This window comes from Eumetopias jubatus, unplaced genomic scaffold, assembly GCF_037043125.1.
Source record: "Eumetopias jubatus isolate StellerSeaLion01/CBP00866 unplaced genomic scaffold, mEumJub1_p1.0 scaffold_4, whole genome shotgun sequence".
Lineage (NCBI taxonomy): Eukaryota > Metazoa > Chordata > Mammalia > Carnivora > Otariidae > Eumetopias > Eumetopias jubatus.
In genome coordinates this window covers 83,224,949-83,285,896 of record NW_028274810.1, presented here as the reverse complement: position 1 = coordinate 83,285,896, position 60,948 = coordinate 83,224,949, and the positions used below count along the sequence as shown (strand labels likewise).

The following is a 60,948-nucleotide window of genomic DNA, read 5'->3' as shown; positions in this document are numbered from 1 at the left end:
TGTGCTGGAAATGCCGGCTCTGAAGAGATGGCAGCCAGTTGGAAGGCTTCAGGCAGTTTGGATAAGCATCTAGACTCTGGGTGCATTTCTGAGCTTGCTCTGTGATCTCTTTGAAGTTTATCCAACTTGAATAAACCTTCCAGAATGCTGGGACCAGTAAAAAGGCTTTCTTTAGAAGTCCCTCTGGATGTGCCCTGTTGCTTTCTCACAGGGCAGCCAGCCCATCAGGACAAGAGATGTGAAAATGACAGAAGGAAGAGGCTTGAGATGGAATGTTTCCATAATACTCAACTTGCTGTCTTTCCCTCCCTCCCTTTTCTTCCTGACCTCTTTATATATAGAGAAAGAGATAGAAGATAGATCACCAAATTCCCAGTGGACTTTGAAGACCCCTGAGCTTAGATCTGATCATGGCTTGCCCGTGACCCCTTTGCACCGATGCACCCTGTTTCTGAAGGCCTGGGCTAAGATGTGCAGGAGAAGCACCACACGCATTAGATGAACAAAGTTTTTTTGTTTTTTTGTTTGTTTGTTTTAAAGATTTTTATTTATTTGAGAGAGAGAGAGAATGGTAGAGAGAGCATGAGAGGGAAGAAGGTCAGAGGGAGAAGCAGACTCCCCGCCGAGCAGGGAGCACGATGCAGGACTCGATCCCAGAACTCCAGGATCGTGACCTGAGCCGAAGGCAGTCGCTTAACCAACTGAGCCACCCAGGCGCCCTAGATGAACAAAGTTTAACAAAAGACGCCATTTGCAGTCCAGGAGAGCTGGTGACAGGGCTGTGTGCTGGTACAGGCAGAGAGTTCCATTTCGTTTCCTGGAGAAGCCGTCCCTGGTTGCGTAGGCCGGGAGCTGAAGCCTATCTCTCCTGTTTGCACAGACGTTCTAATGACAGAATTACTGGAGCAGCGAGAAGAGCCTGCTCGCTTGGAGACACTGGCAGGCAGGTGACTACACCCCCGCTCGGGGTGGCATTTCCCCAGGTGCACCCTGGATCGGCTCTGGGCCACTCTCAAGAAGTACCAAACACCGGTTTCTCTGGGGAAGCAACCAGGGAGGGGCCTCTATGAGCCGTAAGTGGGGCCTTCAAACCTGCCTTTGGCTCATTTATGGGGACAGGCTGTGTGACACCTTCTTTCACTTTGAGAAGTGTGCCCCAAAGGGCAGGACACAAGGTCCACAGGGGACCAAAGCATGACTCGGAAGCATCTAGAGAGGAGAGCTGAACTGGGGGCACCCTCGACAGCAGCGTCCCACAGCTCTGCCAGTTGACTGCAGACACGAGAGAAAGGCCCTTTTTTTGACCCTGGGCCCAAATGACAGGGGGATAACAGAGAGGCAGTGGCAGCAGCAGAGAACCCCGTGGAAGTGGGGTTGCAGGTAGTTTTGTTCATTTATTGATAAAAAAATATTAATAGCAATTAAGAAAAACAAAACATTCACAACCCATCACAGAGTCCTGTAAGTTTCAGCCAAATGTTCCCAATGGAGTCCTTCATCTGACAGAGCTGGTGATTTCAGCCGAAAGGCCCCTTCATGTTCTTCATGGGTGGGTACTGCTGCTCCATGGGCATGGTCCCAAAGCAGTCAGAGGGGTTACAGTGGCCAGCCTTGCCTGGCTGGCCCATGGGACCCGGGGGGCCAGGGATGCCAGGAATGCCTTGCTGGCCCATCGGTCCAGTGGCGCCCATCTTGCCATACCCTGGAGGGCCTTGAGGACCTGGGGAGTAGGTGGGGGAGAAGAGTCAGAAGAAGGAAGGTCAAGAGACCCAGATGACAAGAAAAGAAAAAATCGTGGTCGTGGTAAATAATACCTTATATGTGATAAATATTTGTCAGGTTACAACAGGTTTTCGAGAAGACCTGATCTGATCCTTATGTTAATGTAACAATAACAACAACAATACCGGCCAGTTTTATTGGGAGCTTCTGTGTGCCAGGCACAAGGCGAGTGCTTTTGATGCACAGTTCAATGAATCTTCACAATGAGAAAGAAACTATCATCTCATGTTGTAGATGATGATGCAGGCTCAGAGAGGTTGCCCACATGGGGTAGGCCGTTCAGTGAGGCTGGGTTTCAGAGCCAGGCCGGCAGGCTATGGTCACTTCTCTTTCAGGCTCTACAGCCTGACTTAGTGACCTTGTCAAGTTTGGACAGCCAGGATGCTGAGCAGGACTTGAACTCACCTTCCCCGGCCCCACCATATCCAACTACCTTTCCCTGTGTCCCGCTAGCCTGGTTTAGGACTTGAGGACGGGCCCTGGGTCCTCCACTCCCCCCTCTGCACACCCTGGCATGACTGTAAATGGTGGCTGATAGGCCTGCAGTTATTTGAGGTTCTACACAAATCTGTTGTGTTGTAGAAGGAACATTCTACAAGATTCATGCTCTCACATTCTGGTTCTTCCTACCTGGGGGGCCGGGAAGACCATTGTCTCCTGCAATGCCGACACCAATGTCCCCCTTTTCACCCTTGGTCCCGGGCAATCCTGGGACAAAAGAAATAAAATAAGTCCTATTCCTGAGCAGAAAAATGACACGCCCAGGCAGATTATTTGAAACACACACATGCACATGTGTCATGATAGACCTCACGCAATGCTGAATGTCAGAGTCATGATAGACCTCACGCAATGCTCCTGTTTGCCCCCAGAGTTCCAGATGCGCCTGGGGAGCTGGAGGGCAGAGCTACCTCTCATTCCTGGCACGCCCTGCCGTCCTTCCCTGCCGATCTGACCAGGGAGTCCGGGTGACCCCGGAGCGCCTGGCCGGCCTGGAGCACCGTCCTTCCCTGGGGGCCCTGGGCGTCCTGGAGCTGCAGCCATCTCCATGGGGAACTGCATCCTGGAGGTGTAGTAAGCCATCCTCTCTGTAAGAAAGGCCAGGGACCGGTCACAGGGTGCCCCGGGACCTCACACTGGGCAGAGGGGCTGCCAGCATCAAGTCCCAAATGGCCTTGCTTCCCAGTGCAGGGAACACAGGGGCTGATCTCCTGAGTGGCCTCTCGTGCCCTCGCCTCCACCTTCCTCTGCATGGTGGTCTCTCGGGAGCACGGACCTGACGATGGCCTCCCTCCCCTCCGACACCCTCATTAGTGCACCACTGGCTTCACAATAAAGTCCAGACTCCTTGCTTGGCATTCAAACTCCACTCCCCAAGCAAGATGACTAGCCCCATCAGGACAGGGTCCCTGTTCTCCCCAGGCCCTAGCATGGCAAGGCTGGATGAACAGATGAACAGGAAAAAAGCTTAAAAGTGAAACCACCCCAGCTCTCTTACGGTTGCTGCTCGCCCCTCTATTTAGAGCTCACTTCATGCAGACTCGTTTGATTTCAATTTTCTTGTCTGTCTCCTTTGCGCCAGTGGGGGCTCAGGGAGCGTGGGGGCGGTGGGGGTGGGGAGTCATTTTATCTCTGAACCGAGCAGGTGATAAGGAAGGTCTGACGTCTAACTGAACATATGCCTGTAAGTGGAGGGGGGTGGTGGGTGCCTGGGGAGGGGCACTGAGTTTGAAGGAAAAGGAGGCCAGGGCAGGGTAGAAAAAGAGCTGGGAAGGGCCAGCAGCGCCCACCGCCGCCCAGCCAGCTGCCAATTACCATCAAACATTTTAATGATCTCTTGTCTGATGAACCTCTTGATTTCATCATAATTCACCATGTCTCCCTGAGGAAAACAAAGAAAACCTGCCTCAATTATACTTCCAAGCCTGGTGCTCTCCCCCTGGGAATAGACTTTATGCAAATAAAGGGTAAGGAGGGGAACATCGCTTCTAGGAGCCTCCCACAGGTACTTAACCCAAGGTCCTCACCCCCCTGCAATGGTGCAAAACACAGCGCATTTTTCTGGGGAGAGGGTTCCCAAACCTCCCCCACTCGCGCCCACACAGGTGAAGCACCTCTATGGGAGTCATGCTCTTTCCCTCAGAGGGTCGGCAGGAGCTTCTAAAATGGTCTCTGCTCCACCCACCCTGTCTGCCTGCTCTGTGGGACCGTGCCCCTGGCTGCCAGGCTCCCTCCTTACCATGGAGCCAGGCATCCCGGGCAAGCCAGGGCTCCCTACAGGCCCCGGGGAGCCAGGGTGGCCCCTCTCTCCTGCCGGACCCGGTGGCCCAACAGGCCCCATGGAGCCACTCTTGCCAGGCCCGCCAGGCATGCCGGCTCTCCCCTTCTCTCCTGCCTGTCCCTTCTGTCCTGAAGGTCCTGGATCACCCTGCAAGGACAGGAAGTCACATCCAGATTGGTCACTTCATGATGTCACAGCCATTGGCCTCTCTCTCTCTCTCTCTCTCTCTCCATCCCCCGACCCGGCCCCCGGCATCTTCCTCTGACAGTGGCCACAGATCCTGATGAGGACTCCAGAGCGGTCCTCTGAAAAGACACTTTTCATGCCGTTACTTCCTGCTTAGAAATTCTGATGGCTCCCGCCCACCCTCAGGATAAAACCGGATTCCTTGGCCAGACATTCAAGATCATTCGTGATGTGGTCCCAACCACCTCTTCTCCAGGCCCATCTCCCCGCCCCTGCACCCGCAGCCGTACCTCACTGTTTAGAACTCGGCTCCGACCACGCCGTGTTGCCCTCCCTGCCTGGGATGTTCTTCCCCTCCTTCTACCTGGTACGCTCCTCCCATTCTGCTGAAATGCTCCTGTTCTGTGCACAGCCTCCCTGACTCCCAGGCTGAGTTGGGTGCTATGTCTAATCTTCTGAAAAGGATACCATGCCCTAGCGTAAGTGTGACTGGACTCGGTGAGCGGTTACTGTTCAGAGACCTCTATTTACCCAAGGCTGGGACAGAGGGTCTGGAATGTAAGTGAGATCAAGCAGACGCCTGCAGCATGAATGAATGAATCCACCCACTGGTCAATGAGTGAATGAACTTGAGATTTCTATCCTCCCAATCCTAGCTAAGAAATAGGTCCATGTGAGAAGTTTTTAGAGATGAGGTTGCTCCAAGTTCTGAGTTCCGCTCATGTTTTCTTCCTGCCCACTGGCCTTTCTGTGTCTCCTCTCCATGGCTAAAGTCATAGCATAGAGCTGGCCTTCATCACTCATGAGTTTTTCCCCTCAAAACCAGCCAGTGCCCACTCACCTTTGGACCAGGTGGTCCATAGAGTCCCTGTTTTCCAGGGGGTCCCTAGAGGAAAGCAAAAGTCCGGGGTCAACATCTCCAAGCCATTCTGTGGAGGTAGGTGTCGTGAAAGGACCACCTTCTACGGCCCTCAGGCCTCGGGCTATGTCCAGCTGGGCTCTGTGTGAGGAAGGACAACAGCCTCCTTTCTGTTGGTTGACAGCTAGAAGGGAGCATGATGTCTCCCAAGGCATGGCCTTGTGTGATCATGTTGGTTGGGTCCCTTGTCACAGACAGAAAGAGGTGAGAAGTCAGAGCAAGAGGGCCAGTCCATGGCATATTGGAGGGCCTGGCAAGAGCTGGTGCTGCAGGAAATGTTTGGAGTCTACCACCACCACCACCACCATCATCATCACCACCACCACCATCATCATCATCACCATCACCACCGTCATCATCATCACCACCACCACCACCATCACCACCACCACCATCATCATCATCACCACCATCACCACCACCACCACCATCATCATCACCACCATCACCACCACCACCACCATCATCACCACATCATCAACACCATCACCATCATCATCACCACCACCATCACCATCACCACCATCACCACCACCACCATCATCACCACCACCACCACCATCACCACCATCACCATCACCACCATCACCACCATCATCATCATCACCATCACCATCACCACCACCACCATCACCATCATCATCACCACCACCACCATCATCATCACCACCATCATCACCATCACCACCACCACCACCACCATCATCAACACCACCACCACCATCATCATCACCACCACCACCACCATCACCATCACCACCACCACCACCACCACCACCACCACCACCACCATCATCATCACCACCATCACCATCATCATCATTGGCTCTCTTTGACCAGGTACAGAGTAAGAAAAATAGTGAAGAACAAGTGTCATTCACCCTTCTCCCCAGTCCCCAGTCCCTCTCCCCAATGCAGCAAGGGTCACCAACTTCCTGCATATCCATCTGGAGGGAGTCTGGCATTCAGGGAGTGTTTAGTGAGTGAACAAAGAGGGGTGAGGGCAAGGCGAGGCACAAGCAGCAGCACCCCCTGCTCCCCCGGGAAGGAGAAGCCCAGCGCGACAGTACCTCTTTGCCAGCTGCACCATCTGCACCGGGTTCACCCTGTGGAGTAGAGAGTAGGAGACGTGTGATAGGCACTAATCCAGCATGGCATCCCCTGCCTCCCCTCGCCCACCACAGGTGCCCAGTCCTGGGCCACCAAGGGACCACGATTCTCTAGCCCTCACCCTCAGACCCTCGGGGCACAGACCATGGAAACTTAGATCCCCACCCCCCATCCCCAATTCTAGCCTGTCCCAGAGCCCCACACCAACAGCCCTGGCTGCCCCCTGACTGAGCTGGGCAAGGGAAGAGCGGGCTGCACGCTCCCGGCTCCTGGCTCGAGGCCCCGGCATCTTGCAGGAGCCCTAGCTCTTGAGTTTATGTTACATGTTTGCCAAGCCTGCTCCCTCCCCAGGACAGGACGGGCTGCATCATGGGCCCAGCCTGCTTCTGGTGAGATGGTGGGGAAGACTCTGTGACTGCCAGGCTGGTAATCTGATACAACTGGAGGCTGTATCCAGGGATACTGGAGGCTCCAGGGAAGGCCAGAAGGTTGGAGGGACCCCCCCTGCCCCGGGGCCGTGGCAAGAAATCAGAGTGTGTAGGTGAGACTCAGCCCTCTTGGCGGCTGGGCCAACCATCATCGCTGCATGGGCTGGAGTCATCCATCCCATTGAGGCCACCAGCCCCAGGGTCATGGCTACTGTTCCCAAAAGAGAACACCCTGACCTGGGGGCTAGGAGACCTGGGTTCCTGCCTCAGTTTCCCCAGGAGACTTCATCCCTAAGACTGGCAATCGAACCACCCGATGTGGGTCACTTGTCTGGAACCTTTGAAAGCGGGAGGATTGCAGAGTGGCTAAGGACGCAAGTTTTGCAATCAGGCAGGCTCTTCCGCTCACTAGCTGTTGCAATTCTGGGCAACCTACTTAACCTGGCTGAGCCTTGGTTTCCTCATCTGTAAAATGGGGACAATCAGACCTACTAAATAGGGTTGCAGTACCGATTAAATGACAAAATGTCAAGCACTTAGGTCACCATTCAGCACACTGTCCGTGGCCAATGCATCACGGCTCTTAGAGTATTAAGCACCAGCTGAGACCAGGAGTGGTTTCTGAGTTGCTGAGGGGGCTGCGGTAATGGCGCTGCATTTCTGGTTCCTGACGTTCCCAGACTCTCTGTGGTTACCAGCAAGCTCCCCAGGGGAGGGGGCAGGGGGCAGGGGCAGAACAGGTGCCAGGTCTCCCCTGCCTGACACCAGGTCAAGGGATCGGCGCAAGTGGTGCATGGTCAGGGGCGGCGGCCCGGTGCGCGCCTGGCAAGTGCTGGCTGGCAGGACTTGTCCTTTCTTCCAGATATGACGTGATCCTCAGGCATGAGCCCCGCGCTGCTAGCTTCCCTGCTCACAGCCTCTCCTTCCCTGGAGACCCCAGACGCACAGTGCTGCGCTCAACTGACAAAGCCGACTGGCCCTCTTCCTGGGGGCTGTGCAGTGAGATGTGGGGTCTTACCGGGGGGCCAGGGTGTCCGGGGGGGCCAGGCTGGCCTGGAAGGCCTAGAAGGCCCCTTTCTCCAGTGGCTCCCCGATCTCCTTTTAGGCCCTGGAGACAAAGGAGGTGGATGGTGAGAGGGGACAGGAGACGCAGTGGTGAACCCCACACAGCAGAGGCAGGTGTCACTGTGTGTCAGGGGTGGGGTGGCACTGTCTGAATCCGAAGGCCTTCACTACATGCCACTTGGGGAGACCCAGGAGGCAGGAGAGGCTGAAGCCGGGGAAGGAGGGGGATGGACCCAAACTCTTCCCAGCCAGGCCCCCGGGAGGGAGGGACGGGGGGCGCAGGCCACTCACCATTGCAGAGATCCCAGCTGGGCCTGGCTGGCCTGGAGGCCCTGGTGGGCCCTAAAGAAAGACGAAGTCAGAGGGACGGAAAGAGTCTCGGGTAATAAGGCCCCCTGGAGGTAAACGGGGGACCAACAGCGGGAACAGACCCTGAACTTCAGCAGCTCCATTCTCTTCCCTAAACCCTCCTCCCCTTCTGCTCTTGCACTTGAGCTTCTACCAAGAGATTTGTGCCAGAGCTGATACCTGGGGGGTCCCTGAGCTCACAGGACCACGGCCAGAGCTGAGGGCAGAGGGCAAAGGCCTGAAGGTTAACTATGTTGGGCCTGGGGTCTTCTGAGGCCCCCTACTTCCTCCTGTTCTGAGGGAGAAGCAAAGAGCAGAAGCTGCGAGCTGCGTAGCAGGGGCTCAACCCCAACCCCGGAGACCAAACGGATAAGGCCAGCCCTCGGACCCTGGGCCTCCCTGGTCTCCTGCTCTACTGCCTCTGGAGGGTAATGGGACTCAACTCGTGGGGGTTGCTCCCACCCTGCTGGGCTGAGGTGGTGCCCAAATGCCCTCCCCATCTCTGAGTCACAGCTCAAATGCTAGCTCCCTGGTTAGAGCTACACCTTCTCTGAAGCCCAGGGCACGCAGGTCTCTCTCACAGCACCTCCCTCCATGCTCCCAGATGGAAAGTTCCGGAGGCATGGACTCTGTTCTACCCCTCTCTAGACCTCTGGGGCAGGAATGCCCAGCACTGGGACTGGCACAGAGCAGGGGCTGAGGCTGGGCAGACAGAAGTGAGGGGGGAACCTCGCGGCCCCTTTCCCCAGCCCCCAGTGAGTCCGTGACGGGCTCACAATTCAGAGCGCGCTCTTCCTTTCATCTGTAATGTGAGCAGGGACTAGGCTAAAACTCAGGTCCTCAAGCCAGGGCCTCTGAATCCCTCGAGATCCATACACACGGTGATGAGGACCCGAGAGCTCCTCTTTCTGCTCATGAACTATTTTTAACATTTCCAGAAGCCTCTTGGAAACTGTACATCTGCCACAACAGGCCTGCAATCAAATGCCAGAGTGTTTCCTTTGCTCAGGAACCCCATCAGCTCGGGGCCTCACACTGATCAAAGGCGCACATCGGCAGCCATCTATGCTACCGAGGAGCAAATCCAGACGGGAAACTCATTACGGCTTAATAACTGCCCTCTCCAAGTTGTCTTATCTCCCTAAGCGCGCCACCCACGCAACCGGCCTCCCGGGCCAGGGCCAGTCCTCCCCCGCCACCCCCCCTTCAACTGCTCCCCGCTCCCCGCCCCTCCCCCACGCAGGCCGGCAGCAAGTCCTCCAAACACAGCCCTCCTGCCTGCCACCACCACCCCACCGCAACCACCCCATCCCTCAGGGACACCCCGGCTTCCACCTGCGCCCCTCCCCTCCTGCCCACATCCCCGAGGTCCCAGGTCTGCAGCAGATCGTCTCCAAGCACAGCTTTCCGGCTCTCACTCACGCCCTTGTCAAACTCCACTCCAGCCTCGCTGACCTTGGGGCTCCCCCTACACCCCAGGCCCCTCCCTGCCTCAGGCTCTCAGGCGCTGGTGGCCCTCCACCCCCACCCTCCTTTCCTGCCTGGACATTCTTCCCCCAGACTGCTAGACAGATGGCTCCTTTTGTCATTCAGGCCTTGGCTCAAATGCCACTTGGGCAGTAAAGGTGCATCTAAAGGCGCCTCCCAGGCCCTGTCTGTGACATCACATCCCTGCCCGACGCTTCTGCATTAATCTGTTGGTTTGTCATGCCTGTGTGCAAGCTCTGGGATCAGGGGACCTTGTCTGTCTCACTCTTAGCCCCCTGCTTGGAGCGGTGCCTGGCATGGAGCAGGTGCTCGATTATTGTTTGTTGAATAACTGAATGATCTTTGTTTGATGAGTAAACTCAAATGTGCCCAGAAAATAAGAAAATGGCAAAGACCCTGGGGGCCACTGGATGAGGTGGGCCCAGAGCCCCTCACTGCGCTATGGGGCTGCTCCTGGGGTCAGCTCTTTCAGGCCATCGCCCTCGCCCACCCCAGCCCAGCAGAGCCCTCACTCTCATAAAGGCGGGGGCAAGAACGGTTTAACTCACGATATGGCCGGGGGGGCCGGGTCTTCCCTGAAGTCCCATGGCACCAGGCTCACCCTGTAGGAGCCAGAAAAAAGAAAAAAAAAAAAAAAAGCAACACAGAAGCAGACTTACTCGCACAGGGTCGTTAGGTGGGAGAAGGCTGAGCAGAGCAGGCGGGACGGCAATAGTCAGAGACGCTGGGCTGAGTCCTGGCCTCCAGGCCCATGCTGTCCAGGGCCCGAGGACCAGCCCTGCCCATGAATATGGTGGAGAGAGAAACCAGAGCCCCCAGCCCAAGAAGCCAGGCCCGGCTTTTTAGGTGAGTGACCCAACAGGCCGCAGGAAGGAGGAGGTGTGCAGTTTGGAGGCAAAACGTGCCCAGGAGAGAGGGCAGCCAGGTGGCCAGGGAGAGGGACGGAGCAGCTGTGTCTCAGACTCAGCAGAGCCCAGAGGCTGTCTGAAGGGAGCCTCTGCCTTTACCTCTGCTCCAGGCCGGCCACTGCTGCCCGGGGGACCTGGTTTTCCACAGTCGCCCTGGAAGAGAGCGGGCCAACTGGAGCTCGACAGGCCTCGACTTGGCTCCTCCAGCCCCAAGTTGACCCCATATCCGAAGAGCCCTGCCCCCTGCCCAGCTCTGGCCAGCAGCCCTCTGATGCCCTCAGGCGGGTAGATGGCGAAGCCTGACCCACTCTCCTGGCATCGGTGGTCTCAGGAGGCTCGGATGCTGCGATGGCATCTCAGCCAAGGCTCTGGTGGCGCGGGCACTCCAGCTAGGCTGCCCTGTCTGCCTGGGGTCAGGCCTTGAGGAGGGCTGAGAAGACCTGCTTGGCAGAAGTCACCAGGTCCTTCCTTACCTTTGGTCCTGGGAGGCCAGGGTGTCCCGTTTTCCCCTTGAAGCCCTGGAAGAAAAAGCGGGAAGCTGTCAGGGCCCTCGCCCCAAGCAGAGGCCACTTCCCTTGCCTCCGTCCTCAGGCCAAAGAAATCAGACCCATCCAGAATCCTACCATGGTCCTCGGAGGATCTGGAGTTGAGCTGCCCCACCCACCAAGGCAAACCCCACACCTGCTCAGCTTTGGGACCTCCCCACTCTCCGCTCCTTCCTGCAGCTCAACTTACCGGGGGTCCCATGAGTCCAGGGGGGCCAGCAGGACCAGGGTCCCCCTAGGGAAGAGACCAGGGGCATATGAGACAGGATGCCCACTCATTCACCACTGTCTTCCCTCTCTCCCACCCCTCCCCGGCTATCCCAGGATGGAGGGAATGTCACGGGAGGCAGAGGGAAGAATCTAAGCTGGGCTCGGCCTCTGACTGGCTGTGGACCCTGAGTGAATCCCTCTCTGAACCTCAATTTTCCTCTTTTGGGTACAGAAGAGGGTTGGCCTTGATGCTCTGCCCTTTGCCATGCCCCATCCTTTTCAGATTCCCCAGCAAAACCAGACCCATGGAGCCAGGGCTGCTCAAGTCCTTCCATGCCTACAGCCTGTTCTCCCTAACACCCGGCCTAGTATCTTTAGTTGCCTGAGTTTCTGGATATAAATCCACTCCCTTGGCTGCCTGCCTTTTGGTGAGACCTAGCTCATGCAACCTGGTTAAGGCTACCAGGAGAAGTGAGGAACCAAGGGGCCCTGGAGCCATCAGAGAAGTGGTGAGAAGCAGGTGGAGGGAAGGCAGAGGCATGGGGGGATTCGGTTTCCTTCACTGGGGTTCCGTTGACTTTTGCTCCTGGAGGAAGAAGGAAGGAGGTGCCTATTATCTCACCCTCAAGCCAGGCTTGCCGTCCTTCCCATCCAGACCATCCAGACCAGCAGGACCCTAGAAACAGGAAAAAGGCATATATGCATGCTTGTGCTGGAGCCCTAGGAGGTGAGAGACCTGACCCAGCCCCTCCACCCTGTCCACCCCTCACCCAACTTCCACCCCAACTAAACACACACATGCGCACACATGCGCACGGCACATACCTGTCACGCTAAGAGGACACACACTCACCTGAATCCCAGGAGATCCTGGTGGCCCGGTGGGACCAGGCATGCCTGGTGGGCCTCGAATCCCTTCGCTGCCCTGGAAAGGAGCCCAACCCCCGCAACAAAGTCAGCAGGGCCTTGCCCCACCCTGGGACAAGGCGCTGGGCACTGGGTTCTGATGATTACTGGGAGTCAGGGCAACTGGTCTCCAGCCCCAGTTCTGCTCTGGCCTAACTGGATATATTCCACACCACTCCCCCAAGAGGATCTGTCTTCGTCTGCAAAGCACCCCCCTTTTCACACTGTTCTATGAGGAGGGGACAGAGCCTATTCGGCCTAGCATCTTCTTCAGGGTTGACCCAGGGGCCGGCAGAGTGGGTGCTCAGTGATGTGTGCCAACTAAAGGCATACGTTCAGTTCACATCGGTCCCAAAAAAGTGCCAAGCACTATACAGCTGCTGATCCTTCCAGATGAAAAAAAGGGTGGCCCCTGTCCTCAAGAAGCTCATAGTCCTGTTCCAAAGAGGGAGTGGCTCTCTCTGGCCAGGGCTCAGGGGAAGCGTCACAGAAGCATCACCAGACGCTAGACTCTGAAGGATAGCCGGGATGTGGGCAAGTGGGGAAGGAGAAGAGGGCATGCCAGAAGGAACTTCAGAGAAGGATGAAGATTTGGAAGTGGTCCCATGCCTGGCCTAGCCAGGGTGTCTGGGGAGCCCTTGTGAAGGGTGGGGTGGGAGGCAAGGCTGGAGGAAGGTAGAGGCTGATGGGGGGAGGGCCCTGAACACTGTGCTAGACTCTATCTCACAGACCAGTGCTTTTCAAACTGTACTTCTCAGAGCCCTGGGGGTTCCTGGAGGAGCATCAGAGATGGGTGCATGAAGTGGGAGCCCAGAGGGTGGGACCCAAGACCCCTGTCCCTGCCTTAGCCAGAGCAGCGCCACTCATATCTGTTATATACATTTTAAGCTTCTGTGTGATGAAAGGGCTCAGGGACTTCAAAATAAAGTCTGGGACCCACTGCTACAGGCACTGGGGAGCCACTGACTGTTCAAAGCAGGGGGATGATGAGCATCAACATGTGAACTAGAATGTTTACCAGAGAAGGGAGGGGGGCAGCTTGGTGTGGCGGGCTGCCGCGTCCCTAGTGCGAAGAGAGTGGCTGCTCTGGAGCCGTGGCTGTGGACCAGCCAAGGTGGAAATGATCCCGCTAGAGACGCCCCTCCATGGGGGGGGGGGGGGCGGGGGGGGCGTGGAGAGAAAGCCCCGGTGGCATTGCAATGCCACCAGCTACCAGGAGGGGTCAGCACAGCCCCAGAAAATGTCAGTCCCACAGGGGGTGGAGATGGGAGAACCCCTGGCCAGAGGTTTGAGATTCTCTGCAGTGACCAGCCTAAGGAGAGCAGGCAGCACTGGGGTACAGAGCCAGCCCAGAGGGTTCTGGCAGGGGCTGCCACCCGGGTCTTCCACAAAGAAGGGAAGGGTGGTGGCGCCCACCACCGCCTCAACAGTGGCTGACAGGTGCTGGCTCTGGGGAGGCAGCGAGGTGCCCTGGCGCTATCCTGGGTTGGGAGGGAGTCTCCGCTCTGTTGTTATTTTGCTGTGTGCCCCTGGGATGCCCTGAGCCTCTCTGGGCCTCATTGCCTCACAGTGAGAAGTTAGACCAAGGTGGCCTTTCTATAAGTCCTTTCTAGCTCTGACTGCTGTGCTATGTGTGTTTTCAGAAGAAAGAGGCCCCACCCGAGGTTACAGGCCTCCTGCCTCCCCCTTTGGGTGATAAGCCTCCCACCCCAAGCTTAGAAGTCAATTTGGGGCCTCATTATACTATCCAGCCATCACCTCTGGGGAGTCCAGAGGTTGGGATGAGACAGGGATGTCAGCCCCCGGACCAACTATCAAGTCAAGCCCAGGGGCAGCCAGTGTGGAGGCTCCCCAGGCCGCTGCTCCTTCCAAACCTTGTCACCAGCTCACAGGCCATGCCTGCCCTCTCTGGGCCCTTGGGGACAATCTGTGCATGTTCCGTTCCTGCTGTTGTCAGACCCAGGTGAGTGGCCAGAGCGGCGCTGGCTTCAGGTATCTGGGCTTCGGGCTTCAGGCTTCGGGCTTCGGGTTCGGGCTCGCAGTCTGGATGCGCTTCCCTCCTCCCCTCAGCTCCTCCCCCTCCCTTCAGCTCCTCCCCCCTCCCCTCCCCTCGGCTCCTCCCCCTCCACTTGGCCCCTCCTCCTGGAGATGAAGCCAGCCTCCTGCGCTCCAGTCACCACCTCTCGCGCACCCCTCTGCCTCCGGCCCACCCCCTGTTCCCAGCGGGCAGGGACTTGGGCAGCACAGTTGCCATCCTGGGGCCACGGGTCTGTCGCCCTACGGCAGTTGCTGAACCTATGCTGCAGGTCTCTTTCCCCACCCTTGTAACCGAAACCGAGTCAGTCCTTGAATTTCCAAAGGCCCCATAGTCGGGTGGGATGGGGTGTGGCAGCTGCATGGCTCAGATCTGTGGCTGTGGCCAAATTGGGGTCCCGCTCACCTTCTCCGCTTGGGGGCCAGGTGGGCCGGGTGCTCCAGCTTTGCCCGGGAATCCAGGGGGACCCTATATCAACAAAGGAGCAGGCGGGAATGAAAATGGGGCTGGAGGGGGAGCTCCCCTTCCTTCTTCCTCCTGGGTTTGCATCACTACAGTTAATACGATGCATTTTGATGCATTTTGACTTCCTAGAAACACCACCTAGGAGCTGGCTGGCCTGCTGTGCTGGGGCCCACCCAGGAGGCTCTGCCCTCCAGGTCCTGGCTCCTGGAATCAGGCCTGGCCACCCAGACCGTTCCTCCCATGCCTCTTCCCTCCCCTCCGTCGGCCCATCCTAGCCCAGCCTGGCCTGGTCAGGCCTGCCCCTCCCAAATAGGATCATACAGACAGGGCTGGTTTTGTGTCTTCACTCACCGGTGGGCCGGGAAAGCCTGGCTGGCCTTGAAATCCCTAGGGGAAGAAGCAAGGGACAGTCTGCTGTGCCGCCCACTCTCTCCCTCCTGGCGGCCCAGATGGAAAGAGTGACAGGGTGAGGCTGCCTCGAGCCATGGGGCCTTGCCCTCCACTCTGCCCAAGATGACCAGCAGGTGAAGCTCTAGTCACGAGGTGGGAGGTTACAACTCAAGGACGGGTGAGGGCTGGAGGCTAGAGCTGGTCACCCCTCCACATGTGAGGGTGGCCACCAGGGAGAGGACCTAGCCCTTTCCCTGTGCCCATCCCCCCTCTCAGTCCTCCCCCATGATCAGGACAGCCAGCCAGGTCCTGTGGTCACTCACCTGGTCGCCCTTCTCTCCCGAGTTTCCTTGGGGTCCTCGCTCTCCCCGGGGACCCTGTCACCATAGAGAACAAGGCAGCTGGAACCCAGTCTTTCTTCCCCTAGACCCCAGGGCTGGACCAGGACCAGGAGTCCCCACGTCCACAGTTCCTTGTCTCCTCCATCACTCACCGCTGGGCCTGGGGCACCTGGGAGGCCTTCAGATCCTGGTGGGCCCTGGGGACACGAAGAAGCAGACTCAGTCACTCTGACTGGGGGAGGTGGGAGAGCAGGGGATGAGGCAGGGACCAGGGCACAGGGCACAGAGAGTAGATGGGGATGCCGGCAGGACTCCTCCCCCTGGTTGGCTCCAGCTTCCCTTCTCCTGCCTAAGCTATTGAATCAGCCTCTAACTAGTCCTGCCACCTCCTGGCTCACTTCAATCCAGCCAGCAACTGGCTGCCATTTCCTCTTCTCCAGCATAGCTCTGATTGTAACACTCTCTTGCTCCAAAGCCTTCCATGGCTCCCCTCTGTGCAACTGAATGAGGTCCATACTTTCCACCAGTGCTGGGTTTTGAGGCATCCTGTGATCTAGTACCACCCACCCTTTCCTGCTTCACTTCCTTCTCCCCGTCTTATCTTCTGCCTTGCTTGGTCGGACGGCTGTTCGTACCCCTGGGCCTTTGCAGAGCTGCCCCCTCTCCCTAGAATGCCTACCATTCCCCCACCCTTTCTGGGGCTCTTAAAACCTTACCAAGGGATTAGATGGCTCCAATCTCTTCCTGAGGTTCCCCCACCCACTCCCTTTGGGATTCCCCAGGATAGATAACCATGTGCCCTCCCCCACCCCCAACTCTATTCGGGGCTCACGTCCAACAGCACCGTCTCAGAGAGGCCTCCTGATCCTCCTTCTAATAGCACCCTGTACACCAGCTGGCCCCTTACCCTGCTCTCTTTTCTCCATTGCTTTCTCATTTATATGCATTGGCTTATTCATCTGTTATCTACCTCCCTCATTGGAATGTGAGCTTCTGAGGTCAAGAGGCACAGGTGCCTGTTTTCTTCACTGTGGCACCCGCAGAACAGCCTGCCACCCAGAAGGCCCCTGAGGAATGTCTGTTACTGAGTAAATGCACATGGGGTCAGCTACATCCCACCCGGGGCCTCACTGACGTGTGAGGGGAAGGGAAGACTAAGGTTTTGGCAGGTTGGTCACAGAGGGACTTGGGTGCAAGTCCACGCTATGCCCTAACTCACTCACTGACTCGCGGCAGCGTGTTGGGTGAACCATGTCACTTCCTGAGCCTGGGGATAACCTAACTGATATTATGTCCTCACCTGGTAACAGCCCCCGCCCCTGCGCTCACCCAGCTGGGAAGAGTGGTTCTGGGCTTGCGGATCAGGCCAGGCTCTAAGCTGGGTCTGGGGTCCCCCATCTGCCCTGCTCTGCCCTGCCCGCCCACCTGCTTTTGCAGGGGAGGAGGAGGCCTTCCTGCCGGCTGACTCTGCCCCCCCCCCCAACCCCTTGGCAGCCCTGGCCAGCCCAACTCCTTGAAACCCGCTCCGATCCTCCCTCCAGCCTCCCCTCCACCTCTGCGGCAACCAGCCCACGCCGCCTGCCTGCGCTGCAGCTGGAGTGACTCAGGGGGCAGGGAAGCGGGGTCAGGTCTCTTCCTTCGCAGGCTGCTGGGAAAGTCTCGGGTGGCCGTGGGGCAGGGACTGCTCCGTTTGGAGCCCTTCCTCCTGCCCCCCCCCCCCGCCCCGCGCCGAGCCCCGTGACTCACCGATTCTCCCTTCTCTCCTGGGGGCCCGACATAGCCCCGCTCCCCCTTGATGCCCTGACATGCAAGCAGAGAGAGAGCTGAATTAGCCCTGTGGCCTGCTGTCACGGCGCTAATGCGAGGGGTGGAGACTGGCCCAGGCTGGCACTTACAGGCAGATGGCACGGAGGGCAACGGCTGGGGGAGGAGGAGCGGGGCTGCTCCCCACCCGCCACCGTGGCCCCCAGTGGAAAGCGGGGCTACGCCCACCCAGCAGCCTCCAGCCTGGGGTAGGGGGGGTAGGGGGTAGGCTTCCCGTGGTCTCCCCACCTCTCCTAGCCCCCCCGCTGGGAGGCAGAACTCAGTCCTGGGGTCTGGGTGCTCGGAGAGTCTGGCCCTCCCGGTGCAATGGCTGCAGGCGACCTCCGAAGTGGAGTGGCAGGGCCATGCTGCACTACCACAGGGGCTTTGGGGAGCCCTGCGGGGATGGACGGGCAGACAGCCTGGCAGAGGCACAGGCTGAAATGCTTGGAAGGGAGGGAGCCTGCTGGGGGATGCGCCAGCCTGGCCCTGTCCTCACCCCCACCCCCAGACTCTGCTACCCCCAGAGCCAGCATCCCCTTACTCACGGGCAGTCCTGGGGGGCCCATGGCACCTGGGTAGCCAGGTTGCCCTGGAGGACCCTATAGAGAAAGGGAGACATTATGGACCAGCCCCCCAACGTTTCCGTTTCCCCCTCCCTGGGCAAAGAGCAGCGGTAACCAGGACGCCTGAGCTGCCAACTGAGCAAGCACACGCCCATCCGAGGACAGCCACCACCTTGGGCCAGCTCCCAAAGGCCCAGGTTCCTCTGGCTGAGACCACCACCACAAGCCTGGGACTCAGGGACACGTGCCTGCCTGGCCAGGACCTGGGAGCTGAGCCAGAGGAAAAGGCCCAGAGCAGGGAGGATGAGGGTGGGAGTGGGGGGAATGGGGCGTGGAAGGGGCTGCAGGAGGACCCTGGGAGAAGAGTCCCCGCGGCACTGCTGGAAGCCGGCAGGGTGGGGCAGGGCTGTTCGCCCCTTCTAGGGGGTTGGGGCACAGGGAGATCAGACTCCTTTGATCCCGAGGGGGTGTGAAGACCCCTGATCTGAGGGATCAGCGGCAGTGAGTTTCAAAAGGAATCCACCTCCCATCTTCCACCCAGCAGCCATCGCCGGGGGCCCCACCTCTGCCTCCCCAGGGCTCCTCATCCATCGCCTTCCCCTGCCGGCCCCCCTTACCGGTTCCCCCTTCTCTCCTGTCAGGCCCCTGAGGCCTCGCTCTCCTTGAAGACCCTTGGAGAGAAAAATCATGAGAACCTGCCGGGGAGGGCTGTCCCCACCCAGCCCCCAGCTCCTTTTGCCTGCTCTGCAGCCTTCTGTCCCCAGTCCAGGCAGAGCTGGGAATCACTGATGCCCCCCCATTAAGGTCCCCAGCAAGGTGACCATGGGATGTACCCCAGAAGGGTAACTGTGAGAGTTGTAGACTCTCACACAGGGGTGCCTCTCAAGAGCATACCCCCAAGACAGGTCACTATGGAGATATGCCCCCCCCAGGTAGGTGACCCTCAGAGGGTACCGCTCAGGCAGGTGACTGTCACCGATGTGCCCTACTTCGGTAAGTGGCAGGGGTGTACCTTCAGGAGTTTGACACGTGTGTGCTCCCCTGAGGGGCAACTGTGAGGAGAGGTATCCCTACAATGATGTTCCTCGACCAAAATGTATCACTGGATAGTCAACACTTACCTGTACCCCACCCCCAACCCCCAGCCACAAGTCACCTCCTTTTAGGGATGCAGGGGAGAGACATGGGCAGGCCCCCAGAGCAGACTGCTCCCTCCAGAGCCGTCCCTGTCACTTTTTAGGGTGGAAAGGGAGATCGCTTTCAATCAAAGCCAGAGCCCCCCACCCCTCAGTCCTCACCCTGACTTTTGTGGATTCGCCATGGCGTTAAGGGGCTCTGTCTGCCCCTTCTCCCTTGTGCCCTCAAGAGATGATGCCCAAATCTTTCCACAACACAAGACAGATGGCTAGACGGACAGATGGCCCCTTCACCCAAGCAAGCAGAAACAGACAAGGTCCGGCCAGGGTGAGGACGTGGGGACAGATGGAGCCATGACAAGGAGGGGCCCCGCTCCCTGAGCCTCCACCGCCAGGCCTGGGAGGACAGGAGCCAGGCCCCCAGGAACACCAGATCTGACAAGCAGGAGGTTAGTTTCCGTGACCCAGGAGGGAGCAACAGTGAGGATGGGGATGATTTAAACACACTTGTGACGATGACGCAGGCAGAGCAATTAACGACACCTGGCGGAAGGAGCGGGTCACGGCACTGGGCACGGGGGTGCCGGGCCCCACGACACCCAGAAACCCAGCTGGCTGGCATCACACGCCCAGCCTTGGGGCAGCAGACGGGGCCCGGAGCCGAGGAAGAGAGGCAGAGGAGGAAGCTGTGAGGTTCCTCTAGGACGACGGGCAAGGTGTAAGCATGGCTACCTTCAGATCCCTGGGGTGCCCCGGGACGGCCCTGCCAAGCAGCGGGGCAGCAACGTGTGCCAGCCCGCAATGTGGAGCCCTGAAGCTCTGGCATCTCTGCCGGGCTCTGTGCCAGGGGCCTGGCGGGGCCCCAAGAATTACTTCCAGCAAATCTTCAAGTCAACAGCAAAGGTGGGAGAAGCAGAAGGCAGAAGTGAAAAGGGAGGAATCAAGAGGCCCCTGGAGGCACCAGCTTCAAATAAGAAGGTGAAACAGCTCTGAGGCCTGGGGGCGGGGGGAGTGATGTGGGTTTGGGGGAAGAGAAAAAGGAGATTGTAGGTGCGGGGCGGGGAAGAGAAGATGAAAGAAGCAGGAGCAGAGGGAGAAAGGAAAAGGGAAAGAAGTCCGAGACTTGGGAAGATGTCCAAGCCGCTAGGACCACAGGGAACCCGTGTCGTTATGTGCCTGCAGGGGGACAAAGACAAACATGGAGGAGGGGGCGAGGGCTCCACAGGAAGGGAGACAAGCAAACGCCACAGAGACCTGGCTGGCAGGGGGAGGGGAGGTCAAGCAGCACTAGGTTCTTACAGGCAATCCGGGGGAGCCAACAGCACCAGGAAAACCTGGGGGGCCCTGGTGGGAGAAACAGGCAGGTCACAACTCAGAGGCATAGTAACCCTGGGCATCGTCTGGGGCAGGGGGGCATGGGGAGAGGAGGTCACAGGATTATTTCCAAGGCGGCTGGAAAAGAGACTCATTGAAGACACCCACTCCTCCCCCTTGGCTCCAGGAAGAATGGCTCGAACCATCAGCAGAGATGAGAAACAGTCCCCAGAGTCCAAGGGCCCTGGCCGAGTGCTCCCGAGTCCCGCTGGACACCCTCGGTGGAGTGCAAGCCCATCGTGCCTGCCACATGACCTCCAGATGCCCCCAGCTGGGTGGCTCCCACCAGCCACCTGTTCTCCAAAGAAAGCATTTTCAGTTCTTCCAGTCTTTCCTGGGCACTTCTAGTTTCCCGCCATAGCAACGCCATGGAGGACTCCAGGGGGGACATCCCTGGCCTGGCCTTTGTAGATCTGTCCTAGAGATGGCCCTACAGAGCGACGCAGGGCTGTTCCGTCTTAGGCCCCAGCCCAGTAGCGACTGGTGGCGTGGAGGCATGAAGAGATTTGGTCGGGTTGCCACATACTTTCCTGGCAGCCAAGACCATGAGCCAGAAGCCTAGGCCCTCCCACCAGGGGAGCCTGGGTCCACTGTGCGGGACACTGTAGGGATGGGGATGGGGAGCCAGGGGTGTGCCCTTGAGGGCCTCCCTGAAGCAGGACCACCAGCAGAGCGGAACAGAGCAGACCAGTTCCAGGGGCTTGGGTGGTGGGGTCCACAGTCCCCACAGATGCTCTGATGAGGGAAAGGGGCAGGTGGTAGAATTTCCCTTCTTCTGCCCTGACCAGCTTCCTGGATACAAGGCAGCAGAATGGAATCTGGGCGTTACAACCCCTTCGAGAGCTTCTCAAGTGGGCCAGGAAACCACGGATACTTACAATAGGGCCTGGAGGACCTGGGGAGCCCCTCATGCCAGGCGGACCCTGTAAAGGAAGCCAAGGGAAATGGAGGGAGAGGCTCAGGCCCCACAGAGCCCCAGGGTCTCTGCTGCCTTCCTCCCAGCTCACCACTGCCAGATCCACAGAGGGCAGGGGATGGCAAAGCAGGGCCATTTTAGCTGAGGTTAAACCTTTCATTCAGCCCATTCAATCATCCAACAAACATTTATTGAGCAGCTATTATGTCCCAGGCACTAGTTCAGGTGCTGGGGACACAGTAATAAACCAAACATAAAACTCCCTGCCGTGTGGCACTGATGCTCTAGGGGGAGAGGTGGGCAGTAACAAATAAAACCGGGGCTGGCGCATGGTGCTCAGGAGATGCGTGTGGAATGTTCCCAAAGGAAGAAATACACGGTCTTCAGAGGGTGACACGTGCACTGCACGGAAGGGACTAGGGGTTCTAGGGGTGGTGTGGGGGGGTCAGTTTCTCCGAGAGGCCAGGGAAGGTCTCCCTGAGAAGGTGATATCTGAGCAAAGGGTGGAAGGGGCAAAGGAACGAGCCCCGGAGAAGAGCTGCGGGCAGAGGGAGTGGCTGGCCGGGGCGGAAAAGGTCCCCTGGGCCGGGAGCACCTGGTGTGCCAGCAGAGCGAGGGACTCCCAGCCATGAGAGGCGCCAGGTGACCTGAGACTTGGAGGCCCCCAAAGGACTCCCAAGAGACAGGGAGCCACCAGAGGGCCCGGGAGGACACTGGGCAGGAACGAAACTGCCCCCGAGAACTGAGGGCCACTTGCATGGAGACACCGGCCCCCTTGGGGTGCTGCCCGGATGAGGGAGGGTCTGGCCCTGGTCTTACCTCTTCCCCTCTCTGGCCAGGCAGCCCTGGAGGACCGGGCAGGCCGGGGCTCCCAGCACAGTCTGGATCCCCCTCGCCGCTGTCTCCCTGGAGAGGGATGGAGTTGGTGAGCTGAGCAGCCAGGGCCCTCCCTGTGGGGCCCGGGACACAGGCGAGCAACGGGCATGGGGCCACTCACCCGGGCCTCCTCAGCTCTTGGGCGCTCCCGCTCTGTGAAGCACTGAGGGGGACAACAGGAGGCCCTCCATCAGGCGAGGCACCGGGCGCTGTGCCCACACCAGGCCAGCCCGGAGCCCAGCCCCCTACCCGGGCACAGCTGTCCAGGCCTGGCACGCCGGGGATACCCTGGTCTCCCTTCTCGCCTTTTTCCAGGAGTGCAACTGGGTGGGCTGTCTGCCCCTGGACACAGTCCCTGCACAGGCTCTGACGAGAGAGGAGAGGGCAGCGGGGCATGGGTCCCAGAAGGCCAGGGCAGGCCGAAGGGGGAACCCCACTCCGAACTCAGCCAGGGAGCCCCGTCCGCTCTCTCTCTCTCTCTCTCTCTCTCTCTCTCCCCGGCCACATCCCTGTGGCAGCTTTGCTCCATCCTCAGGAGACCCAATCCCAACACTGGCTTTGAGTTTCCTCCAGGAAGCAGCTCTGTGGGGCCAAGCCAAAGCCACTTTCCAGACAGGCGCGTGGGAGGAGGCAGAGGGGCCCACAGAGGGACCATCTGTCCCGGCTGTTCCTGCAACCTGCCCCCACTGTGAGGACACGCCACGAGGATTTGGGCTGAAAAGGCCTGCTCCAAACACCAGCTTCTCCGCCCAAGGGAGCAAAGGAGTAGCTGCAGGAGGAGCTAGGCCCTTTGTAGACACCCTCCGGGATGGGGCTTGCCCTCCTGCCCCAGCAGATCCCGACTGTCACAGGCTCCCCCGTTCACCCATCCATGGAGGGATGTCCCTGGACCCCTGGGCAGGAGCCCCTGCTCCACGGTCATTGTTCACTGCCCAGCCCAGGGATAATGGTTGGCATTGACTCAGCACCCACGATGCCAGCCATTGTAATAGGCCTTTGCACGTGATCACATTCACTCCTGACTGTGCAATGAGGCAGGTAATCTTGCAAGCATTCTGGAGATGAGAAAGCCAGGCTTCCTCTGGGGTGCCTTCTGACCCCTTCTCCAGACCACACTCGGTTCCAGTTTGGGGTCCTCCACAGAGCACTTGGTTAAGAGGCTGTCAGATGACATGTGGCACAGAAACATGCCAAATCCTGCATTTGGGGTCATGCAATCCCGTGCCCAGGGGCAGGACTTGGGGGATCCCCAGCTTGCCAGGAGCCTCAGGGAGAAGAACTGGGCTTTCACTGCCACACTCCGCTGTGATCCAACCTGTAGCAGCTGTCAGGAGGTTAACCCGACTGCAAGCTGCTTCTGCAGACATCTGCTGTCCAGAGCGGGGGCAGGGCAGGCAGTCCCAGGCTCTGGCCTGACCGGGACCCACAGGGGAAGTGGGAGGTCCGGGGCACTGGCTAGCCAGTACTTCAAGGGGGTGACTGGGACAAGGGGGCTCTGGAGGGGCCCCAGAGGATGCTAAGCTGGAGGAGAGGAGAATCCAGGTCTTGTCTCCAGAGGTGACTGAGCAAGGGAGGCCAGACCAGGCCAAAGCCATCAGTGTGATCTTGATGCTATTGGCAGCACTGGCAAGGGCCGACCCTGCCAGGACCCCAAGTCCCCTCCCCTGCACCACTAGAACTGCTCCTGAAATCCTGCCTCCTCCCTGGATTCTTTCTGGATTGTCCTCTGGTCAATCTGTCCTTCTTCCGGGCCCCCAACCCAGTCCCGTCAAAGAACATAAGTAACGTCCACAGCTCCCTGCCTGACGACTCAACTGCACTTTCACCCTCCGCTCTGTTCTAGAAGCTACTAGACCCTGCCCTGGTGTGACCAAGGTGGTACAGGGCCTCACTGGTGGCTCCCATGGGCAGGCTTTGGGGCAGGAACTGCCCACAACATCCACCATGGGGGTACCTAGGCAGGATCCCTTCAAACACTCATTCAGCAAGGTTGGAAGGACCGAGGGTCTGTTACTCGCCAGGCACCATGCTAGGCCCTGTGTGCCGCTTGGAGAATGCACATTCCCCGCAAACAGGTCCCGTCTGCAGCTCTCCCTGTGCAGCTCTCCCTGTGCGGTGCTGAGCACATCCTACAACGATCCCCTTAGGGGGCTTCTCTCCTTCTCTCCCTCCTCCTTCTCTCTTACCCCCTTACCTTAAGGAGGTGCTGTTCAATTGGTAAGGATCCCTGCAGGAGATAAGACAGGAGGGCTCAGGCAGGTGAGGGGGAAGGGGGACGGAGACTTACGGGATCAGGTGGAGCCTCAGGAAGCCACATGCCACCCTGGCTTCTCCCCGCCTCGCAGGAGGGAGGGAAGAGGGCCCCCACGGCAGCTAAGGGAGCTGGCACGGCCAGCTCAGCCCTGGGAAGGGCAGGGAGGGGGCTGCACGGTGACCCAGGCTGGTACCTACCAATTCCGCAGTTAGTCCAGGCTGTCCGGGCAAACCGGTGTTTCCAGGCACTCCCTGCAGCCAAGAAGAGATGTGAGTGAGTGGACTCTTCTCTGGAGCCGAAGGCCACCCTGCTTCATGCCCACCAGCCCCCCTGCCCCTTCCCTTCCTGCAGCACCGAGAGCCCAACGGGCGCAAGGCTGGTGTCCATGCTTAGCTCAAAATCTCCAGACTGTTTGTGGGGAAGGCTGAGGAGGCCCAGAAGGGTGACCCCTAAAAGCAGTCCAACAGGAAGTTTTTCCCACATGTTAGAGGAAGGTCAGAAATCGGGCAGAGGAGCTTCTACATAGTAACTACGTTTCTTTTTCCATTTCCTATCTAATCTCCCTGAGTCTCGGTTCTCTTGGTGAGTTAGGTGTATCACCCCCAACTTAAAAACAGAACAGAGAATTCAGAGAGGCTAAGTAACTTGCCCAAGATCACAAGATGAGCAAAGTGCAGAGGTGAGATTCAGAGTCAGGACCACTGGCTCCAATCCCCTCTCTCAACCACGATCCCAGCACCTTCCTCAAAAGACATTCCCCAGAACACCATGTACACAGCAAGGTGGAGGCTTGGGAGCCAGACCTATGCAGGTGCGAACTCTGACTACCTGGGTAGCATCTGGCAGCTTACTTGGAAAAAAAATTTTTTTCTGTGTCTCAGTTTCCTTATCTGTGAAACAGGGATCCTCTATGGGGAAGCGAAGAGGAGACCGTGACTGTGAGGAGCTCAGGTGAGGTGTTTCCACCCAGACTCCCTGTGGCCCCTGCAGGCTCATGATGCACATTTGCATATTAAATCCCCCCACGGGGGCCGGGAGCATGTTCCCTTTTCAATCCCCAGTGCCTGACACAGAGGAGGCATGCATTAAATTAGCTCAGAGTGAACACACTGCTGCACACCCTGCTCTCCCCGCCGGGGACTTCCTTGGCCCGTTCTGAGAGCTGGCCTCCCTTCAAGTCCCGGCTCCCAGCGACAGAACACGGCCACCTTCCCCTGCGAGCCTGTCCTGTTCCAGGCCAGGCTCTACCAAGGCCCGAGGCAGACTGGAGTCAGTCTCCCTCCCGCAAGTTCCTGTACCAGTCCTTCTGCATCCTGAGGGAGTTCACAGGGTAATGTGCTTAGGATAGTCCCCCGTGCAGGGAAAACGCCTTGAACCTGGTCGTTATCCTTATGCACCTAAATTATGCTCCCCCCCCCCCCCGCCCCGCCGCTCCGGTTGCTATTGCCTGTGTGTCAGCTCAAGCCTGATACTCGGTGATTTTCTTTCCCTGCCCTCCTGGAACTAAATGTCCCACCTGTTCTCCTACCAAGAGCTACCCACTCACTGGCTACTAACTACATAGCCTCAGGCACATTGCTTGACCTCCCTGCCTCAGTTTCCCCTTCTGGGAAATGGATGATTACAGGAGATTTCATTACTTGGCAAATAAATGCCGTCTATCTCTGGGCCCGTTTCTGAGCCTGAAGACGAGGAGCTGCTGGGCCCTCCCTTCCTTGAAAGGACTACAGGGTCCACCTGGCGAAGAAGAGCTGTATCTTGCCTGGCACAGGGCAGGTGCCTATTAGTGGCAGCCTTGGCTTGGTCTCCAGCACTGGCACCGGGCGAGGACTCTGGTGCCTGGGACCAGACTCTGCAGTCACTCTTTTCTGCCTTGTTCCCTCAACATGTCTTGGCAGGGTTCACACCCTATCAGCGTGTTAATGGGTCACTTTGAAATGACTCTCATGCTTCCCCAAGCAAACTGCAAGACCCCTGCAGACAGATTCCTGTTTCCTGGTGGTGCAGCAGGAGGCTGGGACACTTGGTAAATGTGTGGTTGGCCCATGGGGGACTGAGAGTTGGCTCTAGTTCTGAGCTCTTGATGAGACAGAGAGAATTGGATCCCGGCAGAGACTCCCATCAGCAATGGGGACTCACCAGAACAGATTCTCACCCCAGGGAGGCAGCGGGGGATGTATAAAATCTCCGGGGGTGGGGGGAATAGTTTGTAAAAAGCTTCCATGTGATTCTGCTCTGCTTCTTCAGGAGCTGGGAGCCAGACATGCAGAAGCCACTGTCTGTCCCTCCTAGGACCTTCAGAGAACAGGGCCTGGTGTGCATGCCGCTGGGGAGCTGTCCTGCAGGGCAGTGGCAGGGAGGAGAAAATGCTGGGCGCTGGGGAAGCCCAGTCCCGCGCTAATTCCGAGCCGGATGACCTCAGACAAGATACTTCACCTCTCGGAGCCCGTGTGCCCAGCTGAGACTTAGGGAGAACACCATCTGCCTATCGGAGTTGACATGAGACTCCCATGAACAAGAGAATGGATATAAAATAATCATAGTCACCGGCCTAATGATGGCTAATGCCTTCTAAGCATTTACTATGTGCCAGGCATGGTTCTACACATTTCACATGCATTAACTTGTTTAAAATTCACAAAAGCCCCATGAGGTCCGTGCTATAATTATATCCACTTGACAGATGAAGGAACTGAGACACAGAGAGGGTAAGTAACTTGCCCGGCACCACACCACTAGCACCTGGCAGAGCTGGGATGCAAAGTCAGGCTGATGGGCTCTGGAATGCACTCTCTCAGCAGAGTGCCACACGGATCTCCACTCCCACGGCTCTCCCCTCACTGTCTCTGGCCTCCCTGCTATATTCCCCCAACTGTCGGGCACAGTCCCACCCCCAAGGCTTTGCACCTGCTGCTTTCACTGTCAGGAATGCTCTCCCTCATGGGCTTACTCACTCATTTCCTCTAAGTCTGGATTCTTTCCAATGCTCTTCTTGAACATCCTCCTTGCCCTCCTCCCACTTTCTGACCCCACGCCCTGCTTTCTCTTCCTCCTTCCTCCTTGCATGAATGAATGTTGCACGCTGCTCCAAAACAGGGGAGCGCCATGCCGGTGTAAGGGATTGTTTGGTCCAGATCCTGGGTTCCTGACCAAGGCCTGACCTTAGCCTGAGCTTGGCCCGGGTGTCAGTAGGGTGCCTGGGCCAGCACACAGCAGAGCATTCCTCAAGAAAGGGCTGGGACTGCCCACGACCTGCCCTAAGGGATCAGTGGGTGCCCCCCATGTCGCTCTGGGGAGCAGGAACCTAGAGGAGTGAGGATGGCACGCATAGGTGTTGGGTGGAGGCACAGAACACCCAGGGGCCAGCACAGAGCCCCAGCCCCGCCTCCCCGCCACCCTGCCTCCCAGACTCCCATCCTCTCCTCCCCCTTTACCTGTAGCCCGGGCATTCCAGGAGGGCCAGGTGGTCCGGGAACACCTGGGGGACCCTGAGGGAGAGGAGAAGTAATCAGACCCCAAAGAAAGCTCTGTCCCACTGCTGGGGGCAGCAGCATTAGGGTGGGCAAGCCGTGGGGCGCTGGCGGACAAGTGGAGAAACAGAGGAGACAAGCGACACACACCTGCGGGCCCGGCTGCCAGGAGCTGCCCATCCAAAGTCCCGGAGCACCCTGGGTGGGAGTGGGGGTCGCAAAAGAAGGGAGAGGTTATAGGCAACGTCCACACCAAGCGCAGGGCTGCATGGGGAGGCAGCTGGCTAGGACGCAAAGCCCTGTGGGGCCCACGCATGTTGAGCCAACGCAGGAAGCCAGGCCTCTCCCCCGGCTGGGGGGAGGGCTCTCAGCGCCACTTACCGGCATGCCAGAGAAGATGGGGTCCCCTCGAGAGGGGCAGGAACACTCCCCTGGCTCACCCTGAAAAGACAAGAGCTTTTGTCAGAGGGGGGCGAGGATGGAGGACCTTCCGGAAGCCAACATCTGGGAGGCAGCACGGGCTGTAGGATGGAGAGGCCAGCGTTTAAATCCAGGATCCGCCTCTTACGAATGTGCCCTTGGGCAACCAGTTCAACCTCTCGAGTCTCAGTGTCCTCATCTGTAAAATGAGGGTAATAGCACCAAATGCATAGACTGTCAGGAGGGTGGACTGGATGAACATACACAGAGTCCCTGCCACATGGGAAGCCCTTATGCCCCCAAGGGCTGGATGTTGCTGCTATTCCTGTCGGTTTGGGTTCAGCGTCTGCTGCCACACAGCTGTTCTGCCTCCCGGACGCTTGAGGCTTGGCCGCTGCCGTCCCGCTCCCCTTGGCCTGGCCCAGTCCCCCACGTCTCTGCCCTCTCACCACTGGTCCTCTCCAACTTAGCGCCTGCCCCAGCCTCTGACTCAGGCCCATCTGCAAATGCAGCCACCCCCGTGGGGCCCTTGGGGCTCTCTGGGTCGCCTGGGATCCTGGTTGTGCCCTGGGCCAGCAACCAGGTGAAGTGAGAAGTGTTCGGGGCCCCTGCTTCCTGGAACCAGGGGGCTGGTGGTAGCAAGGAGACCAGGATGACTCCTCAGCTTCTGTCCTCCAGTCCAGAGTATAGGTTCCCCTGGGGGCGGGGCTCCTGGGGCGGTTTATTTCCCCCCCAGTATTGGCCACAGGGCCTTGGGACTCACCTTCTCTCCCTGAGGTCCCTTTTCACCCTGCAGGGAAGAAACACAGCGAGGTGAGTAGATAGGGGTGTGGAGGCAAGAGGCCGTATCTTCCTGCTGTCCTGAGACGCTGTACTCACCGGCATCCCTCTGGCTCCTGGAGGGCCACTTTGTCCTTGCTGCCCATCTGGGCCCTGAGGGGAGAGAGCCCAGGGTCAGAGGCGAGCCTGGACTGCAGCCAGCCGCGTGGCCCACGTGCAGGGGAGGGCGATAGGAGAAGCAGAAGCCTGTGTCCCAGTGGCCCTGTCCTCAAGGAGGGGGCTCTGGCACAGGAGACAAGGAGCGGAGGAAGCAGGAAGACTGGCACTTCCTGAGCGCCTTCCGGGTGTCGGACACTGGGCCAAGCGCTGGTCAGACGACACTGAGTGGGATCCCCCCTCCCAGCCCTGCAGGATGGCACTGTTCTGTTTGACAGGTGAGGAAACTCAGGCTTAAGGAAATTTCGTAACAGACCCCCCAGCACGACTGCACCAGCTACAGGCGGCCCGAGGCGCCTGCTCTCTCCCTGGCGGTCCCTTTCATGCTTGACACACATTCTATCACAAAGGTTATCTCAGATGACTTAGCAGGAGATAGGAAATTTCTGCTCTTATTTTCTCACCGAGGATTTGGAGACTCTGAAAGGCTGTCACTTGCCCGGGGTCACACAACTAGCACTGCGTGTGGGGCTGAGACTGGAAAGCCTCCTGGATGGGGTTCGGCCTGAGGGAGGAAGGTCTGGAGAAGTCCACCGGGCCACACAATGGCATTCTGATGGCCGCCTTTCTGTGGGCTCTGCCACCTTCACACTAGGGACTCAAAAATCCATAAGGACCAGGACCGCCTTTGCCTTTAACCTCTGCCTTTCCCCTGGGGCTCCCTGGGACAGGCTGGGACCCTGACAGTCCAGCTCCAGTGGCCCATAGACTGGCGGTGTGGACGTGGGCAAGGCGCTGGCCCCTCTGGGCCTCCCTGCACCCTCGGGAGGACTCTATCAGTGATTGCCAAACTGGAACTGGAATTTCTCTAGGGATCCGTAAAGATAGAAAAGGTCTCTTTCACTGGGCTCTTTTCCCCATTACCAAAAGCCCAAGAAAAATTACACATTTGCCCACGACCCAGCATGGCACAGGCCGGCTGAAAGGTAGCATTTCTTTGATTTTGGCTAGAATTATACCATCTTGTAAAATTCTAGTGGGTTCGTGTGGAGCGGAAGCTATTATACAGGTATTTGATGAATGAAAATGAGGAAATGCACTTATTATTACTTAATCTCTGCAATTTGTTGAATAGACACATCTTTTAAAGCATGGGACTCATTGGTGGGATAGTCATGAAGAGAGGTCTTTGAGGGTAATGAGGTTGGAAGTGTTGCTGGTCTAGAGAGATCTGTGCTGTCCAGTAGGGTAGCCCATAGCCACATGTGCTTATTTAAATTTAAATTAATTAGAATTAAATGAAATTTACAATTTAGCTTCTGAGTTACACTGGCCACAGTTCGGGTGCTCAATAACCATATGTGGCTTGGGCAGAGGAGAAGAGAACATTTCCATCCTTACGGACAGTTCGATGGGGCAGCGCTCATTTAGAAGATTCCCCCAAAGCCCGAGATTTGAAGTGGGGGCGGGTGAGTTCACATACGTGCTTTGAGTCAGACAGACCTGGGTTCAAGTTCTGACTTTGCCTCCTCATTCTCTGGCCTTCAGCTTTCCTCATCTATGAAACAGGGACAAGAACAGCCATTCCCTTACAGGGCTATTGGGAGGTTTAAGCGGATCTCTGTGGGTCTAGAGCTTAGCACCAGGCTCAGCAGTCACTGCTCCCAGAATGGTGGCGATCAGTAACGTCATTAGTCAGGTGCCCCCGTCCAGACAGTGTGGTCTTCTTTCTCGGAGGCTGGGCTTTTCTCTTCCCATCCCCCATGCGGCCAGGCCCCAGCGGGGTCAGCCCTGTGCCCTCTTCCCAGCAGTGAGAGCCTTGGCCCCAGCAGGCCTCCAGCACAGAGCGCAGAGAGGACCCTTACCGGAGGCCCAGAGACACTGGCACCAGGGGGCCCCATAGGCCCAGCAGCTCCTTTCAGTCCCGGAGACCCCTGGGAAAGAGAGGACACGGAGGCTACAGGGGCAATCAGGCAGGTGGGACGCATCAGACCAGGTCTTGGGTGGCCCTGTGGCGGGCACGTCACAGGTCCCCTGTCCCCTGTCCCCTGAGCCAGGGCACTCCAAAGCACCACAGGGCTAGTGCCTGACGAGGCACAGACTCACCTTGACGCCCTTCTCTCCAACGGGTCCAGGTGGCCCCCGAGGTCCTGGAAGTCCCTGCAGATGGAAGCACAGTTAGTTAACCCTTATCCTAAAGCGGCCCCTTCCCACCCACCGCCCCCAGCCTCCTCTAGGCCCAAAGCAGACATACCTGAATGCCAGGCAAACCCTGGACTCCAGCTTCCCCCTGCAAGTCAGAAAACACAGCCTGGGCCACAGCTGCCCAAGCCAACCTGTCTCACTGGCATACCTGGTCTGGGGTGGGGTATATACCAGCCGAAACTCAAGAGAGCTCCCCAGGAAGACTGTGAGGGTGAGAGAGGCAGGGGGCCAAGCCAAGGTCCTCTACAGAAGTAATGGCAGGCCAGGGCTGCTGACCAATTCCTTACCCCAGAGCTGTGCCCTTGAGCATTTGAGAGCAGGCAGGGCTCTGTAGTTTTAGGGGTAGATAGGAGTGGGCAGCTGGCTAATGGAAGTGTTGGGAGCGCTGGGGGGGCAGGTAGGCAAAGGTAAGGCTAAAAACTCACCTGGGGCCCTTGGACTCCCTTTCCTGGAGGCCCGGGCTCTCCCTGAAGAGGCAGAGGGACAATCCTTGGCTTGAGATTCCCCACTCACCCGTAAAACCTCCTACCCCAGGCTCTTCCCCTTAACATTCTTACTTCCACCTTCTCCCTACGCTGTAGCCCGTCTTCCCCACTCCAGGCCCTATGCCCCCATGTATCTGCCCACTCCTACCCTCATCACACACCCGCAGCCCAGGTTCCCCATACGCACACATACCTGGGTGCCCTTCAGTCCTGGGGGCCCTTGAACTCCAGGTAGACCAGGCTGGCCCTAAAAGATACAAGTGGCCCATGGGGTCCCGCAGGGGAAAGGGTGTAGGTGGGAGAGAAGGCAAAGCTCAGGCAGGGAAAGACCAGAGGGCAGGCAGCCGGAACTCACCGGTTTACCAGGCCGGCCCACACCTTCTGGGCCCGGCTCTCCTTTGGGGCCCGGCTTCCCAGGCAGTCCCGCCGTGTTCGTCACTGCCCCCTGCAGGCTGGGGCAGGCAGTGCAGCCATCACCCTGGTCAGAGATGGGCACAGCCAGGAGCCCTGAGCCAGGACTGACAGCAGGGCCAGGGGGAGGCCTCAGAAAGGGAGCCCCTGTGCCCCTCTAAGAGCTCTGCCCCTCCACCGCCCCCACCTCAGTCTGGGAAATCACCACTCCTTGCTCTTCTCCTTGCCGTGGAGAAGAGCTGAGGCGTCCCCACCCAGTGACTCTGGTATTCTGTAAGGCTCACAGTCTGACTCTGCCGTCCTTCACCTCATTAACTCTCAGCCTGATTTCTTTTGGTCCATGCAACAAAATGCCCTCTGCCCGACTGACCTTTTTTCCTTTGGGGCCCATGGGGCCCCGAACCCCCGGCTCTCCCGACAGTCCCGGCTGCCCCGTGGTGCCTGGCACTCCAGGATCTCCAGGATTGCCAGCATCACCCTGTAAGGAGTAGGGGTCAAGGAGGGCAGACCCAGCCCCGGGAACTAAAGGCACTCGGAGCCCTTTGCTGGGGCTGGGGGCTGCACAGGGAGTGGGGAGAGGGCACAGGGCCATCAGGAACACGAGATGGAAAGCTCATCAGACAGGTGGTGCCCCCACCCATGCCCACAAGGTTCTCACCTTCTGCCCCTTCAGTCCACGCTCTCCAGCCTTGCCCTGGGGAGAAAGCATTTCTAGCATCCATTCACTCACAGCAGACACCCCTAAGTGTCCAGCACGGTGTTAGACCCAGGGAATACAGCAGTGTGCAAAACAGACCACAATCCCTGCTCTCGTTCTAGGGAAGCGATACTGTATAGATGCAGAGAAGAGACAAGCCAGATTCCTGCCTCGGTGACCCTGGGCAAGTTACTTAACCTCTCTGTGACTCGGTTTCCTTATGCATCAATGGGGATGATAAAAATGGCACTGGCCTCTATCCTGCGGCGTCCCTGTGAGGCTAGACGCGCCGGGCCGTGGGAAGCAGCGCGCCGCACAGAGCGAGCCCTATGCCCACACTCGCCGCTCTCAGTGAAACGGTAACAATAATGGGCCCGCGGCAGCCATCGCTTCCTGGATGCCTATTGCGGCCGGTGGGGTGCTTCACGCACAGCATCTCGGGGCTTTCCAACAACGCCACGTGGAGGAAACAGAGACATGGAGAGGAAAAATAACTTGCTCGAGTCAAAGAGTGAGTGAAAAGGCAGCGCTGGAGTTTGAAGCCAGGCCCGTCTGGTCCCAAGTCAGTGCTCTGCGCGCCCTGCCAGGAGGAAGGGCTGAGGCCCCTGAGGCCAAGCTCCTCTGGGGACAGAGAAGCACTGACGTTTCCATACACTCCCACCTACTCCCCGCTGTCCAGGGAGCCAAGCGACCCAGGCAGGGGTCCCTCCCCTCCTCTGAGCCCTGCCTGCAACAACGCGGGAACCCACCTGTTTTCCTGGCAAGCCATAGCCTGGAGGCCCAGGCTCTCCCTTCTCTCCAGGAGGGCCAGGCAAGGTCACCATGTAGCTGTCCCCATCCTGAGGCCTGGACAGGGCTGGGCATGGCTCACAAGGCTCCCCCTGCCAAGCAAGGACACGGGGTCGGGGTCGGGGGGAGATCCCAGGCCAGGCCTGGGATCTGGGGTCTGGGGAATTGAGCTGGGCCTGACACAGCATCTCTGCTGGGCAAGGGATAGCTCAGGAGAGATTGTGGGAGGACAGGTAAGAAATGAAGGTGGGGGCGACATCATTAAGGTCTCGAATGCCATGCTAAGGGGCAAGATGTTACCCTCAGGCAGTGGGGAGCCTCGACGGGCTGGAACTAGAGCAAGTGTGTGCTGAGGAAGTTCACCCTGGCTGCAGCGTGGAGAACGTCCCCAGACTCACCTTCTCCCCTTTGATGCCTGTGGGTCCCACTGGCCCTGGTGGGCCCTGTGTGATTGAAAAAAAAAAAAAAAACAAGGCATGTGTGAGGCCCGGCACCTGCCTGGGCTATGCTGGGCACAGTCCGGGTCTGCTGCCCCTCCCCCCCTTCGGCAGCAGGCAGCACTTCCCATGTTTCCTTCTCCCCAGAGCATTACCCACCTGCCGGCCGGCTGGCCCTGCCTCCCCAAAATTCCCCTGGAGCAAAGCAGAGAACATAGGGTCAAAGTGAGGCGGCATGACAGGTGCTGAGTCAGTCCCAAACCACAAACCACAAAAGTAGCCACCTGTGAGGACTTCTAGACTGACTACCCCTCTCATTTCCTGCCTAGGGAAACTGAGGCCCAGAGAGGGAAGGGGATTTCCCCCAAGGTTTCCAGGAGAGTCTGTGGCAGGTTCCTGCCCCCGGCCTCACTTCACAGAATCCCAGCCCCACACGCAGCCTTCACCCGGCACGCAAAGATCATTCATTCATTCATCCGACAGCTATTCGCTGCATGTCTACACAGCGTGCAGGGCCAAGATGCTGGTCGGATGCCGTGAGCAGCACATAAACACCTGTGGAGTCTACACACTTGTGGGGACAACCAGAACTTTTTGAAGCCACAGCAACTGTAAACCGGGATGAGTGCCACAAAGGGAACAGGCGGGGAGATGAGACGGGGGAGGCCGCTTTGGACAGGGGGTCAGAGAATTGTTGAGCATGATTATTATCAGAAAGGCGAGAATCAGGCCAGCCGGCGAAAGCAGTGGGGGGAGAGTAGAGAGGAAGAATGTGCTAGAAGGTGGGTGCCACAAGTACAGAATCTAAGAGGTGGGAGTGGCCTTGACACGGTCCGGAGTGGAAGGAGGCCACACATCTAAAGCCCGAGAGCCGGGGAGAGGAGAGCCAGCAGACAGGCAGGCAGGGGCTGGTCGTCCGGGGTCTCAGGTGTAGCAGGACGCTGCCACGGAGTCAGTGGGGAAGGATTTTAAGCAGGGAAATAATGAAACCCGAGTTCTTTTTACAAGGGCACATCGTGTTAGCTGCCGGCCGACAAACGGGCCGCGGACGGGCTGTGGTGGCTCATGGAGAGGAGTTGGGGGGAGTAGTGGGGTGCCACAGAGATGCCGTTGGCAGAACGTCAGATGGAGGCGAGGGTGTGGGGCAGGCGGGGATCTAGGAGGCTGCAGGTTTGGGGCCAGAGGAGCTGGGGACATGCCATGTACTGAGACAGGGCACCCTGCCGCTCGGAGATGGGGGTACAAAAGCTTCGTTGGAGAAATGCCAGGGGTGGTATGCTTGACAGAGCGGGGTCTGGACATACATTGCGGCGGTGTTTGTCACCCCTGAACACTCGGTCACGCACAGAAGCCCTCGTGTGAGAAGTGCCGTCATTTGTCTCAGCCGCAATCATAAATACAAATGGGAACACGGGCACCGAAATCGAGTGACCCGGCCGAGGGACAAACATTACAGCCTCTGGAGCCAGATTCCTAGGCTCAGATCCCGCTCCTATAATCAAATGGCCATGTGACCTTGGGGAACTGACTTGGCCTTCCCTGCCTCTGATTCTTCATCCGTAAATCAAGAATAATGGAGTCAGCTCCCCCATCAGCTTTTAGGAGGGTGAAACAAGTTAATACATGCCTGAGCGCTTGGAACAGTGCCTGGCACATGGTAAGTGGTAAAGGAGAGTTAAATATGGTTATTTTATTAAAAGGTCATCTTACGTGTGCCTAATTGTCTTAGATGATCAATAAAATAAAAGTACAACACCAAGGAATTCTCTTGGAGAGCATGAGGGCTCTCACAAGTAAGTCCGTTGACTCCCAACTGCAAAGCACCGATGAATTTTTTTCACTGTGGATTTGATCTCTCGTCTGTCTCATCCCTATTTCCCGCCTCCCTGCCCAGAAAGCCCTGGTATCGCTGACAGCTAACTCAGATCTCACCTTCTCTCCTTTCAGCCCTGCTGGCCCTGGAGCCCCAACTTTCCCCTGAAAGACAACAAGTCACAATTAGAGACTCCTCCGCCCACCCCACCCCCCCAAGACTCCATGGTCCCAGCATCTACCCAGAAAGAGAAGCCAGCTTGGAATTACAAATGCCATGACTCTGCAGGTAGCTAGGCAGTTACTTCTGTTATACAGAGGGAGCCCCCAGGGCAAGCAGCCTGGGGCAGTGTGCGGATGGAGGGGGAAACAAGGCTGCAGGCCTGGGACACCTGCTTCGGGGCCTCCTTCCTGGTCTGCCTTGAGACTCCGAGCCAGAGGAGCGAGGGAGGCCACCGGTGTGGCAAAGATGGGCTGGACTGAGCCGGGCTAATCACTCACCGGGAGGCCAGGCAAACCGAAGCCAGGGGGGCCCGCATCTCCTTTGGCCCCTGTGGAGGGCCCAAGATGCTGGGCCCCTACAGCTAAGCTGCAGGACAAGCAGGAGTCCCCCTGGAGAAGGAAGAGAAAGAATTGGAAAGCTCCCAGCAGTTGGGGGGGGGGGGGGCGGGCAGCCAGGGGACCAGTGTTCCCTTACCTTCTCTCCTTTGGGGCCTTGGATGCCAGGGTCTCCCTACAGGGAGAAAAGGTTTATGGGCTGAGACTGGGCCTGTTGGGGCACCCCAAACTTCCTACTCATATGTGAGGACAGCAATGTTACACACCACAAACCCTTCAAATACCCAGGGGTCCTATGGGGTTCAAGGTCAGCACCCAAAGCCGGGGCTCATCAACCATGTAATAGATGGAGGAAATCAGGCCAGGTTAAGCTACCCTACTAGAAAGTTCCTGTACCTACCCGATCACCTTTCCATCCAACAGCTCCCAGGCCCTCCTGAAAGAAAGTGTGGGTGAGGGAGAGGAGTGGGGTGGGGAGTCGAGCCAGGACCCTAACCCAGCTCTGCCCACTCCTTTCCTCCACCCCCAACCAACACCCACTCCCAGGAGGAAGGCACAGCCTCACTCACTATAAGGGCTGGCTCCACCCCAGCTTGCCCAAAAGGCATCTCGGAGCCTCCTCAAGAACCCTAGGAGGTAGCCATGGAGACCTGGGTGACCTTCTAGCCCAACCCTAAACTCTATGGTTCAGCCCCCCCCCCCCCGGCCCCTCCCATCTAGAGCCAGGACCCTCGGCCCACAATCTCTCTATGGCCGAGAGAAGTACCCAGTCCTTCTGTCACATACCCAACTCCTTTCCAGGATCACATCCCCAGGTTTTTTGTGGAGCTCCTCAGTGGCCACCCTGGGCACTCACCTTGGCTGGTGCCCGATCACCTGGCTCCCCCTTGGGTCCTGGCTTTCCAGGGAGCCCCACGAAGTTCTGGAAGCCTTCAGGCAGTGTTGGGCACACTTCACAGGGGTCACCCTAGCAGAAAGGAGAGACCATGAGTGGACCAACAAGGGGTCTCCTAGAGAAGGTCCAGCACCCCTGATGCTCAGTGCCACCTTCAGAGAAGGGCTCTCACTCCCACCCTATCCTGGTGCAACCCGGCCTGGATCTCACCTTCTCTCCCTTCAGCCCCGGCACCCCTGGTTTCCCCTGTTGGAGAAGAAGCAGTGAACGTTAGTGGTTAGTGCCAGCCAGAGGGACTGGTATGCCAAGGGCGGGCCCCAGGACCTAGCCCCCGGCCCCTGGAGGCCTTGGTAGAGCAGCCCTGGGCATCGTGGGTGGCGGCCCCCCTCCCTCTCCAGACTGGGCTTACTTACAGGTTTCCCACCAGGACCTTCCTTTCCTGGTACCCCCAAGCTGCCCTGTGGTCAGAAGAAGGGTTAAGGGGGAGGCTCCTGGCCACAGCCTCAGACCATTCACCCCATCCCCATCAGTCCCTTCTCTGGATTGGCAGTACGATCTCAGCCAAATCTCCCATCTCCTCCTGGCCGGCTTGGTCAGCAGGCACCTCCCGCCTGCTGCCTGGCCTTCTCCACATCTACCCCAAGCCCTTCTGCTTGCAAAAGGGGACGACTATGAGGCCTCTGTGTACCCCTTCTCCGGCGCAGCGGGTCAAGAGGAATCCGGGTGACCCCAGAGGAACCATAGCAGACAGACAGACAGTCAGACATTTCCAGGGCTTTCTGCTCATCAAGGCATAAGACCCTAAAATGAGCTTGGGCCCTCCAGGTGTGGCCTTTCTGGTCATGACTAGACTTAGGCTTACCTGTCCCCATGCCTGGAACCCAGGCCAGGGCTCCCATGTCGGCAAGCACTGGGATGGGGACACTCCCCAGTGAGGGGCCTGGCCGAGCTGAGCCAGCCTCCTCAGCTGAATGCCTGGCTCCTTCCCCCCATGAATACCTGCTGCCCTGGGTCCCCTTCTCTCTCCGTCCACCATGCAGGGCATCCCTGCCCCCAAGGGCCCACACTCCTGCCTGTGCTTACCTTGTCTCCCTTAGGGCCTGGCGGGCCGCCTGGGTCCCCCTGAGGGCGGAAACAGCATCAGGTAGAGGCTTGCCAAGGGCCCCACATCACGGCGAGACCTACCCGAGCCCCTTCCCCCCAACCAGGACCCCCAGGCCCGAGCCTTATCTCCCCAGCCCTGGCCAGGCAAGAGAAGGATCCCTGAGGAAAGAACAACAGGAGGGGCCAGGAGTACTCACCGGTGTCCCAGGAAGTCCTCTCCCAGGGGGCCCAGGGAGGCCAGGGCGCCCAGGCTCTCCTGCCAGCCCCTCAGGCCCAACAAAGCCAGGGTCTCCCTGGCACAGACACAAGTTGGGTGTGAGAGAGCCGCCGCCTCAGCCCCACCCCCCACCCTCCGTCCCACAGACACCCACAACTCACCTTCTGCCCTTTGGGCCCCATGACGCAGATCTCCCCGGGCCGGCCCTGTGGGGTCATGGAAGGTAGAAGAAAAGCCTGAGGCCTGGCACCTCCCTGGGGCAGCAGCAAACTGCCCACCTTCAGTGCCCCTCCCCAAAGCCAGACTCCACCCCTGTGCCCCGAGGTCATCAGGTGTCACCATCAGGGCATTAGAGGCCAGGGGCTCTTAGGCTGAGAGCCAGGGGGCCTGGGTTCAGATTCTTTTCTGTCCCCTCCTTGCTCTGCTTCCTGGGGCCTAGCCTCCCCCTCCCTGGGTTTCTGTTCTCCTGTCTGAGCGAAGCTAGCAGGCTGGACTCTGCTGGCTAATTCCAGCATTGCACTGAGGACCACGGGGTTGTGGTGAGCAAGGGTCCCAAGCACCGTACATCGCGGCCTGGCCTTCCCGGCGAGCCCTTGATGCCTCCGTCCCCCTTCTCGCCTTTCTGGCCCTGGGGAAGGAAAAGGTAAAGGGACTGGGGTTGAAAGAAGGGGCTGGAAGAACCAGTGCAGCTCTATCGGGAGGTCGGACAACTGCTTTCTAGACCCCCAGTTTCCGCCTCCCCTGAGACTGAAAGGCTTCCGTCACTCCAGGAAGGTGGACAACAGAAGGAAACTCCGAACCTGCCGGGCCTCTCTCAGGGAGTCGGTGGCATTTCCCTCTGGGTCTGGTGGGAATCTGGACAGGGCAGGGTGACTGGGAGGGACAGAGGGTCTTCCGGGGGGACGGGGCCCTCCATCCTCCAAGAAGATTTTAGACATCTCCTTCCTCAAGTCGGAAGAGCCCACAGACCTCCCTGGCACCTGTCCCTCCAAATCCACGCCCATTACCTTCTGGCCTATAGAGCCCGGAAGTCCTGAGGGTCCCTGAGATAAGGGGGGGGGGACACAACAGAAGGGGTGAGGGAAGGAGGGAGAGGCTGGCAGGACCCCACTGCCCTGCCCTAACCCCGGTCCCACACTCACCAAAGCTCCTGACTCCCCCTTCTCTCCCTTCGGGCCTTCTGCACACTGAGCAGGGAGAGAAGGTGTTGAGATGGTCCCAGGGTCACCCTGTGGGCTGCCAAGGGCACAGCCCCTTCCCCAGGGGCTGACCCCATATTGGCCTTGAAGTAGGCCTTGCCTCCAGGTCTTACCTGAAGTGGGGCATCCGGGGAGATTCGGACACAGTCACTGCCCTAAGGGGAGGGAATGAGGGATCAGGGTGGGACCCTGTTTTGAGAAGGATAGGCTCAAGAGTCCCACAGTCCTACTGGTCATCTTCTAGGTACCCCTAAAAAATAGAGGCTGCCATTTACTAACTCCTAGAAAGACCCTCCCCATCATCCCCCATGTGGGCCAGGCTGCAGGGGTCTGGCTGAGCGGATGGGATGGTTCACATGCCAGCACCCCCCCCCGGGGCCCAGCTGAGCAGGGCCCTGCAGCGGGCATGGCTGGGGCACTTACCCGGGCTCCCTTCTCTCCCTTGGGGCCTGATGGGCCAGGCAGGCCTCGCTCACCTTTCCCTCCCTGTGGATGAGATCAAAACAGGGGCTGGGACCAGGGGGGAGCACCTGGGGGACCTGAGGAAGGTCTCCCCAGTCTGTCTTCTCTACCCATCCCCTATGCACGGGTGTGTAAGTGAGCACAGCGTGCCCCAACCCCCAGCCATGCACACAGCATATGGATTCCATATGCATTCATCCATATGGCCCTCCCACCCCAAGAGGCTATATTTGGCAAATCTATAGTCTCACAAAGAGGGTACTTTCCCCACACCCCTATCAAAGCACGCGAGCTCACACACAGCTCACCCAGGGGCACATGGACACATGCACGGATGCACACAGACGACAGAACCCATGTTGGTGAGTGTTAGGCTGCCTTAGTTCAAATCCTGCCCCACCGCTTAGGGCAAGTCATGTCACCTCTCTGAGACTTAGTCTCTTCATCAATAAAGTGGGACCTCAGGGGGGTGTGGCGAGGAAGAGATGGGACATGAAGGCAGCCCCCGGAGCTGTGTTATGTACTCTCAGGCGCGCACAAGCACACAGTCCCACGTTTACACGCGTGCCGCCTGCCCCGTCCCTCACAGGCTCAGTGGTCCTGTCGGGCCCACCGGGACGAGGGCTCATCCCCCCCACCCCAGGGGGCCACACACATGTGAACATGTGTCCCAGGAGGCACACAGCCAGACCCCCCCACACACACAATCACTCCGACACCCCGTCCCACACGGGGGGCACAGCTGGCTCTCGGGTTTTTCTGAAATAAAATGAGAGTATCCAGCCTGCAGGATGCTTGAGGGGCGGGAAGGTGACAGATGTGCAATGGGAGGCCCAAAGCTGGATGCACGGTAGGACTCAGAAAAGGGGCGCTCTTAACACCCTTTGACATACACAACCCCCGACTGTCTCCAACACACACCCCTAGTCACCCCCGACACATACAGAGCTGGGTAGCCCCGATAGAAACACACAGCCATGGGGCCACATGCTGTGGGACAGGCTGGGACTGCCAAAGAGGGAAAAACTGTCCTGTTCTCCATCTCGGACTCACCTTGGGTCCAGAGGGACCAATTGTGACCTGGGAGGCAAAGAGAGCATTATATCTCAGAGATGGAGAAAAAAACAAGGGCACAGAGAAGGCAAGCAATTAAGCCAGGGCCACACAGCATGGTGGCAAGACCAACAGCCTGAATCCAAGACCCCCAGCGGACCAACAGCTCTGCCTCCAAGGCCACCCAGCTGCTGACTTCATATCCTAAGGCTGTCAGACCTGCAGCGGGGTCTAACCTACCTTCTCTAAACGGCCTGGCTTTAGCTAGCTCCACCCCCTGGTTGTTAGGATTACAGGGCTGCTCAGTTGCCATGGTAACTCCTGCATATCTGGGGACCATCAGCCTTACCAGATTTGGTGGGGGGCTAGATGGAAAGAGGGCCAGGAAGCAGAGGGGGTACTTCCTGTGTCCCCCAAGGTCAGGGGGCTTGGAGCTGAGGGCACCTGGGGTTGTGCCCTTTATGAACTAACGTGGCACGTCAATTCAGAAAGTCAGGCTATGGGAAAGTAGTGACTTACGCTGCCCGTGGGAGAGGCACATTTGGGTACTAGCTGTGCCCACACCGAGTGCTCTCCCTTGTCCTTCTGGACCCCCAAAGGGAGGCCAGACTGGGGCCAGCTAGCTAGAGAGGCATAGGAGGGGAAGTCCTGAGCCAACATGGGTTTGGGGGCCAGCGCTGGGCTGTGTCACCCTGAGTCAGCCTTCCCCTTCTCGAGGCCTCCAAGGTGATATGGGAAGCTTTCAAACAGAACAGCCCCGAGTCCTTGTGGGTAGTGGAAAGCTGGGATCAGCAACCAAGGTTCTGGTCCCACCAGCCACCACTCTGACCCCATTCCACCCTGGATCGCAACACATTGCCCGGATCACAGGGCGTGAGGCTTCCTTCCATGCAGCCTGTGGTGGGGACAGGGTGGGAGTCAAGCCCGGCTCTGGGGGATGTGCAGGGAGGGAGTGTGATAAGAACACAAAGGCCTACTTGTCCTTAACCAGGAAGCCAACTAGCCCACTCCCAGCCCCCGCCCACCCCACCCTGCACACCCTCTATTCACTCACATTGCTTTCCTGGGCACCATGGACACAGGGTGGGCACTGCAAGGGAAGAATGGGCCAGGAGGTCAGTTCTGAGAGCCCGGGACCAGCCCTCCCCACCCTATTCCCCCCACATACACACAGCGAGCACACAGAACGTCATGTGTGTCCTGAGTGAAGTCCAAGGGAGCAGGAAGATAAGAATCCTACCAAACAAGCCTCATCCCTCAACTCCCAGCGACCCAGTGCCAAGCCATTCCTCACATGAGGAAACTGAAGCCCAGAGAGGAAGAGCAGTGCGATCTGGGTCACACAGCATGGGGGGGGGGGCAGAGTGAGGCCCAGGATCTGCGGTCCCACAGCCAAGGCCTGGATTCTTCCCATGATGCCCATAGCCATTTGCTGCCAAATCAGCAGGAGTGTCCAGGACTAACCGCCCCCCACCCACCCACCCAAGGAGAGGCAGCAGGCAGACCGGGCCCAGCGCTGAGCCCTGAAGGAATGCTGGGAGCTGCGTAGTCATCCCAAACCCCCATGCGCAGGCTCCGGTGCCACAAAGCCTGTCCAAAGGGCTCGTGTTGGCACCTCCTCAACCAAGCTCTTTTTGCCAGTCTAGATGGGAGGCTTACCTCGTCGGCTGCTGTCTCCTGACGGGCCTGGGAAGAGGGAGGGCATGGTAATGGGCAGGAAGCAGAGGCTTCGAAGCCCTGCTTCCAATACTCCTACCCAAGAACCATCAGGAGCGGTGCCCTACGCTGTGCCAGGTACTGTCTGTCTCGCCCCCATTCATCCCTCCTTCTCAGAGCTGGCACCTGTGCCTCCTAAGCTCTGTCCAGGAGTGGGGGCGGGGGGAAGAGTGTGGGAGAACAGTGGCTTACTCAAGGGGTTTACAGAGGGCACAGACAGCAGACCGAGGGCACCGTGAACTCCACCCCCTGCCCTCCCCCTACCATCTCTACCTTTGTTTCCCTCTCTGCCTTCTGGCTGATGCTTCCTGTCAGCTGGGCATCCACCTGGGCAGACGGAGTCAAAAAGGAACTCTTGAAGAGGGGCAGTGCAGGGGCCCACGCTGGAAAGGGGCACCCAGGTAGGGGCATGGGCCCAGGTACCCCCTCAGCTGGCGTCTCCCAAGGCATTGAAAGCCTGCTCAGGCCCCTGGCACTCCCCCCGGCCTCTCTCCCTTTCCCCCCACCCACGTGATGTCGGAGAAAACAAGACCATGAATCAATGGGATCCTGTGTTCCTGCAGCCAAAGGCTGGGCATGATGCCCAGAGGGCAGGGAGACTGCCCATCCTGGAGGTGGGGCAAAGGGAGGAACTGGGCTTCCCTGCCACCCTGAAGAACCTGAGAGTGGGTAGGGCAGCTGGCCATGGTGCTGGGTGTAGGACCAGCCTATGGGTTGGTGGGTACGGGTTGGTACGGGCTGGGCCCAGGAGAGTGAGCAAGCCCAGAGGGAACCAGTGTGGCCTGGCCTCTGACCCCGGGGACCCCTGTCCCGGACTGCCTTTGAGTGCAAACCTGGCCCTGACCTGACCAAAGGGGTCTGGCGTGACATCAGTGAGGGGCTGGGGAGTGCCAGAGCTCGATGGGCATGTCTCTCAATGCCAACAGGCAGGTAGACACAGGTTCACCCAGTGGGTTCCGGCCTCTCTGAATCCTACAGCGGTGGTCCATAGATGCGTGGAGCTTCCAGTGCCCGCCCTACCCCAGGCACAACTGACCCTGGTGGTAGACCTCAGTCCTACTTGTACCTACCTGTGCTCATGTCTACCTGCCCTGCCCACCCACCTTGCTGTTTTGAGGCTCCTCCAGGCAGAAGCAGCGGGTGTAGACCTTGCCTTCAGTCTGTGGATTGATCTCGATGAGCTCATTGCTCTGGGTGTCCCGGCGGGCCTTGGAGGTCTCTGGGGGACACTGTCCGGAGTGGGGAAAGGGCTGGGGTCAGTACAGAAGGCAGACCGCCCCCCACCCACTCATCCTAAGATCTCAGTGCGTCGCCATCCTGGCCACCCACCTCCACCACACTTATGCCCCTGGGAAGTGTCCCAAACCTTCCCAGCTGGGCCAGAGCTGGGCCACTCACCCCTCCTGGTAAAATCTCACAGCATCCCTCCTCCAGCACAAGCTCCGGGTCACAGTAGATATGTGCCTGCTGAAGGTCAAACTGCAGGGGATACGATACACAAGTCAGTCTCCCACTTCATTTGATCAAACAGCTCAGTGTCCTGGCTGCCCGGGAGGCCCCGAGATGGCTCGGCCCCAGGATGTGCCCTCAGAGGGTTGCCAGTCTCACCTGGGGAGACCATCAGGAGTATAGCTGTCACCAAAAGCAAAACAGAGCTGCGCATGCAGGAAAGAGAAGAGGGAGAAAAGGTCACTTTGGCCCAGAGGAACGGGGGCGGAGGAGGTTCCGTTTCAGCCGGGCCTTGAAGGACCAGTAGATACTCTGCAGATGGGTATGCATTCCAGGTGGGGGTGACAGCCGAGTCAAAGGCGAGCAGGCGGGAAAGTAGCAGGTGAGTGGACGACTAGGAAGGATTTGACCGGAGTAAGCCGTACAGAGAGATGTAAAGGAAGAAGATACCATAGACATTTCTAGGGACCAGACCACGAAGGGCCGTGAATGCCAGGTTGATATGTGTAGGCTGCATCTGGAGGGCAGTGGGGAACCCCAAGAGGATTCCAAGCAAGGGAAGGACCTGGTCATATGATAGAGATTCCAGGGAGCTCACTCAGACTCTGAAAACATGAGAGCAGAGGCAGCGCCCCACCTAGCACTCACCGAGACGGGCTTCCCCTGCTCAGCATCCAAGCCCAGAAAGACGTGGCCCACGGGCCGCAGGGGTCGCCGGGGCCCCAGAGGCTGAGAGGAGGCTGAGGTGCAGTCCACATGCACGGAGGCCACGCGTTCAGCCACACTCAGCCCCAGCTTGTGCCAGCGCAGGTCAAAGAGCTGGGGCACGGGGAAGATGCAGGACACAAAGTCGCCGTCTTGGCCCCGGGCCCGGAGCTCCAGGCTCCGCTCTCGGCTGTTGACTTCCAGGGAAATCTGTGTGGCATTGGGGGAGGAACAAGACAGAGAATCAGAGCCCCACAGGCTCAGTATGGCAAAGTTGGGGGCTCTCAAGGTCATTTCACAGGAAGAGGAACTGAAGCCCAGAGAGAGACGAAAGCCAGTAGGGCCACAGAGCAGTCCAACCTGAAGGAAGGGGATAGGAGCTGCCAGGGGTGGGGTAGCCTCGAGGGTGGGCGCCGGGGATGAGGCAGAGAGGCCCCAGAATTTACAAGCTGGGACCGAGGTTGGGCTGGACTGGTACTGCTCGATGCCTCAAGAGCCATGGGGGGCGGGGGAGGGGGGTCCAGCTCACCTGTGGGTACCCATCTCCATCGGTCACTTGAAATAAATACCACGTGCTCTGGTGGGTGTGTTTCTTCAGCAAGAGTGTCAGCACCAGGACAAACTCATCGGGGAGGCCCCGAGGGAATACTCGTCTGGGGGCAGAGCAGGGAGGGGACCCTGAGGCTCAGGTGAGAGACCACCTTCTGCCCACCCTGGGCCCTCAGGACTGCCGAACCCACGTGTGACTCACACAGGCCCACACCTTCAAACCGACACATACATATGCATGTCTATCCGCTCTATCGATACTGATGGAGTGCCTACTATGTGCCAGGTGGGTCCGGCTGCTGGGGGTAGCAGTGGTGAAAACACAGAGAAGGTTCCTGCCCTCGTGGAGGCTTCAAGTCTGCTGGGGGAGTGGTAGGGCCCTAAACAAAGGTAGGACCCTAAACAAAGAATCCCCAGGATGACTATGTCACTATGTCAAGATAATTGTGGTGAAGTTCTTCTGAGGAATCCAGGATGCCCTGGAATCCAGGATAACCGGGACTTGGGGCAGGGAAGAGGTGCTGGCGAAAGATAAAAAGCATTCAGCATGACCGGAGCAGCAAGTAAGAGGAACATTCTGGAAGGTGAGGCTGGAGAGGGAAGCAGGGGCCAGACCCCCCGGGCCTTGTGGGAGTTTGAACTTCACCCACAGGCACGTGTGGGTGCGCACACATGCACGTGCGCGCGCACACACACACACACACACACACACACACGACTCTTACCAGGTTCCCACCCCCATCCTGGGGTCTCCACAGCGCCTGTAGGATATAGACCTGTCCCCCGACTGCTAGCCAGAGGGAGGGGAGGGACAGAGCGTGGGGGTGCCACGCATCTCCTCTGTGCCTACCCTGCAAGCCCCAGGGGCGGAAACCAGGTTGACTCCCAGCAACAGGTGGGGTAAAATGACCTGAGTCATTTGTGGCATCTGGCATCCCCCCCCAGGTACGCCCCTGAGTTTAGGCCCCACGTCCAGAGTTGCTGGAGAGTATTAATTCCCATTTCACACTGGGGCCTTTACCGCACTGGCTGGGTGAGCGGGGCTGCCCCCAGTCGAAGGATGAGAGGCCCCTTGGGGTTGCGGATCTTCTTAATGGCAGATGTTTTCAGGAGGCCGAGTCGATGGATGAGGTTAAAGCCTTTGGGGGAGACACCAGATGAAGAGCTCAGCTGGGCAGGTGAGGAGGGGGTAATAGCCACTCTAGGAAGATGGGAGAGAGGAGACAGCCGACTGAGATGGGCACTCACCGGTCACATTGGTCGATAAATGGCTTCTGTGTTCCAACTTGAGTCCTTCCTGTTGTGAAGGTGGGCATTGCTCGCCTGGAAGAGAATTGGCAGTGGGCCAGTCAGTGGACTCTGGCTGAAGAGTCCAGGCTCTTGGGGAACCTGGAGAGAAGCAAGTTTTTGTACCCCATTCTGGACCTTTAACCGGGGCCAGCCTTGGGGCTGCTTTTACCTCTTGCCTTCTGACCCTGGCTGCCCTGGGAGCCAGGAGGACCCCCAGTATACAGATGGGAAGACTGAGGCCCAGAGACTGAGGCTGGGCCCAAGGCCATGAAGCGAGTTCACAGCAGAGCAGGACCAGAACTCCTGGAATCCAAATTCCCCCAAGATACCAAGTCAGGCGGCAGGTGAACAAGAGAAAGAGCAAAAGAAACTCTGGGCGGCCCTAGAACTCAGATGGGGTAGAGAGCTGGATACATACCTGTGCTCCCTCCTGCATATACACCCAGCAGGGGGCAAGGGGCACCTCGGGGTAAAGAAAGTCACATTATGCACGCTTGTGTTATATACAAGCACCTGAGCATGTCTGCACATGTGTGAGTTACGGATGCCCGTGCCACCGGGGATGCCATGTGCAGCTGGTACACGTGTTCTCTGCAGTGGGAGGGGTTTACTTCCTACATCTAAAGCAGAAAAGCAGACCAGACACAAGGCTGAGGCAACAGAATGACTTTTCACCTGGATAACTACCTTATGAAACAAACAGGAAGAAGAGACTGAGGGCCTGAAGGGACCACAAGCTCAAGGGAACCACCAGGACCTTGGGGCTCCAGACAGGGTATATTAAGTGGGTAAAGGCTCCTAGAGAAGGATAGCTTAATTATGGTCTCCAAAACCCTGAAGGGACAGAGAGGCAGCCGTGGGCTTGCCTCCTCTTAGGGTTGACTGAGCGAAATGTCAGGAAAGATGCTACAACAGGAGATAAAGGCCAGACTCACAAAGGCCTCCCCATCGCTGCAGGTGGGATAGCTGGGACACGACAATGGCTACAGCCCCTAGGAGCTGGGCACTGGACTCCCCGACCGCCTGGCTGGAAGAAGGGATCTTGGATCCCTAAGCCCAGTGACCCCACTGAAGTCTCCCTCCCCCAGGTCTGGCCAGAAAGACGATCACTGTCTTCAGCATCAGCAGCAGCAATGGGTGACTCACCCGTTGGCAATGGGCCCAGATTCCTTACAGATGTTGAAATTCTCTGCCTCAGTGCCCCGGGGACCCAGTGAGGGAGAGAGCAAGGCACATGCACACACATGCGGAAACACATACAGACACACACAACCTTCAGGCAGTCACATGCGCCCTGGCTGCACACCCCTCTCACATCTGCACCTTGCTTTTTCTGCCCCCCCTTGGCTCGATTTGGGTTCTAGGAGTTCTATTTCTGCTCAGCTGGGCAGCTAAGCTACGAAGCCCAGGGGGCACCCATCAGGGCAGGGCAAGTTGCCCGGTCAACTTCCTCTGGCTTTGGGCCCTGGAAAGCTGCGCCCTCTGTCCCATCCAGCATCTGGGCCTCGAGGAGGGCCCTTTATCTGGGATCCAGGGCCAGCTGCAGAGGAGGAGGAGCACGTGGGCTGGAGGATGGATTCTCCACCATGAAAAGGATTGGAAGGGCTTGGGCCTCTTTCAAGCTGCAGCTTCCTTCTTCAGGGACAGACCTCACTGGCCCTGCCAGCACTGTGTGCACAGGATGGGTTCATATGCCGGGGGTGGGGGTGGGGGGAGGGTTGTTCGTTCACACACAGAGACACAGGAATAGGTACAGAGACACTCTGTGATGCAGAAAGGCTCCGGGACGGACAAACATGCAGACAGAAGCACACAGACACTCTGGCTCACACTGTACCCACACCCCAGGCCACGTTGAGCCCACCCTCCGACTCTCCATAAATGCCCACGTGACCTAGGCACATGGTCACACCTGTACATCGGACCCCAGCATCTCAGGGAGCCAGTCACAGGCCGATGGCATCCCGATCCTCATGTGGCACCTCACCTGTATCTGCCCCCCGGCTGCACACGGCCCAGAGACTGAGCAGCCACAAGCCAGGAACCCAAGATGCCCACATCCTGGTCCAGAGAGGTCAGCCACGGCCACAGCACCTGAAAACCACAGAGACCGTGAAGGTGGCTTCCTGAGCTCACACAGCACGATACATGGGCAAGTAGCAGCCAGCCCATGGGGCCCAGGCCCTAGTACTGGGGTGGCAGCAGGGCTGGCCAGGCATCAATCCCTCTCAGAGGCCCAACCACAGGCCTTGGGCTAGGATTTGGGCCAGGGTGATATTAAAAATATTTAACCACCGGTATGGCATGGACACCAACCCGCCAGAGCAGAATGCTGGCTGGAGCATTCTGGGTCCAGGCAGCGTTGGATGGCGCCAGTGGTTAGTTGCTGGGTTAAGGAGAGATCTAGAGGGTCCTAGAAGGCCAGGTAAACTGGGATAGTGAGGGGGCTTGAGAGAGAGACTATTTACCAAGACACTTAGAAGTATTTCAATATTTTATCAACCTGTATAGCACTGTATTGCTATATACCAGCCTGGTACCTGGCTCGCTGCACCCAGCTCAGCCCGGCAGTCCTGCCAGGCACCCACAAGGTCAGGGGCTGAGTCTCGTGGCAGGTATCACAGAGCTGTGTGTGGGCCAAGGAAGATTCCCCCATGGGTACAGTGGGTGGGAGAGCAGGTCACCGGGCTCAGGACCTCGTTGTCAACCTCTCCCTCTGATGGATGCTCGTCTTTTAGTTTTATTAAACCCTGATGGATGGGCCCAGATAAATCAATGCAGGCTCAGCAAGCGGCCAGCAGACCCATACATCATCCGGCCTCCCCTGAGACAGGCAGCTTGCACATGCACACACAGAGTCAGCATGACACACGCAGATGCACAGGCACATGTCCACACAGACACATTTGTGCCAGTGCATGCATACACACCCACCTGCACACAGACTCGCTCACAGAGACACATGTTCACCGACCTACCCAGACATACCAGTTTACACGTACACACACGAGCACATAGCCAGCCTATGACTATCCCTCCAGTAGGCCCTCCTGTCGGGAAGTTCTTATGCAAGTCTGACCTCATTCCCCCCAGCTGTTACGGAATTCTATCTCCCTTCCCTCAGTCCTGAATAGGGAGTGAGCGCAGGAAGGACCCCTCACCTCAGTATAGTTGGAGATAGGACCCTGATCCCCTTCTTCCTGGGGCAGAACTGTTCCTCCACCCCCCTCACTCGCCTTCCTAGTGGTGGGCACGTCCCATCACTCAAGAGCCAACCGTGGGAGGCATGTGAACACATGTGGAGGGGGGAAGAGCGGTGTGCTTGTCCTCTTCCTGCTCCTCACCTCCAGCCTCCGCTCCCCCGGCCCCAGCCAGAGCCGGGGCTGCAGGGATAGGAGAGAAGCTTCCAACCATGTGATCCCATCCTAATACAAAGGCGCAGATTTGGGGGCAGGGAGAGCAGAATGGGGATGTTTAGAGCTCTCCTATAGAGAAGGCGACTGAGGACCAGAGGCGGGACACCACTTGGCCCAAGTCACACAGCAAGTTGGAGGCAAAAGAGGCGCTTCAGCACAGAGCCCCGAGGCAGCCCACTCCACCCCCCAACACACACACACTTACCGTGGCTGGGGATCCCCCACCTCCCTGAGTAATCCAGGCAGCCCAGGGCAGCCAGCCAAGGGGAGCGGGGCCTGGGTTCCTCAGGCCCGCGGGGAGGTCCTCGATCACTTCCGACGTCCCGAAACCCCGACTTCCCAGGTCGCTGGCTCCGGGGGCTGAATGCTGCCCCGCGAGCGAGCGCGCGCCTGTCTGCCGGGGACCGCCGGCCACTCCGGGTGGGGGAAGAGGGGCGGTTCCAGGGGGCTGGGGACATGCCAGGGCGGCTAATGGAACACAGCTGGACCCGCCCGCCGAGCGGGAGGCGGGAAGGAGGGCGGGGAGGGGGCTCCGGCGGTGGCAGAGGAGGCCGGCGAGACGCACGGCCCCGCTCCGGGCCTGGCCCCGCGCCCAAGCCCGCCCCGCCCGCTTCCCCGCCAGGTGAGCTCTGCAGCGAGGGGGCGGGTCCCTGCGTGCCCGGAGCGGCCCTGCGAGTGGGCTCCGCAGACGGCGGCGGCCGCCGGGGCGGGGGGGGGGGGGGGGGGGGGGGGTGGTGCAGGGAGGCCGGCCCTTTAAGGGCCCGGCCGGCCGGAGCGTGAAGGGCCTCCCCGGTGCCACCCCCTTCCCCTCTCCTGGCTGGGCCTCCAGAAGGCTGGGGAGGGCGGGCGGGGGGTTGCAGACCCTCCTCCTCAGTTCCGTGGCAGCGGTGACGTGGCTACTGCCCAGGCCTCCTCGGTCAGCTTTTTCCAGTTTCTCAGGCTCACTTTCCCAGCTAGTCTGTTCCCGGGTCTGGAGGGGGTGCGGGTAGGGTCCTCCCGGGGTGGGGGTGGGCGCTGCATTAACCCGTTCTGCACTAGCCTCAGGCCCCGGAGAAGTGGAGCCCAGCAGGTTCCCTTCTTCCTGACTCCATGGGGTTAGGAGGGCTCCAGTCCCTGTCCTCTGCTCTAGCTTTGTGGCTTGGAACTTACTACTTAACTCGGACTCCCTTTTTCATCTGTATGATGGGATAATGATCTCTATACCTCACAGGGTTGTTGTGAGCAGGAAAGGAGTGGAAGTCTATCAAAGGGCTTATACAGGGTCTGGCACAAAAGAGGAGCTCCATATGGGGTGCCTGGCTGGCTCTGCTGGTGGAGCATGGGACTCTTGATCTTGGAATCAGGAGTTTGAGCCCCGCCTTGGGGGTAGAGTTTACTTCAAAAAATAAATATGCAAGAATAGCTTTAAAAAGGGCGCCTGGGTGGCTCAGATGGTTAAGCGTCTGCCTTCGGCTCAGGTCATGATCCCAGGGTCCTGGGATCGAGTCCTGCGTCGGGCTCCCTGCTCCTTGGGAGCCTGCTTCTCCCTCTGCCTCTCTCTCTCTGCCTTTCATGAATAAATAAATAAAATCTTAAAAAAAAAAAGAATAGCTAAAAAAAAAAAAGCCAAAAAGATAAGCTGTAAGAGACCAGGATTGTCAAGTGATAAAAATGGTATTTTTTTAAAAAAAGCTCAATAAATATTCATTGTTATTATCATTTTTACCATGAACACTGGCAGGAGGTGGGGGGCAGCTGGGATTCAAGCATATATACCGTTGATGGGACTTGCGAGCAAAAAGGAGCAGGTACGGTGTCCAGTTCTATCCAGAGGCAGGGGATGATCAAGGTGACCCTCCCAAGGGTACCCCGCCACAGGCAGCAAACGAATTTCTGGGCAGCAAGCCCAAGGAACTACAGAGAATTGGGTTCAAGAGGCCCATGAATGGGAGGAATGGATGTGTGGGGGAGAGGGAGCAACTGAGATCCCCTGATGAGGGGAGACTTCCTGTAGAAACAACATGGTTGTACCGTAGCCCTGTGGCCCCATCTAACCCGGGAGAAGGGGGAGCAGGGGATTTCCCGCCTTAAGACCCAGAGGCGCTGAGTCAGCGGAAACCCCAACCAAGGCCACAGAGGAGCCCCACTGTGGTCTGGGTCCCGGGAGCCATCCCAGATGTGGCTACGACAGTGGTGGGGCCTGGGAGGCGCTGAGCTCAGCAGGCGGGAAGCGGAGGGGTGGGGCTTTCTGGGCACTCCGGCCTGAGAAGGGGGGGCACAGGCTCTGTCTTCCCAGAGTGTGCTGTCCCGGAGATGGGCACTTGGGAACCAATAGGCAACACGAATAGGTCAGGGTCTGTGCTAAGAACTTCACATAGGTTGACTCCTTTACTCCTCGCGTCCACCCCAGGAGGGAGAATTCTATTCTTATCCCCATTTTACAGATGGGGAAACTTGGAGTGTAGGAACGACGCAACTTGCCCGAGCTCACATGCCTAGAAGATGGTGGGAAAGGGACCCACGCCCAGCTAGCCTGCACTCACAGCACAAGTTCTTAACTACTGTGCCATCCTGGGCAACTCCTACCTTCCCCCGCATTCATACCCGACTCTCCCAGGCAGGAGGGGAGGGTTGGACCCAGAGCATTCAGAGCCAGACGGACTTGAGAAGGGGCAACACAGATACCTCCCTCCAGCACTCCAAGGGTAGGCCCAAGAACCGCCAAGCCTGGGGTGCTCCTCCGGCCTGGATACACTGCAAACACAGTCTAGAAAGGTGCTTCTGCCCCTCCCTCCCTCGGATGCGTGTGTGCACACATCCAGGAGCGTGCAGATACACTGTCTCACAACACACGTGTAGACTTCACATGCACATGTAGGCACTTATATGTACACAGACACACGCACACACACACAATGGTCCTGCACATAAACAGATGCACAGAGACACATATGAGAGCACATATGAACCCACAGAAATATATCCCTGGACATACTCCAACACAGGTGCATAATTCTCAGAATACATGGGTACAAGCCCTACGTATACCTGGATATGCACACACACAGATATGTCTGCACAAACATACACAGACATGCACACATGTGCCCACGGGTGTGATTACTCATACATGTGAGCAGAGAAAGCTGCAGACCTACAGTGCATACATATGTGTGCACACAGACACCAGGAGGCTCCCGCAGAACACCCCTCCTTCACACACTGACCGTGCACACACATGCATGCACACATTTATATGCGTCTGCCCCAGAAAGCCCTGCACACCAGCAAGCAGGGTCTCCTGTGGGGCTGGGCTCAGTGCCCTCACCCCAGATGGCATCACCACGAGGTAATCAACGCTGCTAATCGCCACCAGCTGCCCTGGAGCCTGACTGCCGCTGCCGGGTGGGGCTACCGAGGCCTCCTGGGCCCAGAGTAGTATGCCCAGATGTCAGCTGGGCCCAAGGGCTGCCCACCCCACCGTCCCAGCTGGCCATCGGGGAATCCCCATCTGGCAGGGGCAGCACCAGAAGCTGGGGGAAAATGAAAAGCCAAGACAGGGCCTTGTCCCAGGACAGGCCCAGGAACTCCCACGAAGCCGAGCAGAGGTGGTCTGAACCCCACATGCACACGTGCATACCTGGGCCCTGGCGTATGGGCACACACGTGTGCGCGCACGCACACACGCATGCATATCACACATGGCCCAAACAGACCTCCTGATTATTCCCCACAGATCTGCTTCCTCCCGTCCTCCTCATTCTGGTAAATGCCACCATAATTCATTCAGACACTCAGGCCAAAAAACTAGGAGTCATCCTTGGTTCCTCCCCCGCCTCCATCCAGTCCTGTTGACTCTACCTCCACAAGACAGCCTGCATCCCCCCTACTCCTCCCCACCCTCACCCAAGCCACACCCGCTTCTGCCTGGACCAGCGCGGGAGCCTCCTGACCCCCACCTCCCACCCAGCAGCCAGCAAGGCCTTTCCAAATCTGTAGCTCTTATGTTCACTCACTCTCCTGCTTCAACTTTCCAGTTCTCATTTCACCCAGAATAAAAACCCAAATCCTTTCCTTGGCCTTATTCAGAGCCCGCCACAATCTGGCCTCCGCCTTCCTGTCTAGCAGCCTCATCCCAGAAACTGGGACCCCACTGGCTTCCATTCTCAGTCCTGAATTGGCCAGGTGGATTTTCCCCCTTGCGGCTTTTGTACCAACCCCCTTCCTCTGCCTGGAAGGATTTGCCCCTGATCTTTGCTGGGCTGGCTCTTTAATAGGTCTCACCTCAAAGTTACCTCCTAGGGTGGCCTTCCCTGACCACCAGATCCAGAGGAATCTCAAGTCGCTCCTGATCACATGAATCTGTTTTTAGATCTCTGCACAGCAGCAGAGTGTGTGTGTGTGTGTGTGTGTGTTGTCTTTCTCTACTAATAAGCAAGAGGCTCCACGAGAGGCCTGTCCGCTGGTACTCACCAGCCCACCGCTGAGCCTGGTGCCCCGGAACCATTCCCTGGTGAAGTAGTGGAGAGCTGCACGCCGGCACTGTCCCAGCACGTGGGCACAGACGCGCACCCACAGGAGCGATCACACGCCAGGACAGGTGTGAGTGAACACACGGGCAGAAATACCCACACGCATGCAGCTTCTGGGCCACAGAGTTCTCTGGGCCTGAGACCAGAGGACCAAGGTCACTCCCTGCCTCCTTTGAATTCTCTGGGTGTCTCTGTCCCGTCTCCTTATGACTCTGGCTGTCTCCCAATGTCTCTGTCCCTTTTTCTCTGTGTCTGTGTCACCCCCGAGTCCTCTAGCCTGCCCTCTTCCCTGCGGATATGGTGATGGCCCGGCAGGTGGTCACTGGGGGGGAGAAGGGAGAGCACACTAGGGAGAGCCTGCCAGCCTCTGTACCGCCCCCTCTCGCCTCTGCTCCCTGCTGCGAACTCCCCTGTGTGCCTCTGTCTGGGGATCGACATCTCTAGCTCCGAATCTCTGTCTCTCGGTGTCTCGGTCTTTTTCTCCCCCTTCCTGTATCTTCATGTCCCTGTCTCCTGTCTCTCTTTATCTTCAAGCTGCCCTATTCTCTGCTTCCTTTCACCCTGTCTCTGTCTCTCCCTGTCTTTGCCTGGGTCTCTGTTTCTGGCTCTATATTTCTGACTCCTTCTCATTCTCCCTCCCTCCATCTCTTTGCCTGAAATCAGCCCTGCCACCGTGTCTCCACAGCTGTCCACATCCCTGTGGCGGGGAGACCCATCTTTCACCTCCGGCAGCAGCTTTATGGTCCCAGCAGGGGGGCCGGTGCTCCACTCTGCAGATCCCGATGCCCACCTCCCCTCCAGGGCCGTGGCGAGCTCACACCGACAGCCTTGGCCCCAACAACATCTACAGATGCCCAACCAGGGGGCCTGATTTCAGTAGCTCATGGCACCAGGCACCTGCTTGGTTGGACCAGCCCGGAGCCTTGGGAGAGGTAGGCACAGACTCTCACGGGCATTGCTGCAGATATGGTGATGGCCCGGCAGGTGGTCACTGGGGGGAGAAGGGAGAGCACACTAGGCATCTTGGGCCCTGACTTGGTTGTCCCCTGGGCTCGGACCACTTGTTCTGAGGGACCTATGGGGAGGTGACAGGCACAAGAGCCCTGGATTCCAGTCCTACCTTTACCCACTGTGTGACCCGGGGCCCCCGCGTCCCCAGTGTAGCATAAGGTAAACTGTAGGCTCCCACATTAACCCACCTCACCTGGTGTGCTAAAGCACCTCACAGCACCTTGTCTGATGACTCTACCTCAGTAGTTCTCCGCTGAGGCAATTTTGCTCCCCAGGGGACATTGGGCAATGTCTGGAGACACTCTTGATTGTCGCAACGTGGGAGCGTGCCTACTGGCATCAGGGGGGTAGAGCCCAGGGACGCTGCTATGCATCCTATGAGTCGATATGATATGGATGCATCCTATGAGGCACAGGACAGTCCCTCACAATAAAAGAATTATCAGGCCCACCTGCCAGCAGTGGCAAGGTGGAGAAGCTCTGCCCTCCCCGGAGGGGAAAATTCTGCTCCTCGGAATTCCCACGCTCTTGGACTGCCTGTAAAGTCTTCATCATACTCTGAGCAGGGGTGGGGGGCGTTAGAAGACACTAGCGGTGGTCCTGGCCCTGCCTCTCACAGCGGCCGCTAAGAGTGATTGAGCCCTTCTAAAGCATAGGCTTGTACCCAACATGGAGAAACTCATGTTAGTCTCACAAATCCGCAGGAGGCCCAGGCACCAGCCAGATGCCCATTCTAAGTGTGGGGATGCAGGCGGAGAGAAGTGAGGCATCAGCTCAAGATCACCCATCTGGCAAGGATGGAGCTGGGTATGAACTGGTCATTTTGGGACAGACCCACAGGGCAGGGCCCTTGCTGGGAAAGAGCCCACACAGCACAGTCCTGGGCAAGGCCTTTCACCTCTCTCAGCCTCCCGGTTTTTGATTTTTGTTTTTGTTTTTTGTTTTTTCATCCATCAAATGGGATCTACTCTCTCATTTAACGCAGCCAATGGCAATTCTAGGAGATAAGGCACTATTCTTACCTCTTCACGGGCTAGAAAGGCAAGGATTCAAGACTGAAGTCTCAAGGTCATAGGGCTTGGAAGTGGTGGAGCAGAGATTTGAACTCAGCTCTGCCTGACCCCAGGGCTCCTGCTCTGAATCAGGTCACCTGCAGTCCCCCAAGTGCTACAAAGCATGAGAGCAGAGGTCCTCAAGCTTGGAGGACTGGTCCCACACAGCCCCATCCCCAGGGTTTCGGATTCAGTAGAGCTTGCTTTTATTTATTTATTTATTTATTTATTTATTTATTTATTTATTTGACAGAGAGAGAGACACAACGAGAGAGGGAACACAAGCAGGGGGAGTGGGAAAGGGAGAAGGAGGCTCCCCACTGAGCAGAGAGCCTGATGTGGGGCTCGATCCCAGGACCCCGGGATCATGACCTGAGCCGAAGGCAGACGCTTAACCATCTGAGCCATCCAGGCGCCCCAGTAGAGTTTGCTTTTTGAGTAAGTTCCCAGGCCATGCAGATGCTGCTAGCCCAGGGACCATATTGAGAACCCCTGCAGTAGAACCTGGTCTTAGATCACCTGTCCCTGGGTTCAAATCCTGGCTCTGTAACGGGTGGGGGGCGGGGGAAGCTTAACCTCTTCCTCTGAGAAACAAAGATAATGGCAACATCTATCACTTGGGGTTTGCTGGATGGATTGAAGGGGATAATGACGAAGGGAAAGCTGCTCTCAAGGTGCTGGCACCTAGCCAATGCTCAAAGACGCTGGCTGGCATAACGATCCCCAAGCCAGGCAACTCTCCGCTCCGCAGACAGAATGGAAGCTCCCAGAAGGTGAAGGACTGACACTTCCTCCTCTCCTGTCTACGGGCGACCTCCCCGGGCCTGCACAGAGATGACATCTCAGAACAAGCAGATGGGGCAGTGGGATGGAGCCCTCATTTATCAAGGCCTCCCAAGGGGCCTTGGCCCCACAGCACAGGGCCTCCTGGAGCAGGGTGGGGATAGACCCCCAGGCTGACCTGGCCCCCAGCCTTCCTCCAAGATCTGCCCCACCCCCCAAGGATCCCTGTGGGGGCAAGTGTTGGCATCCCAAGGCCCCGGTGGGAGAGTTTATACCCAAGCATTCCTTTGGCTACCAGCCAACGCAGCTCAGGCCTGCTGTACTGTGGGACTCTGAGCTAACCTCTAGTCCCCTTTGGGTCTTAGTTTCTTCACCTAAAAATTAAGCAAGAACTCAGAATAGTAGCTAAGGGTGGGGTCTCCAGCCCCAGGATAATTGGGTTCACACCCCACCTTACCCCTTACTTACAAGCTGTATGACTTTTGGTAAATCACCTCACCAGTAGCGGGTGGGGTACAGTCTCTCACAAGAGGTAAATCCCAACAGAAGCTTGGAAAAACGAGGGGTGCAATCAGTTATCAGCCATTGATTTATCTGAATGTCTTTGTGCCCTGCTAGACTATAAGCCATACAAAGAGCTGCTTTTGCTACCATTTTATCCCCAGAGCCTATGACAGAGACTACGTGCCTTACAAATATTTGCTGCATGAATGAAAGAAGAGCCCAGCTCCTTTAAAGGACACACTCCCGGCCCTGGAGGGCAGGCCAAGGAGTCTTCTGGGGGAGGTGTGGTTAGGAGGGGAGCATCCAGGGACTCCCAGATTCTTCCTTTGCATGCAAAAGCCTCAGACAGTTGGAATTCTTTGAATCCTGGAAACTCTGAGTGGAGAGAAGCTTTGCTGTTATCCAGCCCCACCTCCTCCCAGTAGTACGGGGTGTGGGGGGGGGCGGTGCTGGGGAGGCCTGAGGACTTGGGCTAGGAAGGGGACTTAAGGGAGTGGGCAGGGGAAGGGAAAGTTGAAGGCAAAAATGCAACTTTTTCACCAAGGCAGAAAGTCAAATCAAAGGTTGGAAGAAGGTTTGATCCTGGCCCTATTTCCTGGCTTTGTTGTCTTAGGCAAATTCCTTCACGTCTCTGAGCCCTTAGTTTCCATATTTATAAAATGGGGTGATAATGATAACACCAAACCACATGGAATTTTGGGGAGGATTAAATGAGATAACGCATGAAACTAAGCCAAGCCCATATAAACACTCAAAAATGTTCATTATTAACATTATTATTATTATTATTATTATTATTATTATTATTATTAGGGAGGGCTAGTAATTCACCAGGGACTCTTGCCCCATACCTCACACCCACATTCATATCTGACAGTTCCCCAGTCCCCTTCACTATTTACATAGCTGATTTCATGTCGCTTTGAGAGGTCAATGACATTTCTGACAGATATAAGACAGGGTTGTTTTTTTTCTCCACGAAGAAGCCTAAATAACAAATAATATATACAGAAATAAAATCAACTGGAGTGTTGTCAGACTTGGCCATTCACAGAAGGCCTGACAAAGAGGGCAGGTGGTTGGAAGGTAGGGGGGAAGAGCCTAAGACTGAGGACCTGGGTTCAAGGCCAGGGTCTGCCTTGATGCACTGTTTGGTTTGGTGGGGGGGGTGTGGGGGAGGCTGTCCCTTGGCAACAAGGTAAAGCTGAACTTTGGGGACTCTTGAGCCCCTTCCATTCCCCCAAGTCTGCAGGTCTTAAACCTGTAATGAACCCAACATGCTCCCTCCTCGGAACTGGGAATAGAGTCAGGTGAGCCAGACCTGTGCAAAGCCTACGATGCAATGCCACCACTCCTCACCTCTCCCATCCCACCCACTCGGAGCCAAGTGTTCCACACCCATCCCGGTGTCCCATGCCACACCACCTTAGCTGAGCGGCTCTGAGGAGGGGAGCTCATCCATTCATCCCCTTTTGCACATCAGGAGGGGAGGAAAATAGTTGCCAGATATGCTCACGAACTTGCTGGACTGGGATCCAACCCAGGTGCGAGAAACTCCCAATGTGCCTCTGCTGCTTTCTAAAAAGGAATTTTCCAGGTGCCTGGGTGACTCAGTGGGTTAAGCGTCTGACTCTTGGTTTCAGCTCAGGTCATGATCTCGGGGTCGTGAGATCAAACCCCACATAGGGCTCTGCATTCAGCGTGGAGTCTGCTGGAGATGATCTCTCTCCCCCTCTCCTTCTGCTCCTTCCCTGGCTCTCGTGTTCTCTCTCTCTCTCTCTAAAATAAATAAATAAAATCTTTTTAAAAATAAAAAGTAATTTTCGTCATTAGGACAATCCTAAGTGTCTATCATGATTCTCATTTTACAAGTGAATGGCTGTCATCCTGAGGTTGAGCACTTTACAGTAAGGAAACAGGCACTAAGAAGTGGCCTGCTAAGAGGCAGAGCTAGATTTGAATCCAGGGCTATTACAATAGTCTGCTCTGTGATAGACCCCTTCCTCTCTCTGGGACTCAGTTCCCTCCTCTGTAAAATGGGGTGGAAAACCCAGAATCTGTAAGATCCAAGTTGGGATATTTTTGCTGCTCTGAGCCCAGGTCCCCACCCAGAAGCCTGGAACAGCCCCGTGGGCCTGGGCGGGAGAGAAGGGCAGGTGTAGACCTGACTGTCCCGCCAGGGCGGTGGGGGGACACCGCCGCCAGACGCACAAAAACAACTAAATAAATCAGGGCCGGGAACTCCTAATTCTTCCCGGCTGTGGCTGCTACCGCTACGCCTGCCCAGCCTGGCCTGCCATCGCCTCGCCAGTTCCCGGGGCCTGGGATGGGGACAAGGCACGGCCGGCCGAGAGCGCAAAGTCCAGCCAAAAGAGCCGGAGTGATGCCTGGCCATCAACCTGGCCCTGGCTCCCAGAGATGAGGGGAGGCCCCGCGGGCAGGGTGACTCAGGCATCCCAGATCCCCTCCTGGGTGGGCAG

General features: G+C 57.9%; 1 protein-coding gene across 3 annotated transcripts; it reads right to left on the bottom strand.

Moving 5' to 3' along the window:
- Positions 1–1,496: 1,496 nt before the first annotated feature.
- COL16A1 (collagen type XVI alpha 1 chain) lies at positions 1,497–49,251 on the bottom strand. 3 transcript variants are annotated; one of them, XM_088023022.1, is made up of 71 exons: positions 49,179–49,251; positions 47,150–47,224; positions 46,923–47,040; positions 45,882–46,005; positions 45,296–45,562; positions 44,597–44,677; positions 44,302–44,448; positions 43,472–43,525; positions 43,142–43,168; positions 42,537–42,572; positions 41,483–41,509; positions 40,391–40,453; positions 40,081–40,122; positions 39,911–39,955; positions 39,776–39,811; positions 39,334–39,396; positions 38,930–38,974; positions 38,749–38,844; positions 38,531–38,569; positions 37,861–37,905; positions 37,658–37,693; positions 37,409–37,519; positions 36,953–36,988; positions 36,692–36,727; positions 36,496–36,606; positions 36,115–36,159; positions 34,342–34,377; positions 34,144–34,188; positions 33,706–33,837; positions 32,918–32,953; positions 32,630–32,737; positions 32,204–32,326; positions 32,042–32,095; positions 31,789–31,830; positions 31,413–31,448; positions 31,265–31,318; positions 31,024–31,092; positions 29,102–29,155; positions 28,986–29,012; positions 28,184–28,243; positions 27,953–28,000; positions 27,767–27,820; positions 24,530–24,583; positions 24,273–24,305; positions 22,328–22,444; positions 22,200–22,241; positions 22,022–22,108; positions 21,165–21,209; positions 20,212–20,256; positions 18,394–18,447; positions 17,759–17,812; positions 17,154–17,207; positions 15,560–15,604; positions 15,390–15,443; positions 15,028–15,063; positions 14,617–14,679; positions 12,124–12,195; positions 11,893–11,946; positions 11,251–11,295; positions 10,989–11,033; positions 10,615–10,668; positions 10,156–10,209; positions 8,063–8,113; positions 7,725–7,814; positions 6,239–6,274; positions 5,091–5,135; positions 4,022–4,210; positions 3,598–3,664; positions 2,694–2,870; positions 2,413–2,490; positions 1,497–1,720 (listed from the first exon to the last, which is right to left on the bottom strand). In XM_088023022.1, the coding sequence occupies exons 1-71, from the start codon at positions 49,249–49,251 to the stop codon at positions 1,518–1,520; spliced, it is 4,899 nt and encodes a 1,632-aa protein (XP_087879148.1). In that variant the 3' UTR covers positions 1,497–1,517. The 3 variants fall into 3 exon arrangements, with proteins under 3 accessions (XP_087879148.1, XP_087879149.1, XP_027969698.1); XM_088023023.1 differs by having other exon boundaries at positions 44,302–44,427; XM_028113897.2 differs by lacking the exon at positions 36,953–36,988 and having other exon boundaries at positions 44,302–44,427.
- Between the last annotated feature and the right edge of the window lie 11,697 nt (positions 49,252–60,948).

Excerpts from the sequence above, each read along its gene's own strand:
- COL16A1 (XM_088023022.1), bottom strand. The coding sequence starts at position 49,251 with ATGTGGGCATCTTGGGTTCCTGGCTTGTGGCTGCTCAGTCTCTGGGCC. Across the intron at positions 47,225-49,178 it reads CAGCCGGGGGGCAGATACAG|GCGAGCAATGCCCACCTTCA; the intron begins GTGAGGTGCCAC and ends ATTCTCTTCCAG. Across the intron at positions 45,563-45,881 it reads ATGGAGATGGGTACCCACAG|ATTTCCCTGGAAGTCAACAG; the intron begins GTGAGCTGGACC and ends AATGCCACACAG.